The sequence below is a fragment of the Balearica regulorum genome, chromosome 16 (genome assembly GCF_011004875.1).
Source record: "Balearica regulorum gibbericeps isolate bBalReg1 chromosome 16, bBalReg1.pri, whole genome shotgun sequence".
Classification (NCBI taxonomy): domain Eukaryota; kingdom Metazoa; phylum Chordata; class Aves; order Gruiformes; family Gruidae; genus Balearica; species Balearica regulorum.
Window position 1 is genome coordinate 3,224,371 of NC_046199.1, and position 70,113 is coordinate 3,294,483.

Consider the following 70,113-nt stretch of genomic DNA (forward strand, 5'->3'; position numbering starts at 1 on the left):
CAATGGGAGGTGGAGGTTCACAAGAATTATAGAGAGACTGAGGTGGAGGAAGAAGAGGTATGAGATGGAGGATGAGGGAGAAGGTATGGGAGATGGTGGAAAGTGGAGGACAATGAGGTATGGGCAATGGTGGAAAGTGAAGGACAATGAAGAGGAAAAGAGAGGTTGGAGGAGGATGAGGAGGACTGGGCAGATGGTAGGCAGTGAGGATGAGTAAGAACAGGCAAATAGTGGGTGGTGTTGCGGCATGGGGAAGGATGGGGGCAGTGGAGGAAGATGAAGAAGGCGGGCAAAATGGAAGAGGAAAACAAGGAGAGATGAGATGGCAGGTGGTGGAGGACAAGGAAGGAGGTGGAGATGGAGATGAAAGAAGAAGGGGAGGGATGAGGGTGACAGGAGTGATGGAGAGACATTTAGGGATTAGAGGAAGACAAAGATTGGAGGGCAATGGAGAAGGATGGATGAGGAGATGGTGGGAAATGGAGAAACACAAGGAGGGGATTGGAAATGTGGGGGTGGAGGAGGAGGCGAGATTGGGTGATATTGGCAGCTGGAGGGATGGGGCAATGGTGGGAGGCAAGGGTGGATTTTGGGATGGGAAAGTGGAAAAGGATGAGGGGGATGAGGAGATAGGAGGAGGCAGAAGTGGATGAAGAAAGATGGGGAGAAGATGAGAAGTGGAAGATGTTGAAATGGGTTGGGGTGATGGTGGGACCTACTGAAGGATAAGCAGGGATAAGAAGATGGTAAGATGTAAAGGAGGACAGAGTGATGGTGGGAGCTGATGGAGGATGAGAAGGGATGGTGACATGTTGACATAAGGAGGAATATGAAAGGAAAAGAGAAAGTGTAGGCAAAGTGGGATGAGGATGGATGGGACAAGGTGGAGGTGGAGAAGGAAGAGAAGACATGAGGACATGGTGGGGGGTCAATGAGGATAACAAGGAATGGGATGTAGTGGATGAAGGAGGAGCAGGTGAGAAGGATGGGATGCAAGTGTGACAGGAAGACAGGAAGGTGGGATATGAAGAGCAACAGAGGAGCGCAGGAAGGAGGGATGGGAGGTGATGGGTGACAAGAGCGCAGGAAGAATGGATGGGGTGTGGTGGAGGAGAACAATAAGGAGGGATAGGACATAATGTAGGATGCGGGAACACAACAGGGTGGGAGGGGACATGGTGGGTAATGGAGGAGCATGGCATGGCAGGGTGGGATGGGACACAGTGGATGACAGCACACGCTGGAAGGAGTGTGGAAGGAGGGACAGGATGTGAAAGGGGTGGAGAACAGGGAGGGATGGGAAGTGGTGGGTGGCCATGGAGCACAAGAAGGGATAGGACATGATGGAGAATACAGGAGCACAGGAAGGAGGGACAGGATATGGTGGCTGACAGACAAGCAGAGAAAGGAGGGATGGGACCTGGTGGGTGATGGAGGAGGATGGCAGGGAGGGATGGGACACAGTAGGTGACAGGAGCACAGGAAGGAGTGATAGGACGGGTAGACAACAGAGGAGCAGTGGAAGGAGGGGTGGGACATGAAAGATGGAGGTACACAGGAAAAAGGATAGGAATATGGTGGGTGATGGAGCATGGGAAGGTGATGGAGGAGCACAGGAAGGAGGGCTGGGTTGGGTTAGGTGGATGATGAAAGAGCGGAATAAAGAAGGATGGGACATGATGGGCAATGGAAGAGCACGTAATGGAAGAAAGGAAGGCGATTGAGGATGGAGGATAACAAGAAGGAAGATGGGACATGGGGGATCAAAGAGCAGGGACAAAAAGGATGAGACATGAAGGATGATGGAGGAGCAAAAGAAGGAGAGGGGATCATGGTGGGCAATAGAGGACCTCAGGGAGGGACAGTTTAACGTAGTAGCCTGGAGGAGGCTGGGACCTGCAGGTGATGAGGGGCACAAGGGCAAGAAACTACAGACAGTGATGGGAAAGGGGCTGTGGGGTCTGCGTGCAGGCTGGGGTGAGCTGCTGGGCAGGATGGGACAGGACAAGGGAGGCATGAAAACACCAGCGTCACAAGAACAATGCAGAGCCAAGAGGAGCCTGGTGTGAGGTGACAGCGCTGGCAGTGACGCCATGGAGCACCCACGGGCGATGACAAGGAGCCCTGGTGGCATGGCACAGTTGGGGGTCAGCACATGGGAATGGTGTTGGGGAGAGACAGGCAGGTAAGGAGAGGACGGGACACCGTGAGTGGGCTGGGCAGCTGGCAGGACGGCGGGGACAGAGGGACAGGATCTAGATGCATGTCCCCACCCACGGGTGCCCCAGCCACCCCACACTCCCCTCCACAGCAGCACCGGTTCCCCAGACGGGACAGGCATCATGGTCCCCCCATCGCAGCACGGGAAGGCAGCACCCAGGGCGTGGGCGAGGGGTTGCAGGGCCTTTATTCATCACACGACAAGCGGGCATGGTACAGGGGTGCAGGACGGGGCGGGCAGGGGGCCGTCATCGGGGCAGAAGGTGCCCTTCATGCGACCTTGGCATGGGCTGGCGAGAGGAACCAGAAGGACAGGGCAGGGGCAAGCGTGGCTTTGCCCGAAACACCTCGGGCTTCGCCCCAGGCCGGGCACTGGCACGTTGGGGGGGACAGGGGCAGAGGCTGCACGGGGGCCAGCGCTGAATCGGCCACCTCCACACCTCAAACAAATTTTCCCCGTGGCTTTCGTAAATCCCTCATCGGCCTCGACTCAGCCCCCGGCCCCGCGGGAAATGCCCAGCACCGCTATTTACAGAATAAGACAGAACTGACCAATATTACAAATAATTAAAAGGCAGTTGTAAAAATGAGAAACCACATTCCAAAAGTAGAGAGTCTTTTAAAAAAAAACAAACCCAAAACAAAGCAAACCAAAACCCCCATTATCAATGAAAATGCTAAAAACCACCCCGAAAGGATCTATGTACAGCAGGAGATTGCCCGTGGCAGCGCTGTGCCTGCCGGGCTGCAGGGACCCGACTTCTCGGTGGCAGGCAGGGATGCTGCCCGGCCCCGGCTGCTGGTGAGGGTGGGCAGCACCTGCCCGCTACGTCCCGCACCCGGGTGACGAGGGTCCCCGTGGGGCCGGACAGGCGCCGCAGGAGCAAAAGGCCATCGGTGCTGGGCCTGCTGGGCCCTGGCTGATGCTGGTGTGTCCGGAGACACAGGCAGTGAGTGGCCGTCACGGAGATGCTGACGGAGGCTGCGACGTGGCAGTGATGCAGCCTGCCTGCTGTGGGCAGTGTGCGGCTGGACGGGAGGGGGCAGCAGCTTCGGCAGCAGGAGCATTTTTTAAACGAAGCTGCAAGATGACAGCAACGCGCAGAGGCCCTGCAGCGCTGTACGCGGCCCCAGAGCAACGGGCAGAGCCCCCGGCGCAGCGTACGGAACGCCTGGAGCAGTGTGCACGGACTCAGAGCAATGCGCAGAGCCCCCGGAGCAGGACAAAGAGCCCCAGAGCAATGCATGGAGCCCCTGGAGCAATGTCTAGAGCCCCCAGAGCAAGGTACCCAGCCCCTGAGCAATGCGCAGAGCCCCAGGAGGCGCAGGCACCTGCAGGCAGCTCCATCTGGGTGAATCCCTGCCTGGCCTCTGGCAGGCAGCTCGAAAATAGGTCACGCAGCCGCCTCCGAAATTGCTGTTCTCTCCTGAGGCTGCACAGAGGCACCAACACTGCTCTGCGCGGGGCTGGGACGCAGACCCCCAAGCCCTGGGAGCTCTGCACCGCCGCGGGGGCTGCGGCCGTTGCCCTCCTCCCTCCCTGGATAAGGCTTTTTCTGGTGGTGACCGAGGGACGCATGGCGCAGACCGCAGGCCACGCTGCAGCCTCCCAACCCACAATCTCTTAATCCAATTGGTGCATCTCCAATGTAGCTCATTTCGGTATTTTTAAAATGCACTTGGTTTTACATTGCAGGCTGTCCGGAGTTGGGCAGAGCCAAAAGTGGAGGACAAAAAAAAAAAAAAAAAACAAAAAAGAAAAAAAAAAAAGAGAAATATGTATATTCTGTATATTCAGCACTTGAAGGAACAAATAACTACAAGTGGCCCCGAGCAGGGAGGTGGGTGCAATGCAGGGGGGCACCACAGCCGTGGCTCCTCGGGATGGTGGGAGGAGATATGCACGCACATGAGTGTGCACACACACACGCAGGCACACGCTGTCTCTCCCGGCCCTGTGCACCCGGCAGCCCTCTCTCTGCAGCTGGAGGAGCCAAGGGGACCACCCGGACCCTTCCCAGCAGTGAAGGACCTCAGCAGCTCCCCGCCAAGAGCAAAAGGGTGGCCAGGGAGGGCCCCCACACCCAGCCCAGCCTGGGTGACCGCAGGGACCCTCCCCGCCTCCTTCCTGCCCGGGGAAGCACGTGCTGCCCCGTGGCTGATGCAACCGCGCCGCAATCGGGGCTGGCAGGGATGCGCTGGAGCTCGGGCAGGGCAGGCAGCGCGGGCAGCGCTGGCAGTGGCTGCGGACGCCAGAGCCAGCACCCTCCGGCCGCGGGGCCCAGCACAGCATCACGCCTCCATCCATCGCATCCATACGGCGTCCCTGCCACGCTTCGCCCCAGCCCTGCCCTATCTACATGAGCAGCCTCCCCCGGCTGCTCTCCCCTTCTCGGGGCCCCTGTGAGCCCTCGGCATGGCGGGGTCTCGGCTGACATTCCTGGGGCGGTGGGCACCGGCGAGGACCCCCCCCGGTGCCAGCAGCGGCTCCAAGGGAGCGGGTCTCCGCACAGGCGGGAGGTGAAGCAGCCATCCCGGCGGGATGTCCCCGCACACCCCAGGGTTGCCGGCAGCCTCCGCCGCTGGCTCCACATCTGCTTCATAAACGTCCCCGGGGGCGAGGGGACGGTTAGGAGACAGATGCGCCCGCGCCGCCTCTGAGAGGGGCCCCCGCGGGGCGTCAGCGCGAGCGCTCTTCCGGCAGGAGAGTGGAAAGCAGGCACGCTGCGTCCCCCGGCCCCCCGTCCTCACTCACTCGAGGTCCCCAGCTTCTCCTCCACCCTGGGGGGGTCCGCGGGGTGCAGTTTGCACTTGGAGGGGGAATGGCGGACAGCGGAGCGGGACGGCCGGGCGAAGCAGGAGGTGAGGGACTGGGAGCTGCAGTCACACGCCGTGTCCTGCAAAGATAGACAGGGCACAGGGGAGTTAGAGGGGTCGGGCGCCCCGTCCCCTGCCACGGCGGGACACCCTGGGGGGGCACCCTGCCTCGTTACCTCGCTGGCTATGGCCGAGATGAGGTCGGGGTCCCGCAGGGCTGCGTCCTTACACCCCTGGCCGGGGGACGAGGGTTTGGGGTCCTCGCAGCTGCTCTGCTTGAGGACTTTCTTGTTCAAGATGCGGGAGATGTTTTCAGCCGGGTGGTGGGTGGCTGGGCTGGGGTGCTCGGCTCTCTTGCTGCCCTCCTCCCCGGTGGACTCCTTCTTCTCCGCAGGGGCGGTGGGGCTCTGTGCCCGCCCGCAGACGTTCCTGAAGAACTCCTGCACGAGGCCGTACTTGGGTGCTTCAGGCTTGGCCCGGCTGCTCTCAGGGCAGCCCGGCTTCCAGATGGACTCGGTGCTGCCCGCGTGCTCCACCACGCTGAACAAGCTGGACAAGCCATCGTTGATGTTGCTGAGGACGGGGCTGTCGCGGGTGGTGGTGGAGCGGGCCCAGGCAGAGCCGTTCTGCTTGCTCTGGTGCAGGTTCCAGAGGCTCCTGTCCTTGGAGGCGTCCAGCTTGGAGGAAGACCTCCTCTGGAGCTTTGGAGAGCCGTATTTTGGGGAGCAGCACGGCCGCTCAATCCTGGAGTGGACCTTATCCAGGGAGGAGGAGATCTGCTTGCTGCGCACGGACACGAGGGAGGAGCTGCGCGGGGACCAGCTCTTGCCGTGCACGCCGCTGCCGCGCGGCAGGTCCGTCTGCAGGCCAACGCTCACTGTCTGGATGGTCTGTGTCCCCACGTGGGCCAGTCCCACCGTCTGGCTGGAGGCGCTTTTCACTTTCCTCTCCAGCGAGCTGGAGCGGATGGCCTGCCGCACGCAGTTGGTGATCTCCTTCATGTCGTCGCTCATGTTGCCAGAGATCTCCAGGTCGTGCAGCGAGGGGGGGAAGCGGGGCACTGGTGGCACCGCGCTCTCCACCGTGCCGCCGTCCAGCAGCTCCCGCTGCTGCTTGGAGAAGTTGCAGAGCCACTGGCTGTAGGTGCTCTCGGCACTGGCCGACTCCTCCGGCTCCTTCGGCTTGGCCATGGTGAACAAGAACCCAGGTTCAATCATGATCTTCCCCTCCTTGTTGTGCACCAGAGGCGCTTCCAGCCGCCGCACCACCGGCGGGCTGTAGTAGATGCGGATCCCCGTCTTGTCGGGCGCCGTGTAGCTCCTCTGCATTTGCTTCTGGGCTGGGTCGTGCCCGGAGAGGCTGCTTGCCCGCGAGTAGTCCCAGGAGGAGATGCCCAACTTCTCCTTGGCCAGGCTGTCGGGGACAGGTTGCTCAATATTCACATATGTACAGTTTGAGGGAGGAATGCCGGTGCTGTCCCGGATCCCGTTGGGCAGCAGCTGGGCGGCCGCGGATGCCTTTTTGCCCCGGGAATGGTCGCCCAGCCCCGGCGCGGTCTTTCCAGGGAGGTAGGGAGAACAGTCGAGCAAGCTTTCAAACTCTGACATGGAGGAAACGGACTTGGTCCTGTGGGAAGAGAGAGGATGGGGCTCACAAGGGGACAGGGCAGCAGGTTGGGGGGCAGCTGGAGGCACCCCACTCCCACCCCAACGAGACCCTCCTGGGCACCCAGTCCTGCTCCTCATGGGAGCCCTTGGCCTCCAGGGCAAGCCTGGACCATGGCTGCATCTCTCCCCCAGCTGCCGGGGCTGCCAACCCTGGGACAGCCCTGCGCAGCCTCCTCCGTGCCCTGGGGACCATGCAGGCACCAGCACGCTCACCTTTTGAGGTTGGTTCCCTTGGCTTCTGCTTCAGAGCTTGTCTCTTTGTCTGTGATTTTTTCATTGAGAGCCTAAGAGGACACAGAAGTGAGCTGTGGTGTCAGCAAGCACAGCACCGAAGTACACAGATGGGCTGGAGCTCCCTGCTCCTCTCCAGCACTACCGCCCCGCCATGCACCCCAGCCTGGCATCCCATTCCCAGGGCTACGTGGGGCTCGCTGTGCCCACATCTATTTTACATCGACTTTTTATAACCCCACTGAAGCCCTTGGGGTTCAGCCACGCTCTCCACCCACTCGTTTTCCCCAGTGCCTGGTGCTCCCCCTTGCAGCCTGGTTTGCTGTTCAAGGGGGTGTTATTTGGGGTTCACACTACCTCCCATCTAACCCTTAGCATAGACCTGAGCCCAACGAGCACCCCGAGAGCCCTCCACCTTCTCTTGCCCACCTCTTTCCAGTTGCTGCCGTGCTTCTCCATTTCGGAGTGTTTCAATGCCCATGGGTTGGCTCCTTTCTGCAACTGGAGAACGTGTTGGTCACTCCATGTGTGCAACATGTGCCCCTCTGGGCAAGCAAAAGCATCTGCCACTTGCCCCTGGTGTGTGCCCCAAGCGTTTGCTCTCAGGGCACACGGGGGGGCAAGTGGCAGAGGCTGGAGGACACGTTCACGATGAGCATACACCATACCTGGTTGATTTTGTTCTGCAGGTCTTTAGCTTGCTGCTCTGCCTGCTGCTGCTCCTCCTTGAAGCGGGCCAGCAGCTCCACTTTCTCCTGGTTCCAGTTCTTCTCGCTGATCTGCAGCTGCTTGGTGAGGTCCATGACGGCACTGTAGGACTCGGCTAGGAGATGCTGGTGCTCCTCGCGCTCCCTCTTCAATGCCACCTTCCAGTCCGGCAGCATGCGCTCTGCGATGCCTTTGCCTGCCTTCGACTCCAGCTGCGGGGACACATTGGTGGCTGTGGGGGACCCATGGCTCCAGCGTGGTGCTGGACATCCCCAGCTGTGGGCAGCCCGGTTCCCAGTGCAGGTCCCGTGGTCGGGCAACAAGCGTGTCCCCAAGGCCGTGTTGCACAGCACGGTTCGCCTGTGGGCACGGCCGAGCTGCCGCCAGCCCGGGCTTGCAGCCATGTCATGCCAGACGGCCCAGCAGACGGTCACTCAGTGGGACACGGGCTCAATGGCCCGTCTGCTCGGCTGCGCTCTGCCCGTAATCCTGCCCGCTGGACCCGACTGCGGGAGAGGGGCGGCATCGCCTGCGAGGCGGGCAGAGCAGTCCCCGAGGATGCTGCTGTCGCTGGCAGCCAGGAAGGCACCTGAAGGCAGGGTGCTGCCACCATGGCAGCTCTGCTCTCTTTTGGGGGGAGAGAGGGGAACTGGGGACCACCGCTGAGCTCTGCCCACAGAAATCCTGCCTGGGCGGCGCTGGCACCTGCTCTGGGGAGCGGAGCTGATGTACAGCCACGGGCTGCTGCCAGCACAGCGCAAGGGAGTGGAAGCCCTCATCGCTGCGAGGGAGGGCTGGGGGGCGGAGGAGACTGCTGCTGTGCGCAGGAGCCCCCCCCAGCGCGAGGCTGCCCTCCCTCCACCTCCTGCTCTCGCCGCAGCCGTACATCCCTCTCGCAGCATGAGCAGAGGTGCAGAGCACCCACCCGTGCTGTGACCCCGGGGAGGAGAGGAGGGCTCTGATGCTATTCCTAGATGCCTGTCCTGGGGAGGGATGCTGAGCCCCACTATCATCCTGCCCACCCCAGACAAACCCAGCGGAGGAATAAAGAGCATCCTCTGCTGCTCTACAATCGGATTTTTGTGCCAGCCCCGTTGCTATAGAAACTCGCCTGCCGGAGCGGCTGCTAATTGAGATTCCCACAGTGCCACCCTGCCTCCCAGCCCTGCCCAACCGTCAGCGCTTGGCACACGGCGCGCGCAGCCACCAGCCCCACGTCCCCACCAGGCAAGGGGGACCCCCTCCAGCCCGTGGGGTGCTCGGGGCTCCCACCTGGGCGATGTGGCACTTGAGCTCGGCGCGCTCCATCTCCCAGGCAGCCTTGGCCTTGGTGAACTGCTGCTGCAGCTCGCTGGCACCGCGCCGCTCCTCCCGCAGCTCCGTGCACAGCTCCTTCAGGGTCACCTTCATGTCCGCCAGCGTCTTGATGCACTCGTTGGGCTGCCGGCGCATCGGGGGTGAGCAGGGGGAGCGGGGGCCCCGTGCCAGAGGGGACCCAACAGGGTAGGACCCCGTGGGAGCTGCCCTCTCTGCACCCCATCCCTGCAGGTTGCCCACCCCCAGGGTGAGGGACAGGGGGTGCCACCAGGGCAGGGGAGCATCCCCTCCCAACCAGGCACCCTGGGAAGAGCAGCCACCCCGTGCCACACAGCTGTGGCAGGGGCTGATCCTGCCCACCCCCTGGGCTCATGGGGACCTCCCTCACCGTGTTGGGGGTCCAGGCGTCCCCGGCACACGTCTTGTTGTCCGCCTGCTGCTGCGGGGCGAGCTCCTCCTCCTCCAGCAGCAGGTACAGCTCCTTCATGCTGTTCACCTGCGGAAGACAGCATGGCTGGGGTGGTGTGGGGACCCAGCGCCCACGGCCAGGGATGGGGGACACCCGAGCAGCCCTGGGTGGGACACGTAGGTGTGAGGGACAACCCTGGGGATGCCCGACAGCACGGTCCCCCCTCCACAGCAGCTGAGGTGAGAGCCCCCCCAGCCCACAGTACCTCCAAAAAGTCCTCGCCCTCGCTGTGCACCATCTTGCCCTGGCGCCAACGCTTGAGGAACCACTTGAGCTTCATGAAGAGCAGGAGGAAGCTCTGCCTGAACTGCTGTGACTCCTGAACCAGCAGGTTCTTCTCCTGGCTCCAGAACTTCTGCTCCAGCCGCCTCTGCAGGTTCAGGCTCTGCAGCTCAAACTCCCGCCGCAGCAGCGCTTTCTGGTGGTCCTCCTTCAGCTGCGGAGAGACGCGTGGGCTCTGAGACAGGGGCTGCTGGCAGCGATGTGGTGCCTCCACCCCAGGGTCTGGGGCTGAGCCTGGTGCTGGCCGCGTATTTAACACCCCCAGGGAAGTACAACGCTGCGGCCGCGGGCTGGGGACAGCAGGGCCATCGAGGCACCACCGTGGGTGGGAGCCCTGCATGGCTGCACGCCCATGTGCAAGGAGGAGTGCACTCGGCCCCTGTGCCCTTTGAAGATGGGACACGCTGTGTGCGGTCCTGGGTGACACCCAGGTCCCCACGCAGGTCATCAGTCTGGGGCTGGAGGTGGCACAGCCATGGGTGCAGGGACACGCGTTTCCCAAGGATCGGGGCTGCTGCCCGCTTACCTGGCAGATCTTCTGCGAGAAGTTGTCCACCTCGTCCTTCCTCAGCTGCCTCTCCTGCGAGAGCTGCTCCTGCAGTCCCCGCAGGCTCTCGTTGGCCTCCGACAGCACCAGCTGCAGCTCCTTCATCTGCAACGGCCCGGGGAGGGGATGGGGACGATGGGCTGCGCCTGGCCGTGGCTCCCCGCGTCCCTCCCCGATGGGGCTCTGCGGCTTCCCTTGTCCCCTGCTCTCAGGAGGGACAACCCCATCCCCACAGCACCGTCCCCAACCCCGGGGAGACACGGCTCCCTGCCCGTGTCGTACCTCGGTGGCGTAGGAGTCGTTGTCCTCAGGCCGGCAGGTTTTGTAGCTCCGGGGATGTGTAGGGTCCATGTCCTTGGCGTGGGGGATGCAGTAAGGGTCGGCGTCCCTAAAATCAGGCTGCTGCATGCGTGGGCAAGTTAATGAGAACAAACCAAAAGAGCGGGAAGGAAAAAAAAGCCAGAAAACAAAACAATGGGTTTCCGAAACAGTAAAGAACTACAAGACAACAAAAAGGATGAGGAGGAGAAGGAGCTTCATCACCATGGCAGGAGACAATGCAGAAACCAAAAGGAAACACAGGATGAGGAGACACGTGGCCTGGATTGTTTGGGGAAAGGGGAAAAAAGAGAGAAAGAGGGAAAAAATGTGCAAACACCAGTTACGGTGCCATGCAGTGACTGGGGCAGACTGGGACCCGGGGCTGGTGGGACCGCATGCAGTAAAATAGGACTCTGAACAAGCGAGTGTGCTCCAGAAAAAGGGGCTTGTGCCTGTGGCCCCAACCACCATTGACATCCCTGGCCCCCAGCACGAGCTGGGCCCCCTCCGCTGCTCCGAAGGTGCTCCCCATGGGATGCAGATTCACACTGGAGCCTTTGCTCCCCAAATTACCACTGCCTGGGTACCACTGGGGGCTGAGGCTTCTTGCAAGCGGGGTCCCCGCAATTTGGGCTGCTTTCAGGCGGCTGCGGGCTGCTCTCCTCCCACCCAGCTCAGCCCCAATAAGAAAAGAGCTTCTGAGCCGGGGATGTTGGGCTGAGCACCCGAAACGTTGGCCCCTGCTAAGGTGGGATGGCACCCGAGAGCCCCCGGCCACAGCAGGGCAGTCTCGGCACGACCGGCCCGTGTCGGGATGCACCAGGATGCCCACCGCCTCCTGCCCTGGGCACACTCTGTTGGAGCAGAGTCCTACCTTGTCCCCGGTGCCACTGGCATGCAGCGAGGTGTTAGTTTGGGTTTTGCTCTGGGAGAGGCAGGAAGGAGGTTACGTTGGGGATCGGGGTTTGCTCCGTTAAAGCGGGAGGAAACGGGGCGGCAAATAAAGCGGCAGCTGCTGCGGGGGACGTGGGAAGAAGCCCGTACCTGGAAGTCGGAGGCATGCTCCTTCTGCAGCCCCTCTTTGGTGGCGTCGTGGCTGCCAGGGCCGGAGAAAGGGAAGGAGTCCGCGTGCTCCTTGAGACCACTGGTGAGGTGGTCCACCTTCCTCGCGAAGCAGCCCAGGTCCTGCTGCAGCACGCCCAGCCGCATGAGGAGCACGTTCATCAGCTTGGCGTCGCTGGGGCTCTCGCCGCCGCTACCCACCGCCTCGCCCAGCAGCCCCCCCACGCACTCGTTGTCCAAGCAAGCCTTCAGCCCGGAGGTGAAGCCGTTGGCATCTGAAATCAAGACGTCGATCGCTTTGCTGACGAGCGTTGCCTGGTCCCGGATGCCCAGCAAGGTCTCCAGGTCTTTGGGCTTGAGCAGCTTGGCGGGACCATCGGGCACCTTCCCACCGCTGGGCAGCCTGTCCTGCCCATCGGCTTCGCCGCTGCCCATCCCATCCCTCCAGCCGGCGGTAGGGATGCACTGTGCTGAGTCGCCAGCCTCGGCGTCGGTCTCCAGCATGGGCCGGGTGGTCTGGCAGGAGGCCAGGTCGCAGCGCTGGAGGTTGGAGAGCAGCACGCGGTTCTCGTACTGCAGCTTCTTCACCTTGCCGCTCAGCTCGCTGATCTGCACCTTGGCCGTGGCCAGCTCCTCCTGCGAGGGCTCGCTGACCACCGAGCAGCTGTCCTCTGACAGCGTCACGTCCAGCTCGTGGTCCGACTTGTACTTGGTCAGCTCGTTCAGGAGGAGCTTGTTCTGGTCCTCCAGCTCCAGCAGTGAGCGCCTCAGCAGCTCGGCCTCCTCCTCCACGAACTGCAGGTGCCGGCGCAGCTCCGCCACCGTGTCCCCTGCGTCCCCGCAGCCCGAGATGCCTGCCAGGAACCGCGCGTCCTGCCCTGGCAGCTCTCTGTCCCCCTGGCCCTTCATGTCGTCCATCTCCGCCCGCAGCCCGCGGTTTTCCACCTCCAGCTCCACTATCCTCCGGCTGAGGATGTTGGCTTCTTCCTCCACCAGCTTGAGGTGGACCTTCAGCTCGGCCTCCCGGGAGTGGGGAGAGTCTGCCAGCTCCTCCACAGAGAGGGAGCTGTCGAGGTCCCCGTACAGGGACCTGTACTTCAGCAGCTCCTCCTTCATGCCGTCGTTCTCCTTGGCCAGCTTGGTCAGCTTCTTGCACATCAGGGCCGACTCCTCCTTGGCAAAATGCAGCTGGCACTTCAGGTCTGCGCTGTCCTCCTGGGGACCGAGAGGGCACGGCCGTTAGAAACGTGCTCCCAGGGGCCACGGTGGCTCCGAGCGAGCCCTGCGGACATGCTGCCCTCCCACCCCTGTCACCCCGGGGGAGCCACAGCCCTGGTTCACAGAGGAGAAAAAAACAATTGAGGATCCATCCTGAAGGCTTTCAGGGAGAGCCCAGAGACAGGGCAGGATGCCCAGGCGAGGAGACACGTGGCTCCGGCCCCAGGAAGGACACCGAGCCACCGCCGGGGATGCGGGGACGGAGCCCAGCCCCGCTGCAGCCCAATCCACTGTGGGGAGCAGGGGGAGGGAAAGCTGTCAGACTCCGCAGAGGAAGATAAAAGCCACCAACAAGGTTTCCTCCTGAAAACTGGCAAGCGCTGAAACAACTGGCACTACTGCCGCTGCACGCCCCCCCGCCGGAGCTCTGCTCCTCCCGCTCAGCCCCAAACACTCTGTCATGGGGAGAAGCACCAGTTTCGGCTGGACACCTCCCGAAGTCCCAGCCCTTGCCCAGCACTCATCCTCGCTGCCATCACCTTTCCAGGGGACAGAAAACCCAGGCAAACACCCAGGCAAACACCCTGCATCAGCTCACTGGCCGCTTCCCAGGCCCTTTTGCTTCTTGGAACTGTTTCTCCACGTGTTTTTTTTTTAAATTTAGCAATAAGGATCTCGGCTTTTTGCCCAGACAGACCGTTTCTCTACTTTGGAAAGCTTTTTGGATAAAGGACCAGGATTTCCTGACGTCCAGCTCGTGGCTTCCCGTGCCGTGGGGTCACTCGAGTGCTCCGAGCTCCGGCGCGGTGACTGCCAGGAGGGGACCTGCCGGGCTGCGACCCTCGCCCCGTGGGACCCGCTGGAGCCCTGAGGTGGCCGAGCCCTTTGGCCGGGTGGCTGCTGGCCCCGGCAGCCCTCTGCCTGGCTGAACTCGTCCCCTTTTCTGTTTCCTTGGCTGGCAGAAACGAGCTGTCCCCCCGCTTTGGGTGCTCCTGACCCCCCAGTCCCCCCCCCAGCCACGCACCCCCCCCCCCCAACCCCGCAGCAGCCATTTACTCTGCAAACTTCCCGGGCTGCTCATATCAAGGCCAGGGGCGATGGGGGGGTGGTGTCCCATGAATTTGGGTTGCCGTTTTATTCCCCAAACGCCCTGCCGTGACCACAGGAACCGTCCTGCTGCTCTTCCGCGCTCGCGCACGGAGACGCGGCCTCGCTAAGGCGCATTAAAGCTGTGCCCCCCGCTAATTAGCTGCGGAGATTAGGAGAGGGCTGGCGCGGGCAGCTCTCCCCGCCGGGGCAGACATGACCTCAGTTCCTGTTTTTCCAGGGGAGAAAAAAAAAAAAAAAAAAAAAAAGCAGCAGCCCAGCGTGTCCCTCTGCCCCTTGGCATCGCTGGAAGGACACGCACGCCCCCAAGACCACCTCAAGTGCTTCTGGGGCCCGGGGCGGACCTCAGCACTGACTCTGTTCCCCCCAACTCCAGTTTCGGTGAGCACGGATGCTCGCCCAGCGCAGCCCCACGAGAAAGGGGCCCAGGAAGCCACCGATGAGTCACGAGCCCACGGGGCCACCGAGCCGGGGCTGCGTGGGAGAGGGAGCGCCCTGGGGGGAGCACGTCCAGGGGCATTTGCACCCGAGGAAGCTGGGGTTTGCTCCCCAGCACCAGCTCCTCCAGGGAGCATTGGTCACACCACAGAGCTGGGGCCGCATCCAGCCCCGCGTCCCCAGGCTGAGGGGTCTCGGCTCTGCGAGGGCTGTGGGAAGGAGAGGGGGGTTTACTGCAGCCCAGGGCTGGGGGTTGTTTCCTGCCCCGGGAGGAGGCAGAGGAGGGGCCGTATTTCAGCTTTGGGCAGGGGGGTGATGGAGGGGCTCCGGGACAGCCCCCTCGGCTCGGGGCACAGCCGGCTGTAGGCGCAAAGCCACGGTCAGCTCTTTGGGGAAATGGGGGGCAGGACTCTGGGACCGCCAGCCGGCCTGAAATGGAGTTAAAGGCAGATGACAAATAGAAGAGCGAAGGGGAAAGTCTCTGAGGGCCTGGGGTCCCCGTCCCGAAGCTGCCCAGAGCGGGCTGTGCCAGCAATGACAGGTCACCCAGAAAGCCTCGGGGTGCTCGGGGTTCCCCCCATGAGAGGCTCTCAGCAGCATGTGGCAGCGGCGTCTTGAGGGGGTCTCCCTCCCTGCCCCGGCTTTGGGGGAGCAGATCTACTCCCCAAAATAAACCTTTCGGGTCTTTTGCCTTTGAAAGAGGATTTTTCCAGTATTAAAACACTTGCATTTCTATTCCCGCAACGGCAGCTCTGCCCCTCCGAGCCCCGGTAACAGCATTAGCGAGTCAGAGCAGCTCAGCCCAACAGCAAGTGACAGCTGAAATCCTGCTGCCGCCGGCAAATCCCCCCCGTCCCCTGCGCCTGGCAGGGACAGCGCGGCCTCGAGCTGCTGCCCACCGGGACCCTCAGCTCCCCCAAACCCTGCGGGGCTCCCGGGCCACCCTCGAGCAGGCACAGGCAGGAGGGACCCAGGCTGCAACAGCCCCAACCCAAGAGCAGAAGCAGTTTTGCGATGTAAAAGCCAAAGTTCTTCAGCTCCTTACTGCAGCCCCAACACACGGAAAGGGTTAAAGCCGCCGGCCGGCCACTGATGCTCCATTGATAAATGAGACAAGGGAGAGGTTGAGGACAATGAGGATGGCCCAGCACATCAATCCCTCCCTTATGCAGGGTCTCTGAAAGGCCGGAAAGCCCGGCCAGCGAGGGGATGGCGCTGCCATGCCCAGATTTACTTCTGGGCCAGGCGTGTTCTCCAGCTAGCACCATGACCTGGGGTGTTGGTGGGCCACTGTGGCATGCCCGGGACGCGCCGGTGCCGATACCTGCACCGATGGCTTCTTCTCGGTCTTCCCGATGGAGCGAGACCCCCGCTTCTTCAGGGAATTCTGCAGAGAGAAGAGCGAGCTGTTACCTGCAGCGATGGCACAGCACCCTGGCACGGACAGACAGACCCAGCGTGGATGGACATCAACGCTGCCTTCTCCAGCTGCTTGTGAACGCCAGGAAAACGCCAGAGCCCTGTTGGGCTGAGGCCCTTTGCTTTGGGGAAGCTGGACCGGCAATTATCGTATCATGAGGTTTGGCCAGAAATTCCCCCTGCAGGCAAGCGAGCAGCGCGAGAGCAGGAGTGAGCAGGAAACCAGCCGTGGAGAGGCTGAGTCACGGCCCCGTCAGGGCTGGATGGAGCGGGGAATCCAAGCCCCAGGCCAGGGAACGGCTCTCGGGGCATCCCAGTGTGGGAGCAGCAGATGATGACGCTCGCCATCGCCTCTTCTCCAAGCAAGGGACATGTCCTGGTCGCTTAGCTATGGGGAGGGCTCCTCAGCAGGACGATGCTGACTCTGCCCTTGGGTCTCTGGGGACACAAGGGATGATGTCCAGGCTAGCGAGGACAGCTGGGCGATGGGGAGCCCAGACAGAGCAGTAAGGGAGACTGGAAGAGGGGTAAAAAGCGGGTGCCCAGAGCAGGGCCAGTTATCTGGGGCGGGGAGCTGGGGGAAAACCCTCAAGAACATCCACGCACCCCCCATGAGCACCGGCCGATCCATGCAGCTGCCTTGGACCTATTTCCAAGCTGGCGCTGAGGCCCAGCAGCCAAAGAAAGCAGCTGTGAAATGTAAGCTGCTGCCTGTGCCAAGGTGCCGGGCTCCAGGCTTTCCTATTAAGGCCACGACCATCGCTGGAGCTGCTGCTGCTGCTGCTGCAGAGCCTCTCCTGGGGGCTGGCTGGGCCACGTCGGCACCCCTCGCCCCCACCGCGCTGGGGACCGGGGCTGGCAAAGGGCATCGCCCGACCCCAAGCAGTCCCCAATCCGGCACCCTGGGTCAGATGGCAGCCGTCATCGCTCCACCTTGGGGTGGCCATGCCTGAGGGTCTCGTGGCCGAGCTGGGTGCGGCAGGCTTGGCACAGGGTACCTGGACCGATCCCACTTTTCTCCTGCCCCCACAGAAGGATAGAGCCAGAGGGGCAAACGCACACGCCTTTGGGGATGATCTGCCCATCCTGACAATTATCCAATTATGGGAGAAATCTCTTGGAAGGGAGAAATAATCAGCCCTGAGGGGTGAGCCCAGCCCAGCCTCTGCTGCATGTTGGCTTTGCTGCTAACAAGCTCCGCCACCCTCTGTGCCCTCCAGCAGCAGGGAGGAGGTGGAGGAGGGGTGTTAACTCACTCTTTGTCTAATTAGCGCTCTGCAATCAGTGAGTAACCCCAATGCCCTTGCTAGCCTGGGGACATGCCATCCCTGGGCTCAGGGAGCTCCGAGCTGTGCCAGCCAGCAGCCTGTCCCCTTTGGGCTCACCCAGCTGCAGAGAGGGGCCCTATCCTGTCCCGCGCTCTTTGGCCAGGACAAGGCAGCAGCTGGCGCTCAGGTCTCCCCATGCACCGACCACACAACCATTTTCTCTGCCTGTTTTTCAAGCGCAAGAGTCCTCCAGCCCGGCTCCCGCTGCTGCCATTTGTTATTCAGCCTGCGCTCGCTGGCTGCAGGGAAACCCATTTCACGCCTGTTAGCGGAGGCTGCGCAGTGGAGGGACAAGACACCCCGTCTGGGGTGACGCTGCTCTGTGCCACCCCGAGAGAAGGTGGCTGCAGAGGGGATGCGTGCAACCACAGTTGGGTCCTGCAGCTCACCAGGAGCCGGTCCTGGCGTTGACCGGAACCGGCCCCGGAGATGCCAAGCCGTGTGCTGGCTCCCTGCCCTGCCACGCAGGGGAGCACGGCCGGGGGGCAGAGGGACCCTGCCCAGCATCGCGTCCCCGTCCTCGGTGGGAGCGGGGCTCAAGTTCTGCCGCAGCACATCTCCTGCCATGCGCTGCCCCGACGGCTCAGCCAGCGATGCTTCCCGAGGCTCCCCCGGGACCGATGGCATCCCGGGCAGTAGGGAAGTGGGTTACAAGTGCTGCAATGGATCACAAGTCCACGCTGTCACCGGGATGCCTTTCCTGTCACCGAGGACGACACTGCTCCTGGCTGGGAGCTGGTCCCAAACCCGGCATGGCACAGAGCACCCTGGACCCACACGTATGCGTACATGCGTGGCACACGGCTTCCCAGGACACAGATGGGAACCCCATCCAGCTCCGCAGCACCACCGGGACACCCCTGGGACACCGCTGCCACGCAGCCCCACAGCTCGGCCTGGTTTGAACCGGCAGCACACGGTCAGGATACGGCCAGCGCCGGGCACTGCGCCAGGGACACGGTGGGCTCCGCGCATCGTGCAGAGCTTTGGCCGGTGGGAGTTGGGCATGGCCCGGGTCGGGGGGCTGAGCAAGCAGCTGAGGACACAGAAAGTGGCTCTAGTGCAGGGGGCAAGTCCCAGAGCCCCCCTGGGATGGGGTAGGGCCACCCTGTGCCTGCAGGGTGGGATGAAGCACGCCTCGCTCGGGCTGCTCGGATTTCACAAGCATCTGCAGCACGGTTTGGGTTTCAGCGATGCGAGCAGGGATGGGGGGATCCTGTGGTGCAGGGCCAGGACACCTGCTACAGGCAGAGCCTTGGGGACACCTCCCCGTCCCCCTCCCTTGTCCCCCTCACCTCTCGGAGCTTGTCCATCTCATTCTGCACCACCTGCTTGGCCAGCTCCGTCTCGATGAGCCGCTGGCGCAGGTCCTCATTCTCCTCCTCCAGCCTGATCCTCTTCTTCTCCACCGCCTCCAGCTCATTGTGGAGCCGCACGGAGACATCCTTGGCCACCTGGGGACACAGCGGGGCTGTCATCAGGCTGGGCGCAGGCTGCGCAGGGCTGCGACCGTGGTGCCTGGGCACCTACAGCCCTGGTGCAGAGATCGGCAGGTTGTTACTGAGACCTTGTGGAGCAGACACGATGCTGGGTGACACCCTGGTGTGCGTCCCCTCGATTGCTTGCTGTTTCTCCTTCACCCTGCGCCCCCATCCCCTGGCCAAACCCTGCCTTCCCCAACCCTAGCATGATGCTGCAGGATGCTCATCGCCCTTTTTGTACTTTTCCACCACACCGCAAGGCTGGAAAAGCCCCCAAAGGGCAGGAAAAGCCGTCGGGCAGCACCAGAGCAGGCAGCCTCTCACCGCAGGCAGCAACTGTGCGGGTTGAGAGAAAGGCGAGCTGCTGCATCACATTACGGAAAAATAGCAGCTGCCCCCAGGGTGAAGGGTGTCTCCATCCATCCCAGGCAAGGCCCAGAGCTCCCCGTCTGGATCCCTGCTAGAGGGCAGCGCCCCGGCATAAAGGGAGCTTAACAGCACAAAGGAAGGGAAAAATCCCGATCCCCCTTGTCCCCCGCCCAGCCCAGGGTACCAGCGCTGCAGAGGCAGCAGCAACCCCTGCTGCAGGGCTGGGGGGGGCTCAGACCACGGGGCCGGGCTCCCGTTCCACCCAAGGATGGGCTCCGCTTTCTTTCCCAGGAAGGGAGAAACCGGAGGGGGCATTTTTGGCAGCAGCACCCCAAGCTGGGGCCTGTTGGGTGATTTGGGGAGGGGGCCGAGCCCCCAGCAGGGACGGGCAGCCCAAGGCGGGTTCGCAGCCCTGCACTTGTGGCATGTCTCAGCTCCGGGACTGGCTGTTTTCTGCTCAAAAAACTAAGTTACTCCTCAAGCTGTTGCCCATCCCCCCGGGAGCCGTCTCTGGCTGCCACCGCACCCCCCTCCTGGCAGCGGTCCTGTAGGCAAGAGCACTCAGCAAACACTCACTGGCACCGGCGGCTCCTTGAGGGCCAGCAGCTGGTGAGGATGAAGCAGCGTCACCCCACAGAAATCCCCTTGTCCCTGCCCCAGCCCAGCGTGCTGTGATGCCCAGGGCTGTGCAAGGTTTCCCTGACAGCCGAGAGGAGCAGCTCCCAGGTCCTCAGGGTCCTGGTCCCCCCGCTCACTCCCTGCGCACTCGTGCTGCTCCAGCCCGCGATGGTGGCCCCATCCTGTCCCTACCGGTGCAGGACAAAGGAGCTGGACCTCGGGGCACATGGCTGGACTGGGCTCCAGCCTGCACAGGATGAACCTCATATATGGCACTGTGAGACCCCCATCCTCGGGCAACGCTGGCCCTCTCCACCCCCCGGGCGCCCCCAAACGCCCCCATGCCCAGACCACCCATGAGCCAAAAGCACTGCTTCCCACGTCTGGTACCATCACTGCTAGTGGGGAAGCGCGATGCTCCCACTAAGGGGCTGCACCCCGTAAACAGCACAGTCCCCTGGAGCTCCCTGCACCCCAACATCCCCTCCCACCACCTCGTGCCGCACCGGCCATCATGGCCACATCTCACCAAAAACCACTCTGGGGAACCTGGGGACTGCCCAGATGGGGACATCGCCCTCCTGGCCTCACCTTGACATCCTGCTCGAGGCTGTGGATGAGCTCGCCGTCCACCTGGCCCGTCTGTGCCACGCGCAGGCTGCGGCGCTCGGCCTTGCGCAGCCGGTACTGCAGGATGCGGCAGGTCTTGCTGGCCTGGTCCAGCTGCTGCCGGAGCTCCTGCAGCTGGTAGACGTCCTCTTCCATGTAGACATCCCTCATCTCCAGCATCTCGGCACGTAGCTCCTCAATCTCATCCTGTGGGGAGATGCATGTTAGACCCTGCAGCTTAGTCTCCCCTCTTTTCTCCCCGGGACACTTCCCTGCTGTGGCTTCCCTGCCCTTCTCCATCCCACAAGCCATTTTCACAGACCTTCAACCCCTCAAGTCAAGCCCCATCCTTGCAGGAAAAGGGCTTAGAGCCAGCTGGGCACCATCACCCACCGGCGAGCCAGCCACCCGGAGGGGGCGGGGGGGGCACAGCCAACACGGGCGCCTATAAATATTTGCGGTAAAGAAAGAGGAAGATGGGGGAGGGAGAGGAGCTGCAGGAGCAGCACAGGCAGCAGCCGTGGCAAAAAAAATGTAGGTCGTCTTTGGAAAAGATGTGTCAGGGAGGCAGGCAAGGGAAGGAGGAGACGGCAGGCGAGGACAGGGGAGGCAACGCGGGGACACGAGCGAGATGCCGCCAGCGCCGGGGACCAGAGGTTGCCCCTCATTTTGCCACCAAGCAGCAATTGCCAGGCTGGGTCCCCCTTCCACCCCTTCCCAGTCTCATCAGCTCTTACGGTGACAAACCTCTCCTGGCCCAGCAGAGCCTCCGGCGCGGGGCCGCGGCGTCACTGTCACAGCAGGGCCGAGGGTGACGTCCCGCTGGCACCAGCGCCGACCCAAAGCCTCCTCCGGGTCTGCGGCACAGCCGCCGTGGGACCCCTGCAACAGCCCCAGCCCCACCTCCCCATCCAGCGCAGGGCTGTGGCTGCTGGGGATGCTCAAGGACTGTCCCCTCCGGTCCCTGGGCACCTACACAGCCTGCGCTGCCCAAAGCTCTTTTCAGGTTCCCATGAACACGATCTCAATCCAAATCCTCCCAGCAAACCCTCCAGCCGCTGCACCGGCTGTTCTCCTCCACAAGACCCGGTGGACCCGGCACGCTCCTGGGAAAGGATCAACCATCCGCTCTCCTGCCAGAACACCCCACCACCACACACCTCCCGTCACTGCCGAATGCAACTGCCCCTCGAGAGGTGAGGGGCTCACGCTGCCGCCTTGCACCGTGGAGGATCTGGCACAGGCAGCGGGGACGCACAGCCCTGATTCGCCCCAGGCAGAGGGGGACAGGACCCCGCTGCTCCCGACACCGCCCGTGACAGTGACCTACAGCCTGAGACAGCAGCACCACGCTGGCTCTGCCAGGCGCTGGCACGCTCGCTGCCGCGCTCGCCTGGCCTGGACAAAGCCCCAGCTGCAAGAATTCCCCCGAAAGGCGAAGCTGAGCCCGGGAAGGGGGGGGCGGCAGCTGTGGGGACAAGTCACAGTCGTTCACTGTTGGCTTTAAACACTATGTGACAAATAAGGAACGTCAATTAGACAATCCCGGATTATCTCCTGGCCCAGGCTGTTGGAGCCCAGCGGCACCACGGCCACCAGCGTCCACCCTCCGCCACTCCGCTTCTTGCCGGAGGGTCTCGAGAACAACAGCAGAGCAGAAACAGCCCCGAGGCACCGAGACGGGCAGCGGGGTGTCCCAGGGACACCTGGCCCGGCTGCTCCAGGGACAGCCAGAGACCGCGATGGGGCACCGCTGCAGGCACGTTTCAGTAACACCCCACACAGCTCAGGCATGAAACCCCCAGGGATGAACCTCACGTGCTGGCAGACAGCCCTGCGACGGCTGCGACGCACCACGGGGCGATGACCCCGATGGAAACCCACCGCCAGCACTGCCCACCCCACACAGCAGTGCCACCGCCCCGGGGACACCAGCAAAACCCCCATAAGCCAAACTGGGGAGCTGGTTTATGGGATCTACTCCTTGGGAGCTTTCATGGGAAAAACTGCATGATGCATCGCAGGTGAGCAGGCACTCTGCAACGGGGTGGTGGAAAACCACCTTTCTCCACCAAAGTCATGGGAATTGTGGCTTGAACACGATTGCGGAGGCACGGGGGGCTGCCTGCGCCCCACTCCAGCGCTGACTGTACCGGCTCTGGTTTGCCATGTGGATTCCCCAGGCAGGAGCCGGGCAGGGAGCAGGGACCTTGGAAAAAACCCAACCAAACCTTACATTTGCTGGAAGGAAGCCTGGGCTCGCCGTGCTAAGAGCTCCTGCTTGTTTATACCTCGGGTTGTAGCAACCATTATTTTAGGAGGAGGCTGCGTCCGGCCCAAGCCACTGCCTGGGCAAAGCCCGGTGGCACAACCCTGAGCTGCTCCGGGGAGCAGGGCTGGGGATTTGCAGCCAGACTGGTACTGGGGGGGCTGGCAAGGCAGTGTGTGCCTTCGCTCCAGCGGCAGGAATTTGCCCGCACCCTGTAACGCCAATAAACCCATGAGCAGCCGCACAGCCTGCCCCGAGCTTGCCCCTCGGAGGCAAGCCGTGCTGCTAAGCCATAACTGGATTAGGATCGGAGAGCAGAAAAGCGCCAGCAAACTGGAAGAGAGCTTAGGATGGTGAAGCTGACGCCCTTCACGGCCGGGCTGCGGCGGGCAGAAGAACCCCGTGGTGCTCAGAGCCGCATGGGGGGCACAGAGGTGCCCTGACGGCTTCGGGGGTCCGTGACAGCCACTGAGCCTCACCCTTTGCATCTGCACATTTTCTGGAGCTAAGCCCAACTTAGCAAAATTAAAGCAAAAAATCCATTTGGATAAGGTGAGAGCAGAGGCAGGAGCGGGGAGGAACCCCACAGAAAGATCCCAAATTCAGGGGTGGCGTTGCGAGCATGAAGCACCATAAGCAACGCCAAATAAAGCGTGACACAGAGACGAGGTGGGAAACACTGAGAACGAGATAAATGACTTCTTTCCAACACAACTGCCTGTGGGGGCTGCCAGGCTCGGCCACTTATCCTGTAAACAAAAGGCACCCACCCCTACATGGAGTCAGAGCCTCCCAGCACCCATGGGCTGCTCACCCCCTCCATCCTCCAGGATTATCCACCACTGTATCCGTGCTCACCCCATCTCTGCAGCAGCAAAGATTTCATGGCGTTTTTACACTAGAAGTCACCTGTCTTGGAAAAGACGCCTGGGGATCTGCAGTCCAGGGAGACTTGTTTCAATGCCCAAGGGACGATGGTGTGCAGAAGCAAACACCCCACTTGTGTCTGCAGGAACCAGGTTACACTTGATGGAGGAACCCAAGAGACAACAACATACCTTCAACCTTCTCTGTGCAAACCTCGGACACACCGTCTCTCCCTGGGGAGATTATTAAGGAAACTAAGAAGCGGCAAGGTGGGATGCAAACTGCCTGGTTCCAGCTCAGAAAAAACCCCATACGTTTTCAGAGCAGGAGAAGGTAACAGCTACAGCCGTGTCCGCACACCCACTCGCAGGGCATCAGCTCCTCCAGGAAGGGCAAGACCTGGGAGGGGCTGAGCTGCAGGGTGATGGCCCTGAACAGCAGCACGGCAGGAGGGGCACCAGTGGAGATGGCACACCTCAAAACGCAGATCAGACCCGTCACGGGTTGTGGCGGAAGAGTTAAACCCTCGGATCTCCTGCCCAAGGGGAGTTACACGCTGGCTTAGGCTCCTGCAAGAATGCAGCAAGCTCAGACCAGACCAGGGGACTCGCGCTGTGCAACGCTCGCAGCTCCTCAGCAGGATCCGCTATCTTTTAGAAGCAGAAAGCAGCAACGGATACAAAACAGGATCACGCAAACAACGACATGGCTGGCTGTCGTGCTGCTGACAGCACATATGCCCGCAGCTCTGGCAGCCACAGGCTCTGGGGCGCAGCCAAGCAGCAGCCGCCTGCCCGCGGGGGACAGGCAGCCCTCGGGGGAGCACAGCCCCGCCTGCATTCGCACCCTCCACCAGCACCCCCAAAACTCAGCGCAAGATGCAAAAGAGAAGAAAGGGTGGAAGCTGCCTGTGTGTTTTGCATCGACGCCTTTGTGCGGAGCTGGGGGCTGCGCTGGCAGCTGGTGCGCACGCGGGAGAGCCTGCGATCTCCCGTGCAAAGGTGGGGATTACCGTCCAGGAGCAACAAGCACCGCTTCCTCCGAGATTACAGGACAAAAGCAGCAGCTTTTGATTAACTGTGAGCACCCACCAGACAGGAGAGGGAATCATGCTAGAATTTGTGAGGGAAAAAATAAAATCAGAGAGGATTTCTAAAGGAAATTGCCCAGGGTGCCCTGCCAGCGAGGGGGTCCCAGCAAAGGCAGCTCACCCCGAGCCCACGCTGGGGTGCAATGGGTCAAAGGGTGGGTAAGGCACACGCATGTGTCACACACAGGGGTTTCTTTCAGGTGCATTAACAGCAGCTCTAACAGTAAACATCAGCAATCCTTCCCTCCATGTCACGCTGGAGCTCAGCGCAGCAGCCCGTGCGCTGAGCCCTGCCCCTGGCCGGCACGCCAGCTCCCGCTCGGCAGAGAGCACAGCACGTCGGCGAGGGAAAAATCAACATTTCTCAGCTTTACACCTGCCCCCATAAATTAACAGGCAAACAGCTGGGGGCTCGCTGCAGCACAACCCGTGTTGTGCAGCATCCAAAAAAGCAAGAGGCTGCAAAGCCCCTTCCTTCCAGGGTGGCTGCTGGTGGGGTCATACACGGCAGAGCTCTGCATCCCGGCTCTGCCTGCGGTTACCAGGACCCCTGGGCACGGTCCCCGCCCCTGTGGCTGGGCAGGATCCCAGCAGCAGCAGAGCTGGGACCCAGCACCAACAGGGCTGCCCAAATGCGGCCCCCGGGTCCCCCACGCAGCCCCCAGTGGGGTGGGATGCTCTCAGCGAGCCCTTGCTGGTGGCATGCACTGGTCCCCAGTGGCCTCAGGGGAAATGATGTAGCCACCCATCCATCCACCCATGCATCCTACGTGTTCCTCCAGGCAGCCAGGAAAGGCCCGAGGGATGCAGGGCAACGCAGGGCAGGGAGCCGGAGAGGGGCAGGCAGCAGGAGGGGACAGGCAGGACTGCAGTCCCGGAGTTACGTGGCTCTCACCTAAGCCCCTTCCTGCGGAGAGGAGAGGGTTTGCAGGCATCCCCTCCCCTCGCTCCAAACCCTCTCCCGTGCCCACTCTTTGTCTGCCTGTCCCTCCGCAGCTGCTGCTGTATCGCATCTCACATTTTCCAGCCCACTGAGCAGGGCCAGGAGCTGCTCTGCACCGCACGGCTCAGCAACAGCGAGATGGGGCAAGGACAACCCGAGACACCTCCTCCCTTGCTGAGCTGCCAACCTGTGCACGAAAAACAGCCCTTTTTTGTGGAAACGCTTGAAATAACCCATTTATGGGAGGGTCACGGCAGGTGCATGGACCCGAGAGCAGAGGCAAGAGGAGTCACCAGCCTGCTGTGCCCCAAGCAGGAGGAGGAAGGCAGAGCCTCGCAAAAATCTGGGTTGCAAAGAGAAGCGAGTGAGTTGTGCTTAAATATGTACATTTTATTATGGCAGCCAAGGAAAGATGCAGCACGAGCTGGCACTGTTACAGAGGGCTGCGATGTGCTGCTAGGAAGCTCCGAAATGCAGCGTGCATCACACAGGCGTAGTAGCACCATGCGCGTCTGGCTCGTGCCAAAACGTCGCCAAAACCCTCCCACCCCCAAAAATCCTTGTTTCTCTTTAAAAGCGCACCAGGTTTTCCCGGCTCCGATGAATAAATAAAAAAAAAATATTCATTTGCAGCTATTTGGGTGAGTCCTAGGAAATAAGTCACCTCCGATAAGTCTGATTCATCCACACCCGAGGGGAGGGGAGGTGCCGAGGCCAGGAGCCACCTCTGCAGGGTCCCTGCACGCTGGGACCAACCTGGGCTGCACGGCGGGTTGGGTGATGCTGATTGCTTGGGTTACGGTTTTATTTTTGCCATAAAGCCCCAAATCCCTAAATTTTTAGCAGAGGCAGCACAAGCCAACACCCTGCTGTGGCCCAGCAGAGTTTTCTGCTCCTTGTCAGAGAAACCGGGCAAATCTTCCATCTTTTTCTGGACCCCAAGGGAGGTGTTTGTCCAGCTGCAGCTTCTGTCCAGCTGGAGCCAGGGTACCACCCCACCAGTCTCCCACTCAAGTTTCGGGAGGTGTAAGCTACAACACCGAAACACTATTATAAGCAGGATGCACGTGTCAGGGAGGTGTGAGCAGAGCGACCCACGCGCCGGTGGGAGTGCACATAGAAGGTGCCACGGCGAAGCAGAGAGGATGCCACCAGCATCCCCACGGTGCTTCTTGGTGCACATGGCCAGCAGCTCTCCGCTCTCCCCACTGCTCCTGCCTGGGGGATTTTAGTTGCCACCCCTCGTAGCAGGTAAAATACTCGCACCCCACACTCCTGCAGCTTGCCGGGAAGAAGATCACATGGAAAAGGAGGAAGCAATTGCTCAGTCCGCAGGAACGGCAGCGTTTGCATGTGCGTTCTTGGAAACTGGAGGGGCCTCATCTGTATTTTTTCCAACTCTCAGTAAATCAAAGCCCTTAAGCTCTTGCTGCTAATTCTGGCAGGAGTTGGGACACCAGCTGTGAATCAGGGCTTTGCTAATGGACAAAGAGCCTGATTGAGCATCTTCGAGCGCGTCACCCAATGCCTAGCTCCCACCTCATAGCTATAATCCCGATGCATTTACAAACTTTGGCACCAATGTTTGAGAGTTGGCCTGATTTCCAACCTCTGACATCCGAAAAGCAGCCAGCGAGACATGGTACCTATCCCTGAACCCCCCCAGCAGGCGGGTGCCCATGCATCTCACCCACAGCTCCACCCTGAAGAACGGCAGAGGGTGCGAAATGCCCGCAGCCCACCGGGCCGCGGCACCTGGTGGGTGTTTGTGCCCACCCCACAGCAGGCAGCGTGTGCCAAGGTGCATCGAGTCGATGTGTGACCGGAGGCAGAACAGCTCGGTGCCCCCGTCCCCAAGCGGCACGTCCGCCCTGACTTCACCATGCATCCGTGAACCAGGCAGCCACGCCGCACGCCTGGAAAAAGGCCCCGGGGAGCATGGGAACAGGCGGGAAGGAGCAAGCTGGAAAATCTCCCCAGGGCCTGGCAGAGTCAGCAGGCAGGGAGGGCAGCAGGGAGCATCCCGCCCTGTGCCGGGCCGAGCTGTGCCCAACTGCACGGGGTCAGGTCGTGCCACGCTGTGCTCCAGGATGCCAAAGCGGGCTGAGCCAAACTGTGCCATGCTCAGCCATGCCAGGCTGGGCTGAGCACAGCCATGCCATGCTGAGCTGTGCTTTGCTAAGCTGTGCCAGCCCAGGTTGTGCTGAGCCTAGCCATGCCAAGCTGAGGCCATGGTAGGCTTGGCCATGCTGTGCTGAGCCAAGCTGCGCCCATCTATGCCGTGCCAGGGCAGTCCATGCCCAGCTGGGTCATGCCAGGCTAAGGTGGCCCACGTTGTGCCAAAGCATGCCATGCTGTGCTGAGCCAAGCAGTGCCCAGCCATGCCGCACCATGCCCGGCTGGGCCTTGCTGTGCTGAGACAGGCCAGGTCTTGGGCCCAGCTGGGCCATGCTGTCCTAAGCTGAGCTTTGCCCTATGTCCTGTTGGGCCATGCCAGGCTTAGGCAAGCCGTGCTCTATATCCAGCCATGCCACATTATGCTCCGTTGAGCCAAGCCCAGTCATAGCATGCCAGGCCATGCCATGCTGCACTGAGCTGAGCCCAGCTGTATCGTGCCCAGGCCGCATCCAGAGATGCCATGCTGGGCTGAGCCATGCCGAGCCCTGCACCCAGCCGTGCCATGCTGTGCTGCCCAACTGAGCCAGGCCAGGTTATGCTCAGTGATGCCATGCCAGGCTGAGCTGTGGCCTGTGCCCAGCCATGCCCAGGGATGCCACACTGTGCCGCGCCCTACCTGGGGATGCTGAGCCATGCTATTGCCCAAGGATGCTGTGCCATGCTGAGGCAAGCTTTGGGATGCCATGCTGTGCCACGGCATTGCCCAGGGATGCTGTGCTGTGCCCAGGGATGCTGAGCCATGGTGACCCATGCCCTGGGATGACACTGTGTCATGTTATGGCCCAGGGATGCCACTGCCACGCTGAGCAATGCCCTGGAATGACGTGCCGTGCTGACCCTTACCCAGGGATGCTATGTTGTGCCCAGGGATGCTAAGCCATGCTGACCCTTGCCCTGGGATGCCACACCATGCCATGCTACAGCCAGGGATGCCGTGCCATGCTGAGCCGTGCCCTCTGATGTCGTGCCGTGCCATGCCACGCCATGCCCAGGGATGCCGAGCCTTGCTGACCCATGCCCCGGGATGCCGTGCCGTGCCACACGACTGCCCAGGGATGCCGCGCCGTGCCCCGCTACGCCGCCGTGCCCACCTTGAGATAGTCGTTCTCGGAGCGCAGGTCCTCCAGCTCGCGGAGCAGCCCGTCGGTGCCGGCGTCCAGCAGCTCCTCGGTGAGGTCGGAGAAGGCGAGCGAGGTGCTGAGCTGCAGGCGGCTGCTGGCCATGGAGGCGGCCGAGGGCTCCTCGGGCAGCGGTGAGGCCTCGCCGGCCGAGGGCGGCGGCGGCGGGGCGCTGCCCGGGGACTCGCCGTCGCTGCCGCTGAGCCCCAGCTCCAGCGAGAGCAGCTTCGCCTCCTCCGAGGCGCTGCAGTCCGACACCTCCGAGCTGCTGTCGGTCAGGCTGGTCCCCGGCACCGAGCCGGGCACCGACCCCGGTCCCGGTCGCCGTGCGCCGGTGGCCGCCGTCTCCGCCCCGCGGCACCGCCCCTTCGCCCTCGCCGCGCCGCGCCCCGCCGGCCCCTTGCCGCCGGCCCGGGCCGCCGCCGCCGCCGCCCGCTTCTCGGGGCGCCCCTCCTTGCCGCCGCCGGCCCGCCGCGGGTGCGGGTGCGAGTGCGAGTGCGCGCCGCTCGCCACCAGCCGCGGGGCCGCGCCCGGGTGCCCCCCGCCGCCGCCGCGCCGGCTCTTGGCCAGCGACCAGCCCGGCACCTCCTTGGGGCGGGCGGGCGACGGCGCCCGCTGCGGCTTCTTCTTCTTCTCCGGGAACGGCGGCGGCGGCGGTGGCGGCGGCGGCGCGGGGGGGCCCTGTTCCTCCGGCGCGGCCTCCATGTCCCGCTGCGCTGCGCTGGGCTCGGCCCCGGCTGCGGCTGCGGCTGCGGCCCCGGCTCCGCCCGCCCGCCCCGCCGCCGGGCGGGGACGCGCGCGGGCGGCGAACAAAAGGCGGCGGGGGGGGGGGGGGGGAGCGGGGGGGGACGGTCGTGCTGGCGGCAACAGCGACCCCTCCGCCCGCCCAGCGCCGCGCCGCCCGCTCGCACCCGCCGCTGCGGGACCCCCCGGGGCATCCCTGCCGGTGAGGGGCACCCCGGGGTAAAGGGGTCCCCCGGGCATCTTCAGCCAGCGCGGGTCCGTGGGGGGGGGTAGCCTTGTCGGTGCGGGTTCCCCCCGGTGCGTCCCTGTGGGTGGGGGGGGTCCCTTCGGGCGTCCCCTGCAGAGCAGGTCGGTGGGGCACCCCTGTGCGGGAGGGTCACCCCGGGGCATCCCGGTGGGTGGGGGTCCCTGGGACACCCCTGAGGGTAAGGGTCCTCCGGGACGGGTCTGGGGAACGGGGCCCCCAGGGTGTCCTCAGCAGTGCAAGTCCCCTGGGAGTTCCTGTGAGCGCAGGTCCCCTGGGGCGGTGGTGGAGGCGAGTGTCCCCAGGGTAGTCTGTGGGTGAGGGTCCCTGGGGACCCCTTCAGGTCTCTGGGGCACGCCCGTGGGTGGGGGTCCCCCAGGGCACCACTGTAAGTGCAGGACATCCACAGAGGCAGAGGTCTCCCATGTACCCCATGGGTGGGAGTCACCCGGGGCCCCTCTTGGTGAGGCTCCCCTGAGGCATCCCCATGGCGGGGATCCCCTGGGGCGCCCCGTCACGCTGCCCAGGGCCGGCTCCAGCTGCCTGCCAAGCTGTCGGGGTGCACACAGCCCCGCACGGTGCCTCTCCGGGGGGAAGCCGTCAGCAGCGTGTGTCTGTGTGAGTCTGCTCCCACCCACCAGCCCGCGTCTCTCATACGTTAACAACCCGGCCCCGAACCCACTGCGAGCATCAGAAGGCTGAGTTTGAAAAATGCTCCTCCGTGCCTGCCCCTGCGGCAGCGCGGCCAGCCACGGCCTCGCAGCGAGAAGCGGCGTTCTGCCGCCTCGTACGGACCCCCCCGTACCCCCACTCCGCTCAGATTCAGCTTTTAACGCTGGGCAGCACGACCCCAAGGCAACGGCTGCTTTTCTCCAGGGGCAAACCCGAGCCTGGCTGATGTGCAGAGTCCACCACACGCCTCAGTCAGCTTCTGCCCGAGATAAACACACGTGGGGTTTATTACGGCATTTCTCAACACCCCTCCCTGCTCGACACAGTCCCCTGCCCTCCCCAGAGAGCCTCCCCAAGCGCTGGGCACCCTCTGGGATGCGGGGCGGGATTGCACCCCAGCTCTGCCCTAAACCAGCCGGCATAGGAAAAATCAGGATTGTACAACAAACACAGGCTTTTATTGCAGAAACAGCTCCATGCGGCTCGCGGCCTGAGCAACCGCTATAAATCGTGTGGGTGCCTCTGGCCACGGCTTGTTGAGCCCCTCCTGCAGCTCTGTGGATCCCTAGGTGGTGGTTCCAGCCGGTCAACAGCTGATGACCACGACAAGGGGGATGTGGGTGGAATAAGGGACCCCGGCGGGGGGTGCTCAGTGCCCCAGCCCCACGCTACAGTACAGCCACTGCACTGGGGGAAGGGTCCTGGCGACTCCTGCCCCTTCCAGGCTGAATCACAGCCAGACACCATTTTCCAGGCTCTGGCACATTGCCTGATCCCACACCTTTTGGGAAAGCACCTCGAGCTGTCACAAGTCCCGTTCCGCACGAGGGACGGACAGAGGGTGGTGCGGAGCTGCCTTTCTGTACGTGCTGCAGAGCAACACGTGCCCAGAGCTAACGGGAAGGCCGCTCTCCCCACAGGCCTCGCAGCATCGTTAGCGGAGTTATGATTCAGTCCTGCTGCATGACTGCACACGTCCCTGCGCAGGACGTCAGGCCTTGACCGATGAGTGCTGCGCTCATTAGTGAGGATCATTATTTTTCCTGCGAGCAGTGGTTAATTGCGTAACACAAGGCGCACCTTGGGCTGCCCTCATAGAGCCACGCAGCAGCGGGGGAGCAAGGGATGAAGGCAGCGTGTCTCCAGCCTCGTCCTTGGGGACAGCCCTCAGAATGCCATAAGGATGGGGCACATCATACGCCCCCCAAAACTGCTCAGGGCTGAGCACAGAGTAAAATGGCTTTCCCAAAGAGCAGCCTCCTTCAGGGAAGCCCTTCTCCCAGGATCTGGCTGGTCTCGTCACCCACTGCCTGCTTGCTGGAGCTGGGGACACATCCCTGCACTTTTAGCCTGGATCTGGCTTGTCCCCAATCCTGTCCAGGTGGCCTCAGGTTGTTGCACCCAATGGTGAACATGAATCTCATCACAGCGGTGCATGTGCACCCAGTTGCAGGCTTGCTGCATCTCGCCGCCTCTGCAGCACAGCGAGCTGCCAACAGGCGTTGGAGGCAGGCGAGGCCAGCCCTGTTCTGGGACCACTGCCGGGGGGACAACTGCTCAAAGCCAGAAACAGGTTTGGGGTGGAAGCGGGAGGTATATTAACAGACCTCAAAATATCCCCTGGGGCTGGAGGCAATGGAAGCAGCCAGGTTTAGAGCTGGGCCAACGTTGCCCCGGGCCAGGCGCCTGGTCCCCTGCTCGCCATCCCCTTGGCATTGCCACAGAGATGCACTGGAGGACACAGAGCCCTCTGAGGCCAGGGCCGTGCCAACTGATCTCATTGATGGTCTGTTGTAGTGGCTGGTCTTGAACTAGCTGCTCCCAGGAGAATTATTCAATAAATTTGAATTAAATGCAGGCAGGCAGCTTTCTGAAGCCTCTGAAAGAAAAGCAATGAGCTTAACCAGCCCCCTGGGCCCTCGGAAGGTCTGGCCGGCAGCCAGTCGGAGCCAGGATTCGGTGCATCCCTGAGCAGCACAGAGGGAAAGGTCTGCTCAGCAGCATCTGCACCACTGGAGATAGGGCTCGGGCAAAGCAGGAGTACCCCCAGCCATCCCGGGGACCACCAGGGCCTGGGAGAAGGGCCACAGGCAAGGGTGCCAGAGGGGACATCACCCTGCTGCACCACACAGGGTCCCTGGTGGGACACCAACCCTGCAGATCCCAGCCACCACCTCCTGGGCCAGCACCTCACAGGCACTGCACTGGAGTCAATCCCACCACGCTTGGTGTGGGCAAGGGCAGAAGCACCCCAGGGGGTCAGGGGGACATATCCCTAAATGTATGTCCTGAGTGCAAAGGGCAGAGCCCAGGTGAGCACCGGGAAGCAACAGCAGGTCTTCACACATGAACACCTTTCTGAATCAGGCCCTGGGCTCTGCACACTGTCTGCTCCTTCTCCTCTGGCTCTCAATGGCCACGCTGGCTTCACTCCAGACCTCTGATGAGGATGTCAGGTGCCTTTTGGGTGAAGATGCTAAAAACCTTGTAGCAAAGAGCTACAAAGCAAGGAGCAGTGAGCCCTGGAGAGTGGCAGGAGGCAGAGCCTGAGCCCCCAGCCTCAAAGGGTACAGCAGGACCCCGTGAACGTACACGCTGGCCTGAACTGTATTGGCTTAAAGCTGACCCCATGAATTGATGATGCTGTAATTTCTTAGAGAAAAAAAGATTTAGAAATGGTTGTAATGGTTAGCAAATATTCAGCATCCCCCTTGTTCAAACAACATTTGAATCTGATATTAAGCACTTTATATATATACACACATTATTTGAATGACAAATATTCTGATTACGTTATTTTTAAACACCTGCATGCATTGCTTAGTATGAGCGCCATGCTTCCCCCTCCTCAGCACTGCTTTCACTGACGGGGTTTTTGCTGCCAGGGAGGGTCCTGGATAGGGACAACACAGCCAAGGGCACAGCCAACATCCCAGGGAGGCCGTGGGAGCAGAGGGGACAGTGTGTGTGGCCTGCCATGCCATGCTTACACCTGGGGGAATGGCTTTGCTCTCCAGCTGCGGCACATCTGCTTGCAGAGCTGCTTGACATGATGTTACATCAAGGACAGTCTGCGGCAACCATAGCAACAGGGCTGCCTTGGTTTTTCCACCTTTCCTAGCAGAAACAATGCTGATTTCTCCCAAATTTGCTGCTGCCTGAGAGATGCCAGCAAAAACCTCTGGCCAGGCAGGAGAGAGGGGCTGATTTGCCCTGGGGAAGGTACCCAGGTTGGGGCTCTGCTGTCCCACATCAGGTGAGGATGCTGGTGTGGGACCCAGAGAGCAGCTCTGCAGGCTCCAGGCACTCCCACCTCCACCAGCCCAAGCCTCTGCAGAGCCCTGAGCCACATCCCAAACCCTGGCTCTCCATCCAGCATCAGCAGAGTGGGAAGCACTGCCAACCTGCACCAACAGCTTGGATCCCACAAGAGGAGGGAGGAAGAGTGAGTAAGAGCTAAGCATCCAAACATCTCCAGGCTCAGCAGCAACCTGTAAGCAGACTGCAGTGCCAGCACAACATTGTACGACAGAGCATGATGGTGTTGCCCACGGAAATGGCTACTGGGATTTGGAGATGGGGGCCCCTGGGTCCAGGTATGGTCACAGGGATTTAGGATGTCAGAGCAGCCCTCCCAGATGCTGAGGGCACCCTGGGATCAGAGCGGCACCCGGTTTCCGTGGCACACCACCAGCATCTTGCTGACCTGCAGTAAGGTATTAAAAAATGCAAAGATGAGCAAGACACCAGATGCACCCTGGACTCCCCTTCCTTGGCCCCGAGCTGCCCCCACTCCTGTGCCAACTGGTGTCAGGGTTGCCGCAGCACCCACTGGTCCAGTGCTGGCTGAGCCTGGCCGTGAGGCCCACAGTGTCTCCCTGAGCCAATCCCACCTACCAGCATCGTGGACATTGCAGCTCACGCTCTCCTGTCACCACTGGTGATGCCCATGGTTCCTTACCCTGCCCTCGGAGCAGGTCCCAGAGCTGTGCAGAGCCCACCCCCCAGCCTGCCCTTCCCTTACGGCATGGTCCAGTGGGGCTCCGGGCTGTTTCGCTGCTGCTCAGTGCTGCCCTTCTCTCTGCAGCAGTGCTCCTGGGAGCTGCTTTTTTTTTTTTTTGGGGGGGGGGGGCTCTTGCTTTTGGGGTACCAAGCCACCACACTCAGGTCCAGGCTGCGCTCCCCTTGCACATCTTTCCTTTCCCGCATGCTGAGCAATCTGGCTCTCCAAGGGCAGCAGTGCAGGAGCGTAAGGTCAGGTCCTGGGCCAGCACACTGAGCCCCCAGCCCAGCTGTCCCCAACACCGGTGACACCGCAGTGGGGCAGGATGGGGATGAAGAGCAACGGGGAGAAATTTGCTCCAGAAACCCAACACAGCACTCAACGCATCTGTTGTGGTTTAATGCGGCAGGCAGCCAAACACCAGCAGCCGCTCGCTCGCTCCCACCCCCCCCCAAGCCCTGACACTTGCTCTCACCCACGTTTTTCGGGTGGGCACCAGGGGAAGTGCCACTGCGCTGTCAGCCAGGACCCCAGCAGGCAGCCTGGCTCTCCCAGCCTGGACACGGGTACCTGGGTCTAGGAATGGTCATGGGCATTTAGGACAGCAGAGCGGCCCTCCAGGATGTCGAGGGCATCTCCCAGGCCATCTGCTCCCCCAGCTCAACTTCACAGGAGCTGCTCTGTTTGGGACAAGGACATCACTATGGACCAGGTGAGTCCTCCTACCCATGAGTTTTCTCCCGATCCTGGACCCCAAAAGCCCGAAGCAAACCAAGACCCTTAGCAACCCCGGGGTTCTGCGATAAACATCCAAAGGGGTGTTTTCCGCCCCGTTTCTCACGGAGCAGCGTGGCTGCATCGCCACCTGGTGCCCGTGCGGAGCAGCGCGGCTGCCACCGGCGCTTCAAGGCGAGCAGCGTCCCGGCCGGGACACGGGTTCCTCAAACAGCCCGGGGAAAGGGCGCTCTGCAGAGACATCATACATATCAGCGTTATTCTCTTTGTATTTATACATAAACGTGAGACGAAGTTGCTTCAGTCTTAATGCAGGGGGGTTTTAATTTGTATTTTGCATCCCCACGTCTGATGCTTCTGTGCCTTTCCCCGGGAGCGCGGAGGGGCCAAGGCCACAGCACTGCCCCGAGCACAGGCATCCTGGTTCGGGCACTACCAGCAACACGTTAGCAAGATAAACAACAATAAAAAGTCTTTCTTTTGCTCCCATCTCACTGATGGCAATGTGGTATGGAAACTGTAACGTCACAAAGATTAAGCTGATATTTAAAGGACACTTTTTTTTTTCCCCTGGATACCCAGCAGAACATTTCAGCAACATTGTAAGTGTAAAACCCAGTCAGAGCAGCCCCAAAGCTGAGCTGAGCACAGGTATGGGCACTGGCTTCACTCTTCCACAGCCACCAAAGACAACTGAGTATGTTCAGCCATAGGACCAAGCTGGGGACAGAGGGGCAGCAACTCCATGGTTCAACCAAAGGATCACAAACATATAAGAAAAAGCCTGAAGAGATTCTTCCCCTTTCTTGACTTGGCTATTAAGAAACTATTCCTGCTATATGAAATTTTTCAGTGTTAGACAGTTACATTAATGTACTGACTACAAATTAGCTTGTAAGAAGTCTCTAATACATATATCTTCCTTTAAAAATTTTAAAAAAAAAAAATAGTACAGAGGGAAAAAGGAAACCCAAAGTCTGAAGCCATAGCGGTGTTCAGAGCTTGAAGCTTTGACCCTAGTACAAGGCCAGCTATACTTGTACTTATCTCTTGGAAAAGACTTTGTAGCTAGAAACAGAGGGTAGGCCTTGAACAGGGAGAGGGAAGAAGGTTAACAGAAGCCACCAATAATTTTCCTGGGCAAGGTCCCCTAAGAAAAACTGAAACTGTACTTTACAGTTTTATAAAAAGGCAATACCAGGCCAACATTTCACAGCAGAATAGAGGCAAGAAATAAAAGTAAAGAAACAAATACCCATATTAAACCTTTCATTTTGTATCTCCTAATAAACCATAGCTCATGCTCGCTATCGGTATCAGCTGGGCTAGGAGCAGATCCCCTCAACCCACCCAAGCAGCACTCCTGACCAAGCAGGCAGTGCCAGGGTGCCCTGAGTGCACTAATGAGCCTGAACCCTGATGCTCCTCACCTGGGCTCCCACTCACACCCTCCACCTGTGGTCCTGCACCTCCATTTAAGCTCAGACGCAGGCTCCCTCTTGCTTCTTGTCTGTGGCACCTCCTGGGACAGTCTTTCTCTTACAGCTTCCCAAAGATGATGCTGTTGGGATTTTTTTTGCTGCAGTCCTAATGATCACCTTCTGCTGTCCTCCTAGAAGACAGTAAGTGTGAAGTCTGTTGGCAATGGTTCTGTGATCTGGCAGCTGGCTTGTGAATGGCCACCTTTGCATGTAAATGAAATGCTTGCAGCTGCTAAACATGGCTCCTCAGCCCTAAGGAGGTGTGTGCCTGTGCTACTTCTGTTAGGGGCAGAAAGCCCTAAAAAAGAGCTGTGTTGCCAGGAGTGGTTTCTTTAGTAGGGGGTATAGCCCTTGGTGGGAAACTTTCAGTAGCTGCTGTGCTGCTGCTCCCCTGTTTAGGGATGTGTGGCCGTGATGTGCGCCCTTGGGCAGCTTGTCCTGGTTGCTCTGGCTCAGTGTTAGCTTGGGTGACTAGAAGCCTTCCCAGCATGAGCTTCTTTTGTGGGAAATCTGGGTGTAAACAAAGCAAATGGTCCAGCATGTTCTTCTGTGCCTGGGGTCTGTTGCGTTAGCGTTGGCTGTGTTAATGTGAGGCTGTTTGCTCGGGCAGTTAGTGCTGGTCAGGCTCAGTGAAGAAACTTTCTGTTCCCTCGTGGGAAGGGATAAGGGCTGGGGTTGAAGACTGGGGCAGCAGCTCCCTGTGAGGAAGAACAGTGGGGGTGTCCACATGTAAGGAAGAAGACTGGCTATATGTGAGAAGCAACTCAATTTAAAATTAGTTTTAAATTTTAAATACAGTAAAGGACTCTTTGATCATATGAGGGAGCCTCACACTTGTCCATCTCCTATGCCCTTGATTTACCATCTCTTCCTCATCTTTCATATCTGTTTCATGTGCTGTTTAAAGGCTACTTCTAATTAGCAGAGTGGAGCTCAGGCTGCAAAATCCAGATGAGAGCCAGTGCAGAGACCAAGCCCTCAAAGTTCAAGAAGATTTAGTTCAGCCAGAAGAGAATGACCCACTTACAAAATCCCCCTGAATTCAAGTTTTGAACAGCCTCAGTGTACAAAAGTGCTTGCGTCTAGAGTATGAGGAAGCCCCCATTTTTAGCTGTTTGAGTTGTGCCCCTTGTTCCTCCCCTCTGTGGTAAGTGGGTGCTGCAGCCCTGCAGGAGCCAGAAATGCTGCTGTCCCTGCAGCTGCACCTCTTTGGCCTGTGCTCTTGGCTTCTCTCTCCCAAGCTCAGCAGCTTTGTGTCAGGTCAATATTAAATAGGGGAGTAAGGATTTCTTTAGAGGAGCACCTCTTCAGAAATAAAACTTACATATCACCTTTTCCTGAGAGCTTGAAGAAAATGGGATTTTTTTTTTAAGATTTAGGCATTGTAAAGCCTTCAGAGTGCATAATGTCAGTAAAATCAAACCAACTTTTATGTAGTGGGTGCTGTGGAAAAGAATCATATTGAATATGAAACCAATACTTAATATAAGGTAGATTCCCAGTTCATTAGTATCTTAAACCCTAGATTGCCTGTCTGGGCTATGTTACTCTATTCTCCCCACCTGGCCCCCTTTCTGTGTGGTGTGGGAAATGTTACGGTGATGTTGGTGACAGAGGAGGGATGCGGTAAGAGGCCTTCAATGCAGTCTGCACTGAAGATGGCAAATAAAGTCCCTGTAATGAGTTGGCCAGTGCACAAGAGCACAGCTACCACCTTCAGATGGAATTGGAGTTGCTTGGCTCTGAGCAGCAGCCTTAATTACTGCTCATTAATGGAAAACCTATTTCAGTTTAATTGCTGAGAATTTGTGCTTCTGAAGTAGAGGGTCTGATCTCTAATCTTGCCTCTGCTATAAAGCTCTAAGCAACTCCTACAGTCTAGGTAGAAATTTTAGTCTCCCACCTGATCGAGCAGACTTTGAAATGTGATTGAAGCTTTTCCTTGTTGGGCTTGAATTCCCAAAGGTCTGGATGCTGACAGCAAATCTTTTCCATCTTTGCCTCTTAGCCACTTGTCTCATGAGACAAAGCATCAGCCAGGCTTGATTATACTACGAGCTTGAGGTGTGGAAGCACTGGGGAGCTGATGGGCTGATAGTACAAGAAGCAGGTTAATAAATGTTGGAGAAAGCCCATGAGAGTGGACTCTTGAGATGTTCTGGGAGGTTTAAGCTTGCAGCTGACTCCCTGTACAGGCAGGTCAGCCTTTCCTGGGTGGGAGAGAGCACAAAATGCTCACAGCTGAGAAGAAAATCTGTGCAAAACATGTTTGAGGACATGAAATAATAGAACCTCACTGCAAAGGCTGGGTCATTAAAGGGATGACAAAGTAGCAGGGTGAACCGTGGTTTCTGCCCTGCTGAGCTCCACAGGGCTGGCCTTGCAGTGGCCACGAGTCATTGCAGTGTGAAGAGTATCCAGTGAGGATGGATAAAACACCACTGTGAGCTACTCTGTCTGCTGGCTCCCTTCTCAGAGAGGTTTAAACAGGCAGGCAGAGGTGTTTGCTCTGCTACCTGTGTCTGATACTGGCTGTGGGACCAGTATGTGCAGTGCCTTCCCCATCACCGAGATCTCACTTGCTCTGCTTGGAAAAATAAATCAGCCTGGATGTTGGCTCAGCAGGATACCTGAAAGCACAATGGATGCCTGACAGAGCACATTTCCAATGAGCTGGTATAAATTAGGCACATTAGTAACCCTTTGGTGCTGGTATCTAAAGGAATTGAGCTCCTACAGTTGCAAGCCGGAGGCTAAATTCTAGTTTTGGGTACATGTGTGGGAGATGTGGTCAAACATCTGGGTCTCCTGCCTTTGTGTGCAGGTTGCTGCTTACCGAACGGGATTCCCAGCACGTGGCCGAGGGCAATGTGCTGCTGAATCGCTTAGGTCCGAGGCGTTAGCTACTGAGTTGTAGAGCTAATTTGATATGCTTCATGTCAAGCGTTTGTAGCAGATAGCAGCTGTTTGGTCCTCCTACTGTTTTCTCACTGTAGTGTTGGCTAGGAAGGGTGATATTTTTATTAAAAAAGGCAGAGGAAGATGTTTCTGTGGGGAGGAGAGTTGTTGTGGATACCCATCAGGAGAAGTGGTGCCATGGAAATGGCCTCAGGTGATGCTTTTCTGGAAGGTGGCAAGCACTGTGTGTCTACATGCCCCATGATGGGACCCAGCTGGTGGCCTGCAGCACCCAAACTTGGGAGCATTCTTTCCTCTGGTTTTCCCTGTAACCCAGCAAATCATTTGCAGGCAGGTGCCCTAGGACAGGGGAAATCATGATTTATTTCCATAAACCTAAGCAGAAAATAAGTCAAACTTAATTAAAAACTGTTTTTCACATTTTTTGTTTCTCTGGGGGGTGGTAATTCCACCCTCCCACGTGGTCTCCAGGAAACCTTGGGAGGAAGGAAGGAAGGGCCCCCGAGTCTGAGCCTGGTGCAGCCTCTGGGCAGGAGCCTCATTGGTGTCCACTGAGTCTGGTTCCCCTCTTCCTCAGCGTACAACGGGTCTGTGGTGGGAAATCTTATAAACACGGAGGGAATCGCTCGAGCAATAGCTGGTCCACTTTGATCGTGGTCTCCAAGCAACAGAACCACAAATATAAACAGTTTTTGGAGATGATGAAAAATTTCTCTGGATATTTGGTTGGAGCTTGAGGAAAGTAGTTACAGCTGAGGAGTTGGAGGCTTTACCATCTGTTGGACATGACCACATGAGGTGAGGGCTTGCATGGACTCTTCTCCTGTTGATAGTGTCCTGCGAGCTGAGCAGGCAGCACTCAAAGGTGTTCTGTGAAGAAAAGAGAATTGCAATAGGGCACTTCATAGGTGGGCTAAATAGTTGCTGCACTTCTGCTCCTGCTCTGTGCCTTGACCCTATCCAGCATGTTATAGGCATGGCTTTTGCAGTGTGGTACAGGATGCTTTGCTTCCTCCTGGAAAAAATAAACTCATGGTGACACTGTACCGTGGTGGGCGGCTCACTGTCAGTCCTTGTCCTTTTAGTTGGGCTCAGGAGGCAGCGCAAGGCTGCGGTGCTGGTCCTGCTGTGCCACGGCAGCTTGTTGCAGGGGTTTGAAGCTGTGGGAAGAGTAACGTGGCTCTTGGAAGTGGATTTCATTCAAGTCGGTGGTTTTGCTGGTGGGTTTTTGCAAACTGCAGTCTCCCACGAGATGGTGCTGTGGGACAGGGGACGCTGCCGCGGAGACATGCCTGCAGGTCGTGCTGCAGCCTTGTGGCACTGGGTATAACAGAAAATTAATTTGTGGCTTTGGTAGAGGAACAGAGGATTTCTCGCACTGTCTTTGCAAAGGTCTCCTCAGGGAGCGGAGGTGGGGAGTGAGCAACATCGGCTGCAACTGGGAGAGTCCCCTCCACGGGAAAATCCAGCTGGAGAGAAAGTAGTCACCAAATGCCATTAAACAGTGTATAAATGACAACTTGTGCTGAGCCTCTCTTCCCTCAGAAATTCATGCTGCTGAGGTTATGTTCAAAATCTTTATGGTCAAAAAGGAGGCACACCTTGTGCATAAGTAAGGCCAAGAATGTATTTGCAGTATATATAGCATCTTAAGAGTTTCATCATTATTCAACAAGATTGGTTGTTACAGAAAAAGAAATAATACAATTAAAATGTTTCTACATGCACTTGGTTTCTACCCCTTTCTGGGGGGTTATGCTCATCCCTGTCTTGCTCCCCTGGCTCTTAAGGTTGGTGGTTTCATGCTGGTAGCAATGGGGGGTGTTAAAGAAAGTTGTCAGCATCCGAGTCCTTTGGCAAGAATATGATGTTCTTGGTGGTGATTTTGGTTTGCTTGCTCTAGGGTCCTCTTGGGGTCATGTCTTAATATTTTCTAACATGCCTTTACGCATTTGCTCTTTCTTTATTGACTGTTGCTTCTTTCTTCATGTTCTGCAGCTGTGTTATGTCCAAGTTTATCATACGCAGTGGCCTTTTCATATATTAGATCCTGCTCTGTGTTCTGTCACACCAAAACCCAACTTTGCCCAGCTCCAGGTCTGCATTTCTTGGGGATTTCTGTTCTGCAGCTCTTCTGGTGCCTTCCCCTCCAGTTGTGAGTCTTTGCACACAGGAGGGCTGTTTGGGGCATTTTTGATGCTGAGCTCCTGATCTCTGAGAAGGGAAAGAATGTGGTTTTTTCTGAATGTGTTCTGTCAAATGATGTTCTTCATTAATAACGGTACCTTTGATCAGTGTCATGGAAAATGTGGACAGTTCTTAGATGATGTGGTATGTTACAAAGAAACTGAAAGAAAGTGAATGAATGAACAAATATTTGCCACAGGGATCCTTCCTTCTTTTCAAGCGAACTCTTGAAATTAAAAAAAGATGTTATAGAAAATACAGAAAGATCCAGGAATCACATGTCAACATATGTTTTTATTTTTAATTTCAGAGCCTCTCCATCTAGAAATAAAAGTATTACTGGGGTTTGATCTGGAGTCCTCTGAAGTCAAAGGAAGATTTTTTCCTCAAAGTGATTCAGTAACAGTTACTACTGGACCGAGAGAGGCTAAATAATTTAGTCAGAAATTCCCACTGCTGTGTGTTTGCTGTCCAAAGATGCTGTGAGCCAAAGGGTGCACTGAGGTGTCCAGGAATAGAGACCCCTTGACTTGCAATACGCAGGCTGGGTCCAGCAGCAGCTCAGCCACTGCCAGCTTGCCTGGGTCCTGAAAACCTTCGGCTGGGGCAGCTGCTGGGTTTTGTCCCTGTTCCCACCATGGGGGTGGTGTGGGATTTGTCCTACTCAAGGGTACAGAGGTGCGTGCTCTCGCCCAGTGATGCTTGTGTCTCTGTACCCCTGGAGAGCTATCGGGGGCTGCCAGAGGCAGTGTGATTTCACTGGGTTGCATTGGTGCAATTAGTTAATTCAGTTAGTTGAATCTGTCTTTTTCCATTTGTTTTTGTTCTGAGGAATAGGTTGGCCAGGTGACAGCATAAAACAAGTTTCAACCTATTTCTGTAACATGCCAAAACCAAAATAATCCTGGTTTGGAGTTTTTCTCATGCTACCTGTTGATCAGCAGGGCCCTTTGTTATTGTCCAAGCAATGATTTTAAATTTCACTTCTACGGTAGTAAGATGATCTGTTGTATTTTTCACCCAAGTATTGCTTCCTCATTAATTTATCTAGCCTGGTTACTCAGGTGTGATCATCTCCCAGATCTTTCTTTAATGAACTGTTTTGTGATATGCATGTCTGTGCTAAGACTACAGTGACTTGTTACTTGCTGTTGGTGGAGCAATGTGGTCATGCTGGGCTCTTGTTCTTGGCTTGGGGTTATTTGGCAACAGCGAGACCCAGGGCCAAGGCTGCAATGCAGTATTGCCTGCTCTGACTTTGTGCAGTGATGACACCCTCCTCTGACTCACACATTCTTCTCTTAGGCCTTCCTTGGGAACAACCTCTTCTGCAAAGAAATAGCTCCTGATTTTGTGCTGATGACTCATATCTCTGCCTGATCACTCCGGTCCTGTCTCCTCCTGTCCATATGAAAATCTCAGCCTGTCTCTTCAATGTCCTCTGGAGATGCAACCATCAGCTCAATCTCCACGTGGCTGAGACCTCAGTCTCTCCCCCACGTGCTTCCTTCCACCTTCTTCCTTGATCTGCCAGCAATACCATGATTATCATCCAGGTCAGCTCCCTGGTGCTGTCTTAGACCCAGATTTCCCTCTGGGTCCTGATGTTGAAGCTATTTCTAAATTTGGCAGACTTTCTGCCTAACACTTCTATAATTAAACGCTTCTGATCTATGCAGGTAGGGTGTCTGTGCCCGTTCGCTTATTGGGAATCATATGTTTCTTCTGGTGCTACCAGGTATGCACAATGCAGGGGAGGCGTTAAGGACTTTCATAGCCACAGTGGGTCTGGAGCTTGACCAACTTATTGCAAGTTTGCTTGAGATTCTCTTTGTGCAGAGGCAGGTTTGTGGATACCCTTAAGCCAAGCGCAATTACATCTCTTACTGGGCTTCCAGAGTAATAGAAAACATGGAAAAGTGCCATGAATCCTGTTTTCTTCCCCTCACCAAGATGTTTTCATCCAGATGGGGGGGGGGGAAACAACACCCAACCCACAAATACGTAAACCCAACATGCCAGAAACTTGGGAATGTGACTTCATCCCTGCTGCTGCCCTGTCCCTGTCTCAGCAAACAGTTCTGCCCCACTCTGCTCAGTTAAAAGCATTTCTCCAGGACTCTTGAATGCTGTGACCTCCTCTGCCTGCATCACTGCTGTTCTCCTTCCCTGTCACAGCACCCATGTGCCAGCAAAGTTGTTGTCTTCACTCTTCAAGGGTCTTCAAGTGTAATCCTTCCCTGAGGCCAATTGACCCTCTTGACAAGCATCTTTGCAGCTTCTCCTAAGCAGTCTCCCACAGCTGGACAAACTGCCTGTAAAGCCTGCTAGATTCTTCATGATGGTCCTTTACTTTCTTCCTTTAACATCTGTTTTGCATCTTCAAATCTTGACACCAGGTAGACCACTGACATGGGATTTTTCCTGGTGGGGCTGCTCAGTGTAGGCTCCTTGATTCCTCATTGCTTCTCTCATCTCACTACAGGCAGCAGTAGACCATAGGGGGAATGATTGATGTGCAGGAGGTCAAACTAGCTCCCCACCCTTTGCCTCTTGCTGCTCCCAGCCCAGGGCCTGGAGGACTGCTCTCAATTCCCTCTGCCATCCCATCAGCTTAGCATGTGATACCTTCATCAAAGGAAGAGCCTTGTTTGCTCTGTACACTGAGTGTCTAGAACAACTGAGTCATAGGCCAGTTTTTACAGACATTAGTGCAAATAATTGCTAATTGCATTCCAGAGAAAAGTGGCTGTCTCCTATTTTTTTTCCTGCAGGCAAAAGTCTCAGATCAGTATGTAGAGAGAAATTGGGTGTTCTGGGGGGGCTGTGGCCCAGATCTCTCTAGTGTGCTTTGTCTGTGCATCTAATAGGCTGTGTTCATCAGTGCTAAGTCACGATGCTTTTGGTCACCACAAATGCAAAGCAGAACAATTCAGACTATGGAAACTGGGTCAGATTACTAAGGAGGAATACAAAAGGCTAGTGTGTAAGCCTGGGAGGACAGAACCAAAAGGCCAAGGCACAAAATGATGGGGGGATTAGGAAGGCTATATAGTGGGTGAGAAGCAGCTCTGCACAAGTATTAGATGCAAGAGGAAGATGGGGAAGTGTTGGTCTGGTCCTCAGTGAAGAGGAAAGGTTGTGGATGAGCAATGCCCAGCACATCAGTGTTTCATGTTGAATTGCTTCAGCATCAACAAAAATGTGCAGCTGCCACCAGGCAGCCAACACAGAAGAATGCAAGAAAAAGAATGTGGATTGTTGTTCTCAAATCAGCTAAGTGCAGTGAAAAATCACCATAGGGTGTGTAGAGAAAAACCTGGAGCGAACTCAGAGCTGTTCCACTATTTTTGAGACCTTACGAAGAATGAGTGATGTCTAGTAAAGACAAAAAATAATTCTTTTAAATAGGGGTAAGGAGCCTCCATGTATAGACTAGCAGTTTAATTTTATCTGCCAGGAAAACACTGGAACAAATAATGAAACTCTTAGGATGTAATGAGGAGGTCAGCAGCATCCCATGGGCTTTGTCTAGAACAAATGGCTTGCAAAACATTTTGATTTTTCTCCTTGACAGTATAATCCAGTTTTATGGTCCAAAGAAAAGCAGTGGATACTGTATAACTTGACATAAAGCTTTTGACTTTTCTCCAATTATATTTTCATAATTAAGGTAGATAAACCTCATTAGAAGAAAATTTTCATTTGGTGGTTGCAAAACTGGTTGGAAAGCCATACTAAAAGTTGTTTCTTATCAGAACAGAAGACTTTGCAAAGCAGGGTTCTGCAAAGTTTTATCCTGGGTTTGTTGTCAATCAGTATTTTTATTAACGATCTCAAGAATGAGATAGAGATTGTTCTTATTAAATTTGCAAATGAGGTCAAACAGAAGGTCTCAGCTGAAAATATATCAGAGAAGGATTAGGATTTAAAAAGCTTCTGAACAAAGAGGTGAGAAATAAAATGCACTCTATGAAATCAAGGTTTTAGGTTTCATCTATTTGGAACATCAAGTGCAATCTTCCAATGGGAAGGATAATCAAGCACTGGCATTGCTTGCCTCAGGGTAGTGTGAAAGCTTCAGCACAAGCATGATGCAAGAAAAGGAAATTAAGGTATGGTTTGTGTGAAGGTGATCCTTCCCCAGTGTAGAGGGCTGGCCTGTTGAGGTCTTCCCTCCTTGTTTCTGGTCTGTAAGGCAGGAGGGGGTGGTTTGGTTGCTGTCTGTGATCACTGAAGCAGTCAGGAACCAGCCCTGTATATGGGTGCTGGAAGGCAATAACGTGCATGTTCCCCTGCCACTGACTTTCATCTCTTGTTTTATAGAGCATCTTCTATTGACTTGCAGACCACCAGAGTATTCAAAACACTGCTTTTGCTGTTTCTCCAAATTTCTTTGGCTTTGGGATGAATATGGGAATTCATAATGTGTCTTATCAGCTACACAAGTTAATAATGTGGATCTTGTGTAATTTGGACCACTACCAAAGAATGAATCAATGATGCATAGATCTAAGTTCACTAAATCCCCAGAAGTAAAACTCCTCCAATATTTATCTGTATCTGGAATAGCATTGTCTTTTAACTTCTACTTGTTTCTATTTCTGGACCAATACAGCTCATAACACTTTTTCATTTCCAGTTTTGAACTTCAAAAAGGCAGCAAAATGAAAACTGAATTTGGTAAACAGGAATTTTAGTTTTTGGGGGGGTTTTATAGAGAAAAAAAATTGTTGTGCATGGAAACTCTTGCTGGTCTGAAGTGGCTAGCTTGTCTTCAGGACATGACATAATGCGCTTCTCAACGTGAAGTACAGATGGATCAAGACCTGACATTCCCTAACTCTGAGTTCACTCAGCAGCGGGGTTAGACTTCTCCAGTAGGAAGCACTCCTTCCTAGAGTCAAGCAAGTCCATTCCAAAAATGGGGGTTTTCCCAAAACCTTGGGTTAAGTGGGGTTTTTGAACCTGGACCTGACCTGGATCCTCATTTTGCATCTCAGCCTTCTTGCAAAGAAAAAACTCTGTAAAGGGACTCTATAGGCAAGGAACACATTGTGCTACATTGTAATAAGATTTGAGTTTCATCAATATTCAGTACTAGCACATGCTGGGTGGTGGTAGGGACTGAGCAGATATTGCTAGCACCAGCTGTTGCTTTATGGCAGTTTTTCATGCTTAACAGTAGGAGACTAAACTATAGCACCATGCAAAATGGAAAGCTATCATCAGCTGTGAGCAGCATGGTAAAATTCATGCAAATCCCCCTTTGCTCGTTAATGGGTGTTTGCAAAGACCGGCTTGGTGGTCTGGGGCTGTAAGGAACACAGTTTCCCTGCGCTGTCAGAGTTTCTGTGCAACCTTGGGCAAGTCTCTAAGGCATAATTATTTTAAGATACTGAGGTCCACAGAAGCCTTTACTTTCAGGTTGACTAATGCATTATAATGTCTTTTAAAACTCCAGCCCTTAGGCTTCTTGAAGATGAGTCATCTTACTAAAAGCATCTGTCTGTCTTATTCCCTCGCTCTATGGGAGGGTCTCTAGTTTTCTGGGCCTTTAGCTGGTGGCACACAGCTCCCCAGGACCTTGTTACATTATCTACCAGTTGCACCAAGGAAAAGTGTCCTCAGGGTAGGTGCCAGCAACCTGTCCAACTTGCCTTCTGCGGCTCTGCATGCATTCATTTATTTTTCTTAATTCTGTCTTCTCCTTTGCAAAATGACCTTGTAGATCTTTTTATCCTTTTTGCAGGCACTTTGAAAAAAAGATCTTGCAGGTTTTCTTGACTTACAAGACACACCCCCCCCCCCCCCCAAAAAAAAAAAAAACCACCACAAAAACCCAAACCCAACAAGGCCTTTGGGGAGTAAAAGTGCTGAAAGCAAAGGCTTTTATTTTTTTCTGCAATGAAGTCCAGCTAAAGACCTCGTGGCTGGCACACAGGCTGTCCTGGGGCTACCAGCAGCACATGGCAGCCAGCACAGGGAAAGGTGGGTCTAATGCCACCAGGATATTCCATAATTGTGTTGATGATTTCTTGAAGGACCTTGGCTAATCCTCCAGCTCCTCCAGATCTCTCTCACTTTATGTAAAGTAACAGTTCTCATTTTTTCCACTCACTGCCTGCCTTGAGTAGTCAAATCAAGATGTCCTGTCCTGGGATGTTCTTCTTTCTGGGATTGATCTCTTACATGGGGAAACTCAAAGCCTGGTGGTAGTCAGTGCAATTTTAGAGCTACTGGGGATAAAGTGCTGGGACTAATGTCTGGAGAAGAGGTTTTTTGGTCCTTTAAAATCCAAGCACAACCGGCAATCCTTTTTCAGATATCTATTTACAAAGCATGTTATGGTAACCTTATGAAATGCTCTTTTCACTAAGAATAGATGATGCTGTGAGGTTAGAGCCTGCTCTGGTTATAAGTCTGTAGTGTGTGGTCAGAAATATCATTCCTGAATGATTAGGACATGTTCCCCCAAATGCCCTATTGTTGTTAACGGCAGCTTCTTGCCATGATACAGAACTTCAATTTATGGAAAGGTTTTTCTGAGAGCAGGTCTCCATGTTGAATGCCTTTAGGCTAATTGAACTGAAGCATCAATTTACAGTTGAATCAGAGCTCAAAAATAGTTGTAATGAGGAATCTTTAAGGGTTATTATTACTACTTTTTGTAAATCTAGATATAAGAGTGTACTTCTAGTATAATTAAGTTTTATTTTTTGTTGATTTTCCTTTGCCAAAAGACTAATTTGAAAATGGTTGGATATTATTTCTGATTTGCAAGGATGAGGGAGGTGGCATCAAACAGCAATTTACTCTCTGGTCAAATGACGAGATGGTGCATCTGCAGGAATGGGACCATACTGGGTTGTGTGCCATTTGCCAGGGGAGGAAGAAATTTCCCGTGGCGACTAAAGGCCTCTGTTCCCCTACCAAGGTCAGCAGAAGCATTCACTGCCTTTGGCTACATCATAATTGCATTAATAAAGACTGTGGCTCCCAGGGGCAAAGGTTGCAATTAGAGGCAGTATCAGAGGTTTCATCACTGTCTCTGCAGTGTTTCCCTGCAAGCAGATAGGCTCTGCCTGAATTTAGTGATGCCATTCCCTGCCTTTGAATAAGCGGTTCCTACTGTGCTTTTGCCACCTGGCAGATCTCTCTACAGCTGGAAATAGATGCTGGGGGTGCTAATGTGGAAATCTGATTTGGTCCCTACAGTCCTCAGCTGAAGGGAGATGGCAGGACCTACCCCCAGTCCAGCAATGAAAACCAAATGATTTGGGGGATCAGCTGGTTCTTATCAGGAAGGGGGTGATCATGATCATTGTATTTTGGTTGGTTGATTATGTGGGGTGTCTTGGTGTAACTTCTGACTGCTCTGCCTACCTTGGCTGCTCTTTAAGTTTAAGATTGGCCAGGAATGACAATATCTGCACAGGTTGTCCTGCAAGGGACCTCTGTGCCCCCACAGCACTCACTTAGGTGACAATCACTTGGCAAACTTTAGCTGGGTTGACTGCAAATGGCTCTTCATCTTATTGCAAAATTGTTGAATACAGTGTTTGAAGACCCATGTTCCACAAGATTGAGACTTTATAAATGTGTGTCTGTGCATATGCATACACATATAGCTTCATAGACACATATGGATAAAGAAAGGCACACAGTTGAACACTGATGCTGGGACTGTCAGTGACCTGATGGCTGCTCTACCAAGGCTCCTGCCATCCATCTAGCAGGAGAGCTCTCCAGGGGAGCTTCTGCCTGGCAGAGCTGCTGCTGAGCTTTTCTCTTCTGAAAAGTCACTGCTATGTGCTACTGCCTGCTTAGAAGCTTATTAATTTTCTCCAAAAGGTGAAGGTACTGGGAAGGTCTTAAATAGCTTCTTGGCCTTGTCATTGCTCTCTGTTGTTCTTCAACATTTCATCTTAAGTAAACTTCTAAAGAAAAAGGATAGGAGTAAAGTGGTGTGGTAGTTTACTCACTCTTTCCATGTGGGTAGAGGTTTGAGTGGAGCAACATGAAGGAGAACTGATGGGCTCACATGTTCGTTAGCAGTCTCCTTGTAGCCTCCAATGAGGAGGGGCACAGGAGGGACATGTAGGAGACTTGGACTTGACCCATAGCTGGAGTAAACCAGCCAGGTCCTGTGTTGGCTTCAGTGGAACAGAAGATGAAAAAGCTTCTAACAGGAGTATATATTCATGCCCATGAATATCAAATCCTGGGGTTAGTCTGTAATGCTGTTTCATTCTACGTCATACTCCACAGAGCTAGGAAAATGCTACTGTTTTTCCCTCCCCTCCACATCACCACCCACCAACCTGCTGCAGCACACCATTCCTCTCTCCCTTTTCCCCATGCCAGTCTGAGGAACTTTAAATGAAAAAAAAAAAAATCATAAAACACCATCTGGTTCCCACAAACATGATCAGATCTTGGGCCATTTCCTCAGCATAAGCTGGCTCAGTTCCATCCTCCACAGCAGATCAACTTGTCTTGCTCTAGCTTCAGGTTTGGTCCCATATGGTCAGTGCCCAAATTATTTATATTATTTATACTACCATTGTGCCTCAGGTTCAGGAACTTTTTGTGCTAGCTACTGTGCAGAATCAAACAAAACTAGTCCCTGCACTGGGGACTAATATATGTTAGTACCAATTATGCTCAATACCTGGCTGTATTTTTAAGTAATGTCCCAGGAGCTTCATACACTTTCTGTAGTCAATCACTGTGGCTTACAGCTTTTCTGCAGTATGACCATTTTCTTCAAGTCCCAGGTGGAGTCATGTGCTTATATGAAAATCACTGCTTTTAAGAAAGGAAATTGAAGTTTATATCACTATAATTTTTCTTATGAAAACTTAACCTCCTAAAGACTCAAACCTCAGTGGGTCCAGCAAACAGAATGGATTTCTTATAAGCTTGAGGTTATGAAGACAATGACATTCTCAACCTTGGGCTGAGATGAGAATTGGGACTAATAATCACAATTCTATTCCAAGAAGGTCTGGTAATTCATAATGGAGTTATACACAATTTTTAAACTGTCTGTTTTCTTATTTACCCAGTAATTGAAAAAAAAAAGATTAAATGATGTTCATCAAATGAAATATCTGGAGCTTTCTTCCCTGTGATAGTCAATGAATAAGCAATTGGAAATGATTTCTTGCTAACCCACTTGGGTGCTCAGGCTGTGGTGTGTCTGTTCTTTCAAGATGTCAGCAATAAAGTCATCTGGACCAGCGGAAATGAAATGTGAAAGAGTTTCTACCTTTTTGATGGAAGCCTGGGACCTTCTGGTAGTTACTGCCACAACTCACGATCGCCTCACCAGTCAATATAACTGAACACAGAAAGCACGAAAGGAGTTGTTTTACTGCTAGTAACCATGTTGGGAAAAGATTGATGTTTTTCACTGTGCAGCTACTTCTGAAGAATCTTGCTGACCATATCCAAAACTCACAACCAGGCTTGTCTTCTACTTTTGGAAGCTGGAAAATATTAATGGATAGTAGTCATGATAATGAAGCCAAAGCCAAGCAGAAGCTGCTGTAGAGCTAAGCAAAGTCTCTACAGGCATTTGGGTATAGAAAAACTAAGTTTGGAGTGAGGGGAAGAAGAGAGCATTACTAGAAGAAAAATTTAAGTTGTTTGGCGGAATGACCATGTTTAGTGGAGTCAAACTGAGGGTTTCTGGTCTCTGAAAGCAGCAAAATAACTTCAAATCAAATAACCTTTGATTTTTTTAAACAAACACTAATAATAATGGATCAATGTTTGAAAGTCAATTACAGTTCACTAAAGCTGTGACCTTTAAAACTTCCCAGAATTGCTCTGCTGTTTTCTCCAGTGACACATCAGAACTCCCAGGTCTGCTCAGAGTGGGAAGCTATCTTCACTTCCAAAACCTGCACTTATCTCTTAAAACCAGAAAAAAAGCCAGTCCTAAGTATCTTTTTTCTTCTGAAAGAGGAAAGAATTCCTTGACATCTGCAACATTGTCAAGGAAAGTAATGAAAAATACACATGCCCATCTGAAATGGAACACTTTGACATGCTCTCCTACCATTTCCCACAGGTAGTTACTCCTTAAGTGACAGCCACTTATGCCTTTAGAAATGAAACACAGCCACCTACAGTGTAGAGGATACAGTAATCCAGAACAACTCTTTAACAATAAGAAAGGAAAATTAGTAACTTTGCTGTATAGTCTCAGATTCTACTTTTTACCTCCATTAGATTTCTTTAACTCCATGTTTTGTAGGCAATTATTGAAGCTATTCAGCGAGGGCCAAGTCCTTCCTTCCTGATGGAAGGCAAAAGCACCTCCTGGGGAAGGCACTGAGTATATGGAATTTGAAGGGGCATCAAAAGGATGATATCGGGATATCCCCAGCAAACTCAGAAATCAGCAACATCAAAGTCTTTGTAGATTCAGGCAATTCTTCTCTTGTTCTAAGTAGACTAGAAATCAGTCTTATAACTCACATGCCAAGGAGTGAAAATGGAAGGGGAGAACCTAGTGAAGCCCCCAAATTAAAAAGTAGTAATGGCTTTGTGGCAATTTACCTAGCACATGTTGAAGTGTTTTAATGGTGCAACGAAGCACTAAACTTACATTTTTTTAGTGCTATTGAGTGTTAGGCAATGGTTTTTGTTGCATGACTGCATGTAGGACAGCTTTAGGGAGTGGTGGGGAGGAATGGGGCACCTGCAGCTGCCCCCAGCACTCCTTGTGCCAGCCTGAGGTGCAGTGTTCACGTGAACCTTGTCCTGGTGAACCATGCGACTCCTTTATCTCCAAGTTTTGAGTCTTAAGGAAGAATTTTGTGACTGTCTTAGTAGACATAGGGTTAGGGGATTGCGTACCTTGGGGAGGGCTGATGTGTATGGTGCTTCCGTAGGGAGCTGCGTTTACAATTACCATGAGCCAGCAAGCGCAATGATGTTTTCACTAATCCAGATGCTGAATTTTATGTACTAGTCAGGGGTAGGTACAGATGTAGCATAGTAGCATGTTAGTGGAATGACTTTGTAGTGAGGCTCAGAAAACAATTATTTCTCAGCTTGTAAGTGTCCCAGGCTGAATTTGCTGGCAGTGAAGAAGTCTTCCTCTCTGCAGACTGCACTGGGTAAGATGGAGGTATCATTTTATGTATGGGTAGGGCTGGTCTTGGTGACTATCTCTGATGCCTTTCATGAAGGGAAGAGAGAGCTGTCTCGAACTCAGAGTTAATCTATTAACATCCTTTTAATTATGCTGCTGCCAATCAGGATGTAAGTGAATGTGTCTGTACCTTGACCACACTGATGTCCTAGTGACCCTGGGATGCTTTTTATGTAGCAGAAAGAAGCTTCTGGAAAACGTATCTACTGAGACTTTCCAATTACTGCTGCCCTTTTTGTGCTTTGTTCCTTTTGCATTAATTCAGATGAGTTCAGAGATATCAGGTTAGCCAGGATGATAAATAAATTAACCTTTATTAATTAGACTATTTAGGATTGATTCATTTATTTTGTTTCAGCATTTGTGATTCACCAGTACTATTTTCTGCACTGTCTCTGCCTCACAATCTGTTTGTCTCGAATTTCAGTTTATTGTTGCATCTGTTTAGGATCTTTTAGTATGGGAGAGAGCTATGATTTAAAGATTATAAACACATATAAACAATGTAGGAACAAACTGAGAGGCTTGGCATATTACCTTGGGCTCCATGCCATGCTAACATGACTATTAGGATTATCTGGTCTAGAGCTGTCTCATATCTGTCTGCTTTGGAGTGGAGATGGTGATAACAGGCAGTTGTATGCATCTGTCCATGCTGATACACTTTGAGTGTGACAGCACCACTTTGGGTCCCAAAGTACCAGGCTGGAGGATTCCTCCTTGCTAAAGCTAGAGAGTATTCCCTGCTGAAACACAAATAGTGCAGGATATAACACACAGTTACCTTTCGGTGACCTGATTTTGAAACTCTTTTTTGGTTTGATAGATGCGCATCATGCAGTTTGGACACACCTGACACTGAGCAGAACATTCTTGCCTCTCAATTTTGCAGAATTGGACTGAGGATGGTCTGAACTATATTTCTACTCTAAGAAGACTACAGATCTAATGTCTTCTGTCTGGACACCATCCAAACACCCCAGTAGATAGAAATAAGCACAAGGTTACTGTTATAGCTCTCACCTTGCCTAACCTGGTCTTGGGTGGATTGAGAACTGGCTGAATGGTAGAGCTCAGAGGGTTGTGATAAGTGGTGCAGAGTCTAGTTAGAGACCTGTAGCTACTGTGGTGCCCCAAGGGCCAGTGCTTGGTCTGGTCTTATTCAATATAGTCATCAATGACCTGGACCAGGGGACAGAATGCACCCTCAGCAAGTTTGCTGACAATAAAAAGCTGGGAGGAGCGGCTGACACACCAGAAGGCTGCGCTGCCATTCAGTGAGATCTGGACAGGCTGGAGAGAAACCAAATGAAGTTCAATAAGGGTGAGTGTAGGGTTCAGCACCCAGGGAGGAATAACCCCAGCACTGGTACAGGTTAGGGGCTGACCTGCTGGGAAGCAGCACTGTTGAGAAGGACCTGAGAGTCCTGGTGAACAAGAAGCTCTCCATGACCAGCAGTGTGCCCTCATGGCCGAGAAGGCCAATGGTGTCCTGGGGTGTATTAAGAAGAGCGTGGCCACCAGGTTGATGGAGGTTCTCCTCCATCTCTGCTCTGCCCTGGTGAGGCCACATCTGGAGTTCTGTGTCCAGCTCTGGGCTCCCCAGTTCAAGAAAAACAAGAACTACTGGAGAGGGTCCATCGGAGGGCTACAAAGATGATGAAGGGACTGGAGCATCTCTCTTATGAGGAAAGGCTGAGAGAGCTGGGTCTGTTTAGCCTGGAGAAGAGAAGACTGAGAGGGGATCTCATCAATACTTATAAACATCTAAAGGGTGGATGTCTAGAGGAAGGGGCCAGACTCTTCTCTCTGGTGCCCAATGACGGGACAAGGGGCAACAGACACAAACTGGAACACGGGAAGTTCCATCTGAACATGAGGGAAAACTTCTTCCCTCTGAAGGTCACTGCGCCCTGGGACAGGCTGCCCAGAGAGGTTGTGGAGTCTCCTCCTCTGGAGAGATTCAAAACTGCCTGGGTGCCATCCTGTGCAACCTGCTCTGGGTGATCCTGCTCTAGCGGGGGGGGTTAGACTAGATGATCTCCAGAGGTCACTTTCAACTCCTACTGTTCTGTGATTCTGTGATGGCCAGTATAAGCAAGACAAGGCTTTGATAGTTATATTTGCATTTCTCTCAAATCTAAGTTTGTGGTCTTTTAATTTTCTCTTCTTGATGAGTCAGAAGAATAGCAGAAGCTGATGTGTTTCTAGGATAGCACTTGCCCATATCATGAAATGCTTCATTTAATTGTAGAAAAGCTACTTGGGAGAAGAATTCACAGAAGGAAAAAGAAGCAGTTCTGGGAAGTGCAGCTTGCTCTCTGCAGGACAGTGGTATTTCAGGGGGGTTGTGCACATCTTTTTTCTGAAGTGAAGAGATTCCTGGCTTACACGCTCATTTATTCTCAGGAGTTTGATGTAGGGCTGGCCATGCTCCTGAGTACACCGTGGCTGAATCCTGCAGGTGCTTGCCCTGATCTCCCTGGAGGCAGTGCCCATGTCACCAGTGTGATGGATGGCTCAGCGGGTGCTGCTGCATGCTGAAGTGGCCTGGAGATGCTCCATGCAAGCAAGTCAGGTAAGACACGGCATTGGTGCACAAAGGGAAAACGCATGCTGTAGGAGTCCACAGAAGCTTAAAAGCCCAGCTGAGCTGCTGCTTTGAGAGCTGAAACTGCCATGTCCCCCGCAGAGGCTCCCCGATGAGGACACATCCAGTGCAAACTGGCACTGACAGTGGCGTGCACCCAGACAGGCTCTGCTGCCTATTTATCTTGCTGCTGAGGTTGAACCTATCATTGCACAGAGGTTCTTTATCACAGACAGCAAGCAGTGTCTTCAGCATGGGATCAGGTTTATGCTTTGACAGGCCCTAATAAAGCCATTTTTCTTTTGCAACCTTGACCAGGCAGATCTGCTCTGGATGCTGATCAACGATTTAACTTTACTTGGGTGACTTAGAACAATCCTGATTCTTTCAAGGCTGAGTGGAAAAATGTTCCCAGCATGTCTAGGGGAAGACCTCAAAGATTTGTCTACAGTTCTTATGGCTGGTGCATCCCACTGTGCATTTGATTCCCGCATTTAAATTCTGAGCAGATAACAGTTAGCCTTCACCAGAATACTTTTTTGCAACTCCATCAGCATATCAGAGCGCAATATTAATGCTTTAAAGTGCAAGTCCCAGACACCCTAGCTCTGCTAGGAGCAAGCAGCAGGCTAAAGCATCCAGTGGTGAATAAGCTTAGCAAATCCTTTGCAAAGAGTAAGAAAAGGGCTGTGTTGGAATGAAACAAGAAAATGTGCATCCATTTGCCTTTACAAATTTGCTAGAAAGGGACATACGTTGTTTGCACATAGCCTTTTTTGTTTGTAGTTTGTGTCTGATTTTCTTGTTAGCTTACATCTTCTATTAGACAAACAAACATTGGTGTATTATGCCTCCCACCAAACATGCCTCTTATTTAGGCAGCAATGGGTGCCCATTGTATCACTGCAACCCAAATAACGTTCAAACTTTGTGTGTTGTTTCTCTTTCTTAATGTCTGTCTTTAGACATTCCTCTAAACAAACAGGAATAAAACATCGCAAGCTACCTTTATGTAGGGAGTAACCGGGCATGCAATGCAAATTTCATAATATGCTACTGGGATGGGCATACCTATTCCCTCTGAAAGTGGATGGAATTAATTCCTTTTCAGTAGTGATAGCTTCTGGGCTTTAGCTCAAACAACAACTCTATCTCAAGCTTTGAAGTGTCCGTTTCTTATTAAAAAATATCATTAGGATACAGCTAGAGTGAAGTTCTCAGAAACCTAACCTTGGAAACAGGTAGCTTTCTTTCCTGGAGAACACAATGAATTCACAGTTGTTTATTTTTAAGTGGATAACCTAAAAAGAAATAAATAAAACTCCCCCAATCTTGACTCTAAACAGTTTTTAAAATTACTTGTAGAATGTCAAGGTTGCCTGTTCCCAAAATAGGCTGGTGAGACATGAGGTTGTATCAGTCACATTTCACAGTTTTGTGCATTGAGAAGGTGAGAGGGTAAAAAAATACATATAATAGAGGTAGTTTTGGCAGATTAGTTAATGGGACCAAGAACTTCCCTCCACCCACTCATCCCCTCCCTTCAGGCTCTTGCAGGCGGAAGTCACAAAAGCAAGAATCTTTCTCTTTCTGCTTGTCCTTTACACCTTACCTTGAGCTGTGGAGCCATCTGGATTTGTAAGACAAAGAAAATCCTCATCAGAGCTCCTTTGCTTCTGTACACATCATTTTTATGGGCAAATAATTAATGCCACGCAGGATTTGAAAACAAAGGTGATAGTTACCAAACCTACCAGCAAATTTTGTTCCTTTCCACCAGGCTTTGCTTTATGCCACAAGACTCAAATAGCAGAGATTGTTCCTCTCCTGAAATACCCACAGCAAAACATGCCTAAGGTGTTTTAGCAGTAATGTTGAGGAGAAATTGCTTATATATTTTTTCATCTTGACACTGAGTGGCCTCTGTTGTATATACCTTGCAATTAAGAAGGAAAGGAGAGAGACCTTGTATGAAGTTTGCATCCTCAAACTTACAACACTGCCACACATCCCTGTTAACTGTTCTTCTGCTGCAGCTACTTATGGATTCAAATAAAGTGTTCTGATGCACTTCAACCGGCCGAACAGACACACAAACATATGTTAGAACTGCAAAACAGAGGGCTCTTGCACTCTTTCTTTCCTCTCCAGAAATATGGGCTACAGAAAGAACAAGATTTTGATATTGTAATATCTGGTATCATTAAAATGTGATGCTTGTCCTTTATCAACAAGCTTGTTCATCTCTGAGGTTCAGCTTGTCACACCTGATCGTGTGCTGTACCAGGTCCTCTGAGGCCACTGAATGAGGGTGAATATCAAGACTTAGTCAGTGGTAGCTAACTGCATTCACCTGGCTCTCTAATATCTCTGCCTATGCCAGAAAGGGCATTACTGCCGTGCTTTTGAGGCTAAGGCTGAGGAGTAGCATCAGGGGGTGCTGTGAAGTGTCCTCCAGGGATGCTTGTTGGACTTGCTGCTCTCTGACTTGCTAGTCTGATTTCAGTGCATTGCTCCTGGCTTGGCTGGAGCTGCTCTGATTTTTGTGTCGTCAGATCAAACTTGAGCACTGCTTTTTGTCTCCCTCATTTATCTACCCCAAAGTTTCAGAAGAACAGTTTTATTCTTGCAGGCAGGCATAGATGTGTAATTGCAGAAAAGTTTTTATTGGTGTAACTGGAGTTAGCACTGTGAGTGGAGACCAGGGTAGGCAACACTGGTCTCAGAGTTTGAAAGATTCTGGATTTTTAAAGTATTTGAACTCATTTCATCCTTTTTAAAAGAGGTTATAATGGCTTTATTCCTATCTCTATATTTCCCTGCTTCTCTAGTGATATTTGGAATGAGGTCCAGCCTGGCATTCAGGAGCTCATCTGCCAATTTGCAAAACTGAAGCTGGTGTCAACAGCACCAAGTGACGCCTGTGCTGGAGCTGCCAGGTGCTGCATCGCTTCCATCCCTACCACTTGTCTGTGTAACCTTCATCCAGGTAGGCTGAGGCTATTCTGTTCAGTATTGAGTACGTTAACAAGATGTGGAGGCCCCATCCCTGGAAGTGTTTAAGACCAGGTTGGATGAGGCTTTGGGCAACGTGGTCTAGTGGAGGGTGTCCCTGCCCACAGCAGGGGGTTGGAACTAGATGATCTTTAAGGTCCCTTCCAACCCAAACCATTCCGATTCTAAGATTTCACCAATAGCAAAGGCCTTGCATTGAGTGCCTGGCATGAAATGCTCTGAGTTCACCCCTCACCTGACCAGCCCGAAGCTCATGGAGTTCCCTGAGTATGAATCTGGACCAAAACGTTTCATGTGCATGTGGATATCTGACCATAAAATGAATCAGAAAAATAAGGTCAATAGTGATGTATGTATTCACCTAGTTTTGCATCTATAAAAATGAGTGGAGAATGGATGGAGCTCCAGCCTTTCTTTACTGCAAAGTGGGTAGACCCCAGTTACTTTATCTCTGCCCATATAGATGTCGGTGATTAAAAACATCAGCTAACCACACTAATGCTGCACCAAATGTCATAGACTTATGACTCTGACATATTGCAGAGGGATCTGCCATCTAAAAAATTCCTCTGAAAAGATTTTTCAGTGTTGATCTTGTTCTCACACATAACAGCTCAGTGTCCAACAGCACACGCCTTAGGGAAGACTAGAGTTCAGGTTGTTCTCCTACCATAATCATGAATGATACTTTTCTCTGGCCTCTGCTGAGATGCAGTGTCTCTATCACGTGATGACAGAACTAATTTATTTTATGAAATTCATCCATTTGTGGCTACACAGAGCAAATCAAAAGTTTAAACTTTTCAAACCACAGGCAAATGTGATTTGCAAAGCAGCACATTCACCTGCCATTGGTGCTCCAGAGAAAATGTGAAGACCACCATGTAGATGCTTCTTGGCTGATTTTATCTATCAGTCTGGATTATTGGAATAGCAAGAAAAGGGAAAGAAAGGGTTTAAAAGATATTCATTGTCATATAGATTATATAGATTGTGAATTTACAAAGAGTGTGTAGTAGTGGGATTAGTTTATATACAACCAGGTGAAGATGATCTGAGGGCTGGAGCACCTCTGCCATGGAGACAGGCTGAGAGAGTTGGGGTTGTTCAGCCTGGAGAAGAGAAGGCTGTGGGGAGACCTTAGAGCCCCTTCCAGTCCCTGAAGGGGCTCCAGGAAAGCTGGAGAGGGGCTGGTGACAAGGGCAGGGAGTGACAGGACCAGGGGAATGGCCTGAAGCTGCAGGAGGGGAGATGGAGATGAGATGTGAGGCAGAAATCCTTCCCTGTGAGGGTGCTGAGGCCCTGGCAGAGGGTGCCCAGAGAAGCTGTGGCTGCCCCTGGCTCCCTGGCAGTGGTCAAGGCCAGGTTGGATGGGGCTTTGGGCAACCTGGGCTAGTGGAGGGTGTCCCTGCCCATGGGCTGGGAGGTTCTTTCCAGCCCAAACCATTCTGATTCTATGATTTGCAGCTTCACCTTTTCTCCATGCACTCAGTACTGATATACCCAGCAACACTCATGTCCTCCCTCTCTCTCTCTCCTATTTATCTCCTATTTATTATCCAGGCAAAAGGCCACACATGCTGTGGTGAGTTGGTGGCATCATGGCACAAGCGCCTGGCTGCACACCAGGAGCTACATGCAGGAAAGCAGCCACCAGCCAGGAAGCAAATACCTTCTTGCTGGGCCTTATCCTTCCCCCCTTCTCTGGCAGGTGGGCCAAGCAAAAAAAGCCCTGGCTAGCAAAACAAACACTGTCTGGGGAGAAGCACGTTATGCAGGTCTGGCTTGGTACAAAGCGATATTGATCCTGTGTTAAGGCATTTAAGAATGTCTGCAATACAAAGAAATAAATGTCACACTCATAAATAAGAGTTGAACTAATTTAAATTACCCCTGCAAGATAATTAGAAGATATTACAGCTCTGCATCCACATGCTCTCTGCTTGAAATATATAATTTGGTGAGCAGATAGACCCTTTCTGCTTTATTTGTATTTTTTTTTGTAGCCTTTCAAGGGGTATAGCAGTGATATTGGATGAAAATGAGAGGTGCTTATAGCATGAATTGTGCTTTCCTACAATGCACCCAGAAAAAGCTCTTTTCTCATTCCATATCAATAAAAAAAGCTAAAGATAGAGGGCAGAGAGACAGAGCCTTAAGCTTTTAGTAACAATCCTTCTAAACTTGCTATCCCATACTGCTTTTTTAATTAAAATTGTATCCTCCAAATTACTTCTGGTTTCCATCTGAATTTGGCTTTCATTTACCTTTCAGACTGCACAAACACTGGCATCTATTTTAGCAAGTACAGGAGCAGGCAGAGGGGTGGGGGGGTCGGTCTCGCAATCAGCATGTGTCTTCCCTGTTTACCTACATCCTTTCAGCTCACTCCCCTGCTGCATATGCTTAGCATCTGGCTGCTACCCAAACACGTTTGACTACTGTCTACAAATAACATGATTCCAAATATAAAATATTCTGACTTGCATTAATTACAAAAAGAAAAAGAACAAATAAAGGAGGGTTCTAATGAACTGGAAGTTTTCCTGGGAAGATGAAGTGATCTATCTGATTGCCATGAGCCAACTAAAGAAAAAAAAATAAATCCACAGAGGAAAGAGAAGTTTCAATTATAGTATAAAAGATAGTGTGCTATGTATTTTAGATAATAGATTTAAAATTATACTGAGTCAGCCGCAGTGACGGCAAAACAGCTGGGTTCGTAGCCTCAGCCACCACAGAGCTGTAATCAGAGGGGTTTAAGAAAGAGATGTGAAGATGCTTTTCTGACAGGCCTGTGCTGCTGAGGCACCCTCAGCCCACCCCGATGGGGAAGCATTACAGCATCCCCACTACGTTTGTTGCTGGGGATTGCTGAGCACCATCGCAAGGAGCCAGGGTTTACAGTAGTCTCTGAGCACATCCCACCTTCCCTCGCTTTCTGCCCTTTACCAAAGCTGAGAATAAGCTCAATTTATTTGCTGACATTTGGCAATCTAGATATTAACCCGTTTTAAATTTATTTTGTGCACCCACATTTCATAAAGGTTGGGGTATCATGTCAAATTACTGTGGCTGCCCTTTCTTCTGCTCTCCCAGGTTAGAAATGGTGACTTTTCTCCGGCACCCAAAAACATGCCTTCTCCCAAGACCAGCTGGGCTGCTACTTTGCAGGGAAGTCTGAAACCCCTGTAGAAAAGCTGCTCAGCGTTTGGCACATGGAGAAGGTCACACCTGATGAGATAAGAAATGTTATTTTCAGGCTTATAGTCAAGTATTGCAAATAATTGCAAAATAGAGCTCTATATTTGTGTAGCTTAGTGGTATTTTAACTTGCATTGATCAATGCTTGCTTCCAATCTAATGCATGAAAAATTCTATCAAGGATAATGCTTATTCACTGCAAATCTCGGTTAGAAATAGATCCTCAGGTGATACATCCATGATGAGCCATTTTAAAGAGGGTATTATGTCTCTTAAAGCCTTTCGGGAGGGAGGAGGAAGAAGGTACTTTGAGACAATAGCAAGCTGACTCAATAGCGGCACATGAGAAAGGCGGGCTCACTGCGCATCGCAGCGCTTTTATGAAATGCAAACGATTTGTATGAAAGGAGGAGGAGAAGAACTAAGAACCGGCCCAGCAAAGGCCAATTAAAATGAGATGGATGCAAATTTTTGTAGGAATTTGGAAGGAAATTAGGACTGAACTGTTCCATTGCTGCTGCTTGCGGAGTTGTTTGCTTTCAGATTGACAGCTGGGACAGGTAGCTGGAGTGTTGATCTCTTCTAAAAAAATGCATGTTTCTGTGGTCTCCCTGGGACTCTTTAACAGACCCACAAGGCTGGATGAAGCAGACGCGTCTTCCAAATCAGGTACTTGACCAGGCTTCCTCTACAAACGCTGGCAGTGCTCAGTTAGCTGGTTTTAGCCAAGAAGGTAACATCTGAAAGGGTGTCTTTCACCCTTCTCTTAAAACCTATGGTCAAAATGCAGCATGGGCAAGTGGTTTGCTTTAAGAGGTTGTGCTAGTTTGCCCTACAGTCTGTACCACACTAGGTAATCCTTTCTGCTTGAGCTAGGAGCTACTTTTGCAAGTGAGAGCAGTAAAATGTGCATCCACATGCTACACTGTCCAAAATATCACCTGTGAATGACAGTGCTACACAGCAGTTACACAGCTGATGTGCAAAAAAACCCATGAAAATGTTTTGGTGGCCCAGTCCAGCCTCTAGATCTCCATCCTCAGCCCTGAACAGCATCTGCCCTGGACACTGTGAATGTCCCCACAGAACAAACCAGGTGTGGAAAGTCTCTGTTGAGTTAATCATCACTGAATGAAACAATTTTTTTCCTGAATACCCTTTGCTATTAAAGTAGTTCATGACTAGGAGAGAGTGAGGATATAATTAGAAGTGCATTCATCACTCCTGCTGGTAATTGTTTTCTAAGAAAGCAGAAAAAGAGAAGCAATTGCTTTCTGGAGTGCCCCATTGCACTGCAGGTATCGGTCACAAATCATGTGAAGCTGGTGAGCCCAGCCCAGTCCCTGACATCTCCATGGCAGACCCCACTGCTCTGTGTCCATGGGGGATGTAAGAGTGATGGGGGGGGGGGGGGTGGGGTGGAAAGAGCCCATTGAGACAGATTTATGGGGCTGGGAGGAAAATGCCTGTGGTCACAGCCTGGCCTCAGTATATACAGCTGCTTTCTGAACTGCTGAAACTTGGGATATTTGCAAAATGGAAGAGAAATGGAAAAGAACAGAAAATGAAGCAAATTAGTTTCTTCAGATTTGGGATTTGGCCTCCACCTTCATTGCGACAGCATGCCTCAAAACAAATTTATTTTAGATAACTGTGACTGCAAACGATGCGTTCCTTGATTTGGCAGGGAAGGGTTTAAAAGTCTCCCTGTGAAAATGAGGCCAGTTGATCTGTGCCTTGGCTGTTCATTACACAAAATCAAAGTGGGTATAAAATGCTATTGAATCAAAATGGCAACACTTGCTACCAGCTGCAGAGTGCCTCTTATCTGTGCCCAGATGCTCATGCCTGTGTTGAGGTTTATCTTCTACTGGGTGGCCCAAAATGGGGTGCAGATGTGGTCTAATGATGGCTAAGAAAGGGATAAATTCTTCCTTTGATTTGCTCCTGTTCCTGTGGCCACAGCAGGGACTCCCTGCCAGGGGTGTTTCAGGTCAATAATAAAGATTATTAAATGGAGCAGGATCTTGCCCCACTCATCCCCTGTCCATCCTCCCCTATACGACACGTCTGCACCAGCACTCACCTGCCTGCTGGCTGCAAAATCCCCTATGAGCCACCAGAAATAATTAAAAGTACCAGTCTGGATATAACAACACTCCCCCCCCCCCCCCCCCCCCCCAAACTGTAAACAAATGCATAAGTTACCACCCCATAAATAAATAGCATACTAGCCCCCAAGCAAATCAGAGCAAAAAATCAAACAAGAAGAAACAAATAACTAAGACCCTCCCCTAAAAAATGCTGGGAAAACCCTGCCCTGCGAAGACCTGTGAAAAAACTCTCAAAAAACTAAAACGATTGTCAAAAGTAATCAAAAGTCATTGCTCATAGATTTGAAGGCAAGGAAAGATTTTGCTCCTGAACAAGGGGTTGCACGCTGCGAGGTTTCAGTCCAACTCTGCTTGCTCTCCCTTTGTCCCCATGCAGCACCCTGGGTGTCGGTGCTGGTGGGACAGGGGACCCTGCTTGGTGAGGGTGGCTGTCGGGGGGATGACCAGCCATCTCGATGACCACTATCCTGCATCCCCTGCCCGCCTGGTCGGAAGCGTGGACCACAACCTCATAACTTGTTCTTGCCTTCATCCTGCTCCCGTGCTCTGGAGAAAAGTTGGGTTTTCTGGGAGATTGGGGTATCTGGGGAAAAAATGCCTGGGGAGGAGCAGCTATGGCAAGCAAGTCTTCTGCTCGCAGGCTGAGGGCAGCCTGGCGATGACAGACCCAGCCCTTGGGCCATGCGATTCATAAGCTATTTTTAGAAAAGTTCTTTTGTACAGAGCTGACACAGTACAGGATAACACGTTCCTTCTGCTGCTGCCATTCAAACATGTTACTTCCACTGAAAAATGCAAGCCAGTGTTTTGTTTTATGATCCTTTTAACCTGTTTTAGTACGGTCCATAATGTGTATTATCGTACCCTGGAAATTAACTTTATTGTGGTATTCCACTGCGTGCAATTAGGAGGTGCTCACTTGTATCCCTGTAAATGTTTTGCACATGGCCTAAGTGCTGAATAGAAAAATCCATTTCTCCGTGAGGTTTCCTTATTAGTAAAGTCTAATAAGCTATTGAACAACGTTCAGTGCAACAGTCAAGAAACCTGACTGTAATAACAGCCCCTTTACTGAACCCCAGACATGTCAGTAACAGATAATCCTGCGATGCACAACAGTAGATGGTGCTCTTGGTTTGCGTTTGCTGCCTGCAGACACAGCATGAGGAGATGGTCCACTCTTCAGCCTCTCCCTAGTGAAACAGCCCTTCAGAAAGCAAAGCCGGAGATGCCTGAGGGTTTTATTAGCCTTGCTAAGTCCCTGATGGCCACAACCCCCAAATCACCATGTACACAGTCCACCAACACATTCTTCAAGAAGGTGCTGAGGCTTAGTGTATATATATAGGCAACAAGCCAGTTTTTCCACAACTCCTTGCAACCTTAGCAAGCACCATCTCCTGGAGAGGTCCCTCTGCAAAAGAAAGCTGAAGCCTCAAGAAAACACACCCAGTGCTTGGCTGTGTTTGGGGGCTGGCGTTGCAGCCCATTGCGGGTGAAGGCATGCTCTGCAGGAGCACCAGCTCCTCCGGGCAGCCAGCACAACGTTTACAGCTCTGCAAAACCCTTCTCAGCTCGAGCCAGTTCATATTTTTGACAGGAGAAGTAAAAGAACATTTATGTTTTATGACGTGCTCTTTGTAGGAAGTGGCAAGCCAGTTGACTTGGAGATGGGGCTGGGGAAGTTTGACGTGGTGGTGGACACGCACCTTCCGTGGGGGCAGCTCATCCCTGGCACAGGCAGCTGGTGCAGGGATGGAGCTCGTCCCCCCACGGGCTCTCCCGTTGGCTCTGGCTGAGGTGGCTGCTCTACCACTTTTCTTTGTCCAGATGCACATTTTAAATCGCAGCAATTACGGTTTATATGTTTAGGTTTCACTTCCGCAAGGGGCTGCGTGGGAGCTGATGACACTTTGTACCTGAGAGGATATGTCAGCAGGTAGACAGGGCAAAGCCTCAAAAATACTTTCTGAAAGGATAAACACCCATGTGAAGTCCTCTCTGGGGACTGTTGCAATTCCGGATGGGAATTTGATAAGGCCTTAAAAAGCAAGGCTATAAAAGTCTTGGGTGCCCAGCAGTCGTATAAACAATGCTTTTTCAGTCAGAACATGTACTTTAAACCAAAATGTGCTCTGTGAGAGTTATTGATTTATATAAACTATAAGCACACGCTATAGCCCATGGTTGAGCACCACCATCTTAAGATTATACATAATCTATAAAAATATTTCTACTTAAGCAAGTGGTGCTCCATCATAAAACACAACAGCTGTGTCTGGATATAAAGGAGAAGAACAGCGATGGTTATACACACGCAGAGGTATGTTGCCTATATGTGCCTGCATGCTTGTGCACTTGCAGAACTGACATCTTTTAAATACACCCAGTTGCCTGGACATAAAAAGACTTGAAAAAAAAGAAAGAAAAAATGAATGCTTCTGCAGCTTCCTCTGCACTAATTGAATTTCTGTCCATAACATTTACAGACTTTAAGAAGAGCCCGCATAATTACCTTTTCTCTTGATTTTTTTTTTCTCCTCTCCATTTAAAACTCATTGTATTGTGTCATTTTATAGGCGCCAGGAATAAATCTTTTGTCAACTCTATTGCATTATTATGCAAAGTACACAAAAAGTATAGGAATAAAACAGCCCGAGAGAAGCTGAATGCTGTTCCTTTCAGTCCTCCCATTCGGCCCCAGCAGCAAGCCTCCAAGTTTGCTAACACAATCTTTCTCAGAGAAACTTCCTCACCCTCGGCCATTGATTGCAAAGAGTTCACTTGACCATGCTAATGCTGGCTATGAGGAAGTGTATTTACTGGGAGAAGAAAGACTTGATGAAGGAGCCATCAATTATCTCTCCAGAATTGATCTCGAGGGGGATGAAGGAGCTGCTGGGCACCCGGAGGATTTCTTGGCAGGAGGAGAGACGTCAGCTGCAATAAACTCCCTGCAGCCCTGGGGATGGAGATGTCCCCCAAGAAAAACTGGTTTAGGAAATCCCAAAATCACTGCTGTTCAAAACTATTCCAAAGGGCAAAGCTCAGGAGGTACGTGGGAACTTTTCGGCTCCTTGAGGTGGTCTCAGCAGGCTGTGATTAATCTGAGGAGCTTGGTGTGAGAGATGAGGTGTGGGAAGAGGGACCTTAACCCAAGGCTGACCCTGACCCTTACAAGCCAGGCGTCTTCCAGTGATTGTAAAGCTCGGAGTAAGAGCTCATTTAAACACATTAGTGAGTGCTTTCACTTCTAACCCAGGCTCGTTAACATTGTTGGAATAGAGCTTTGCTCCCACAATGTATCCACAAAATGGAATTAAGCAACTTAATTAGGCTGGGTAAAACACAAAGAGGGATTTAAGAGCGAGGGACTTGGCGTCTCTCCGCAAGATGACGTCAGGGGCCGCTGGAAAAGCTCATCCACCCAGCTCTGACCCTGGAAATTTCCTCTGCTGGAAGAGTGCTGGAGTAGGACATTTGCTCATGATTTGTTTGTTTTGGTTTGGTTTTTTTCTGTCCTACCATAAAACACTGCAGAGAGCTAGACTCATAGTATGAGAAAGTCCTGGCACTCCTGCCACCCATTTCTCTTCCCCCTCTCTTTCACCTTATATAAATAATGGCCCTTTGCTTAGGAGAAGAAAAGTACAGCGGCTGACTGTGCTGGTGAAGAAAAGAAAAATTAAGGGAGAGAAGAGCCAGAACGGAGCCAATAGTAAACTTGCACTTTCTTGGAGGTAAATGATTAATGAATGATCACCTGGGGAGCTGGCTCCAGGGGGTTACCCAAATTCATCCACTCACATCTAGCTACTATTGTCAATTTTTTAAAGTTAACACCACAGAGATTGTAATATAGTGGGAGAAACCCCTAGCCTGGATTTCAAACTGAAAAGTCTAAAATACTTTATTCTTCATTGTTTGCTTACTCAAGTCAATCTTTAGACAAAAGATTGAGTGCTCTGCACATGCCTCCTGGAGCCATCCGCTGGCCCAGGCTGGTGTGGAGCACCTTTTTGGTGGCCTGCAGGCACCACCATTAGCAGATCCTGCTTTGTGCCTGGAGGCTGGATCTGAGCAGGCGGGTGTGAGGTCCTGGGAACCTGGAGCAGCCGGTGTTGTTCTGGTTGGGTGTGCAATGACTTATATCTGCTTCAGAGGCGCCAAACCACCGTGAGAAAGGTGGAGGAGTTGCCAAGAGAAATGTCTGGCTCTATTTCTTGGACAAATTCAATGCTTCTGGAAATTCAGATGGAGACACGCATCCCTGGGAAATGTTTACTACCGTTGCTGGCATTAATCTCCCAGAGACAAGTTGGGGAGTGTGATGGTTGGGTTGACTTGCCCTTCCTTGGCACAAGTTGGGCACTTCTGGTCCCACAGGGACCCTTGCCACGAGCTCAGCTTGCTCCTGTCCTACCCACCACACCAAGGAGCTGACCTGCTCCATTCCTCCTGCAAAGCCTCCTGCCCTGAGAAGCTGTTTTGTGCACTCTCTCCTCAAACACCAAAATGCTTCAATGGATATATATTTTTTTACCTCTATGGCTCAACTGAAGATTTTTTTTCTTATTTTGTTTCATCATCTAAAGCTAGTCTTTTGCCGTCAGTCAAGCCCCTTATAAATAATGTCATCCTCACTGCACCTTTGGCTCAGGTATCCTGGGATTCAAGATTGTACTAAGAAAACACACATCCCATCTGCAGATCTTAAAAAAAAAAAGAGAAAAAAACCCACTAAACTTTTAAGAAAGCTGATGAATTTAGCCTCATGACATTACCTTAAGATATGGGACTTTAACAAGCAGATCACCGCATTGCAAGTTCTGAGCCATCACACAAAGCTGAACTCTGTATCATACAAAATACTAACGAGATTGGACTAATCACACTTCTTTGTGACGGGAAAATATTTGTTGCTGTGCCTTATCTTGCCCCTTTCAGTACAACTGGCGGCAACTATTTGTTCCGCTTTCAGGCTGCTGTTTGCAAATAGTGATGGAAAAGGGGATGCGAGCATCATTGCACAAACAGCTTTCTGTTTGCGTAGCTGTTTGAGAACGGCCGTGCCGTGCACGAACGCCAGGACGAGTAGAAACAAGTATTTATGAATTATTTACATTTCTTTAGTTGCTGTTCATCGTTTGTTATTTTTCTGTTTAAACAATTTGTCCTCTGTTCCAGGAGCAGAAGGAAAGCCAAAATGACTTCAGTGACAACTCAAATACCCCACAGAATGACTAGTAAGTAGTCAAAGTAAACAACTTATGAAGAAAATACAGCCTGAAAAATTATTCATCCCAACAACACAACAAATTGGTCAGAAAAAGGAATTTCTGTTCTACAGAAAACCCTTGAATTAAAAACCAAAGGAAAGAAAAATTGTTTACCTTTTCCATAGAATAAAACTGTTATAAAAAATAGAATAAAATATGTAATATTATTGTAGTTATTTGTTTCTAAATTGTGAGAACATCAGAATCATGCAGAAAAATAAAGAATTGAATTGAGTCAGCTAAGGAGATGATGTGATGTTTTTTCCTTATCAAAATAAGAGAGAAGTGCCTTATTTTGACTTTTCCCCATCAAAAATGTTGTGGAAATCAGTGGTTTCCTGTGCAACATTTTGATGAAAATGAAAACCACATTCGCTAACAAAACACCACTTCAGCGACAGCTCTAGTGACTGCTTGCAAGTTATGGGCCTGCTCCTGATACCAGTTTCCCCTCAACAGAAGTCTGTTGGGTCTACTGGAGCTACTCTTGATCTACACAAGGTTCCATCAGCTCGGTGACACCTCCCAGAGGCTTCCTGAGCCGGAAAGGGGCTGTGCTCATCGCTAATTTATTCCCCATGAATAATTCAACCATTTCTTGTCATTGCTTTGCCACACTTGTTTCTGTCATACACCACATTTGATTTTATCATCGAAACCTCGAAACTGGAGATGGAAAGAGCGTAACATTGGTTCCCTTCTCCCCCACCCCACCCCCCGGCCAGAAATATTCCCCGCGTTCTGTCAGTGTGGCGTGCCGCACTGCCGGGGATGGAAATGAGCCTGGCCCCACCAACAGCAACTCCGGGCTTACGTCTGCAATATATCCCCTGAAACCAAAAAGGCAAATATGGATTGTGGAGAACTGTAACATTATTGGGTTTGAATATTTGTGTTTTAGTTGAGGGGTTTACTGCAAAAAAATAATAACTTTTTTCTAAGCATAGGTGAGATACATATATAGATAAAATATATGTATTTATGTAAATAAAAAAATGCAGGGAAAGATCTGTTCTTCCTCTGCCCAGCTTAAATATGAGAACATACTGTAGGGTTTATTTTC

General features: G+C 53.3%; 1 protein-coding gene across 3 annotated transcripts; it reads right to left on the reverse strand.

Moving 5' to 3' along the window:
* Positions 1-541: 541 nt before the first annotated feature.
* MTCL2 (microtubule crosslinking factor 2) lies at positions 542-29,464 on the reverse strand. Of its 3 annotated transcripts, none has more exons than XM_075769120.1 (16): positions 28,667-29,464; positions 20,211-20,435; positions 18,447-18,605; positions 15,729-15,791; positions 11,624-12,856; positions 10,541-10,657; positions 10,238-10,363; positions 9,635-9,865; positions 9,349-9,456; positions 8,916-9,083; positions 7,604-7,855; positions 7,365-7,436; positions 6,918-6,988; positions 5,214-6,663; positions 4,976-5,117; positions 542-3,917 (listed from the first exon to the last, which is right to left on the reverse strand). In XM_075769120.1, the coding sequence occupies exons 1-16, from the start codon at positions 29,396-29,398 to the stop codon at positions 3,889-3,891; spliced, it is 5,178 nt and encodes a 1,725-aa protein (XP_075625235.1). In that variant the 5' UTR covers positions 29,399-29,464; the 3' UTR covers positions 542-3,888. The 3 variants fall into 3 exon arrangements, with proteins under 3 accessions (XP_075625235.1, XP_075625236.1, XP_075625234.1); XM_075769121.1 differs by having other exon boundaries at positions 7,365-7,430; positions 10,541-10,660; XM_075769119.1 differs by having other exon boundaries at positions 10,541-10,660; positions 28,667-29,463.
* Positions 29,465-70,113: the final 40,649 nt, after the last annotated feature.

Bases quoted from the DNA above. Each gene is read 5' to 3' on its own strand.
- MTCL2 (XM_075769119.1), bottom strand. From the start codon at position 29,398: ATGGAGGCCGCGCCGGAGGAACAGGGCCCCCCCGCGCCGCCGCCGCCA. The intron at 5,118-5,213 runs GTAACGAGGCAG...CTATCTTTGCAG, and splicing joins TCTCGGCCATAGCCAGCGAG to GACACGGCGTGTGACTGCAG. The intron at 3,918-4,975 runs GTGAGTGAGGAC...AACTCCGGACAG, and splicing joins GGAGAAGCTGGGGACCTCGA to CCTGCAATGTAAAACCAAGT.